Source organism: Palaemon carinicauda, chromosome 27, assembly GCF_036898095.1.
Source record: "Palaemon carinicauda isolate YSFRI2023 chromosome 27, ASM3689809v2, whole genome shotgun sequence".
Classification (NCBI taxonomy): domain Eukaryota; kingdom Metazoa; phylum Arthropoda; class Malacostraca; order Decapoda; family Palaemonidae; genus Palaemon; species Palaemon carinicauda.
The window spans coordinates 80916086-80988174 of NC_090751.1; the positions used below are offsets into that span (position 1 = coordinate 80916086).

Here is a 72089-nt window from a genome sequence, read left to right on the forward strand (position 1 = left end):
TTGTAAAAACCCTCCGAAGAGGGGTCCTCTACTACTTCTATGGCTGCTTTTGACAGCATTAGGTTGACTTGCTCTTGAAGAGCTGCTGCCTTGCTCCTCGAGTATGTTGCTGTCAACTCTAAGGGTTCTGACGAAAGAGGAGGCCTTCTCAGGAAGGGGATCTTGTAACCCTACTTCAAGACATCGACTGTCCAGTTCTCCGCTTCCCTTTGGCTCCACTCTTGCCAATAGTGGAATAACCTGGCTCCCACTTGTGCCTGGAGGTTGCAGGGCTCACTTCCTTGTTTTAGGTTGTTGCTTTGAGAATTTACGAGGTTGTCCTCCAGCAGCAATTCTCTGATTCCCTCTCGAAAGGGCTCTCCCACGAAAGGGCTGGTGAGTGGGAGGAGCTTCCTTTTACTTCCTGGCTAAAAGGCTAGCCGGGAGGACCTTCTTGGCAGTCCTGGTGATAAGGTCTTGCGTCGCTTATTGCGCAAGAGCTGCCGACAAGTCCTTCACTATATCAGAAGGGAAGAGATGATTACCCAAAGGAGCATACAATAGCTCTGATTTCTGAGCGAGGGTCAATCCTGATGACAGGAAGGAACACAGCATAGACCCCTTCTTAATAACTCCTGCTGTGAAAAGGGCGGAGAGTTCAACGGACCCATCCCTCACGGCCTCATCAAGACAGGCAATCAGATGCATCTGTACCTCGTTCTTTGGATTTGTGACCTCTGCGAGGGCTCCGAGAGTCCAGTCCATCAGGCTGAAGACTTCTATAGTTCTGAAGATGCCCTTCAGCAAGTGATCCATCTCCGACATGGTCCACATCATCTTCGACTTGGTCATGGCTGACCTACGTGAGGCGTCAACGTGTCTGGAGAAGTCCCCCTGGGAGGAGGCAGGAACTCCCAAAACGAGAACCTTCCCAGTCCCATACCATACACTGGGTCTGGAGGCCAGTCTTGTAGGGGGAAAGGAAAAGATGGTCTTCCCTAGATCCTTTCTCTTGAGAATCTACTCATTCAGAGTCGAGAAAGCTCTCTTGACTGATCTGGCTAGAACCATTTTCTTAAACGAGGAAGGTTTCTGAGGTCTGCCCTTCAAAAACTGCGAGGGCGGGCTTTGAGGCGAAGCCTGCATAAAGTCCTCCAGATATAACTCCGCTAGAACCGCCAGCAATCTCTTAAGATCAGCTGCATGAAGCGTTACCTGTGTTTCCCTTTCTGAGATTTCATCTAAGGGGATAGCAATCTCCCAAGTAGAATGAGTTGGAGAAACACGCCTCGTCTTGTCGATTCTGGTCGTCCAGTATGTTTCCAGCATGCTGTGAAGGAACGTCGTGCATGAGTCCAGAAAGTTGCGAGGAAGCGTCACGCTTGCATGCGTCCTGCAAACATCCCACATGTTTCGAGGGAGAGTTATGCTTGCGTGCTTCTAGCATGCGTCCTGCATGCTGCGAGGAAGCATCAATAATGCGTCCAGTGTTCTGCGAGGGAACGTCCTGCTCGCATGCATCCAGCATGCGTCCAGCATGGTGCGAGGGAGCGTCAACCACGCATCCAGCATGCCGCGGGAAACGTCTTGATCGCATGCGTCAAGCATGCGTCCAGCCTGCTTCATGCGTCCAGCATGCCGCGAGGAAGCATCAAGAACCTTGCCGCTTCCCGTAATGCATCTCGATTGCTTTGAGGGAGCATCGATGAGCGATGAAGTATCTCGCTGGCTGATTGCACCTTGGTTTGATCTAGTTCCTTTCTTTGGCCTGTTGATATCCTTCGGTTATTTCTTGCGAGCCTCCTCTGTGACTTATAGGCATCAAACAGGGACGTAATCGACCTCTTTAGCTCTGAAAGGTCTGTCACTTGCGGTGCGTCCTGCATGCGTCCAGTCTGCTGCGAGGGAGCAGCGCGATTCCTATCGCTTCCTGAACTGGGCTCTGATCGCTGCAAGGGAGCGTCTAAAGTTTCTGAAAACTTTGTTGGGGTTTTCTGGCCAAGAGGAGGAGAAAGCCCTTGCGACATCTCCCAATCCGGGGAAGGGGGGGGGAAACGTGAACAGAAGTAAAGCATGCGTCTTCTTCCTCCGACGAACTATGTGCCCAACGCGACTGCTTAGGCGCTGACACGTCGTCTTCCTCCGATAGAAAGATTTCCGGCGACCTCCAATTACTGCAGGATGGTTGCTGGAACTTAGCAGGAGACCTACATCTCTTGAGAGGCCTTGAAAGAAGAGGTTGACGCCAACCGCGTCTAGGTCTTGTGTCCTCCGATGAGGACAAACACTTCCTCATCTCGCCTTTTCTGTGGCGAGGGGGAGCGTCCTGGGATGTGTCAACAGGATCGCTCGAGGGGACGTCCGTTCGTTGTTTAACGTCTCTCATCTCCCTTAGCCTTTCGACTTTCCTTCTCCCAGGGGTTGGTGAGCATGGAAGAGGTCCCGGGCTAGGAGTATGACAGACACGAACAAACGCACCCTCCACTGCACTATCACTATCCCCAAACTTGCGTTGTAACCCATGCACTGCCCCCCACATCACTTCCTTTACCGAAGTAAGGGATTGTACTTGTACACATAAGGCCGAAATTGCAGCCAAAACATCCTTCAAAGAAGGCTCACTTACCTCCGACACCGTAGCGGGGTCTGGTACTACCGCTTCAGGATTAGGAATAGGAATATTAGTATCAAGCAAATTAGAAGGAACATGACTATCGGAAGATCTATTAGAAAGAACACTACCCGATCTAGCTCTCCTAAGCCTGTCCTTCTCTAATCGCTTAACATAGCGATCAAACTCCTTCCACTCTCTATCAGATAAAGACTCACATTCATTGCATCTGTCAATAATAGTACATTCATGCCCTCTGCAACTCTTACATATTGAGTGGGAATCAAGCGAGGCCTTAGGCCGCCGAGTCTTGCATCCCTTAACACACCTTCTAATTACAGAATCAGCCCTTTTGTAAACTAGAAAATAGTTAACTAACAGTCCAGGATAAAAACCAACAAAGTCTACCTTAACCGAGTGAAAAGTCAAAAGGGAAAATTCAAAAAAGCAGCGAAAGCCATCAACAATAATCAAACAAAGGGTACTTCACCAAATTTGTAGATAAAGCAAACCACAACGAAGTGAATTTCCGACGTGTTGTCTCGAACAACGGCAGGGAATTTCTGAGGAATGTTGGGAATAGTTCCAGTTACCTGCTCAACTGGCAGTGATTGCCACGAAATTTGAATTTCTGCCGTACGTGCGATGAATCGGCGGGATTAAGCTATATATATGTAACTACCAGGGAAGTTACATATTTAAAAAGTGATATTCTTGTTCGCTATAGCCTCAGGGGCTAGAGTTAGTGAAATAGTAGCCCTATCAAGAGTCGAGGGCCATATTCAGTTCACAGAAGTAGGAGAAATTAATCTCTTTCCTGATCCTACATTTCTCGTCAAAAACGAGCTACCCACCAAAAGGTGGGGTCCCGGGAGAATCTGACCTCTGAAGGAAGATGTCTCTCTATGTCCAGTAGTGTCTCTAAAGGTCTATCTTCGAAGAACTTCAGACTTCAGGAGAGGACAGCTCTTCAAAGGTGAAACCTCAGGATCAAACTTATCCCTAAAACAACTGAGGGCGAAGCTCACCTACTTCATTCGCAGAGCGGATCCTGATAGTACACCCGCAGGTCATGATCCGAGAAAGATTGCTTCCTCACTGAACTTTTTTCAGTATATGGACTTTGAGAGACTTCACTCATACACTGGTTGGAAATCCTCCAGAGTCTTTTATAAAAATTATGCGAAGCAATTGCACGCCTTAAAACATTTTGTGGTGGCGGCAGGTAGTGTTGTGAAACCTGTCGTCTAGTGCTGCAATGAACAGTGAACTGTTTGAGACTGTTTCAGTTGGGTGAAAGGTGTTGACACCTAGCAGTGCAATACCCTTTTTATTAAGTGTCACCCTGGTGACACTAGGATTGTTCTTTTTTAGGTGCAGAATTATACCAATGACACCAGTGCCATGTGTACACTTGTACTCAGTGTAGATCATTTACAGTGAAATTATCTTAATTTTTTTCAACTGATTTAGAGTGGCTAATGACTTTTCTTCCCTTTCAGGTAGAAAATATATCTATCTCTTATATGTTGGATGTATAATTCTATTGCTAATTTTTAATACACCATTGTTACATTAAAGTTGTCTATTCAATAAATGTCAAATGTGTATTTGCATCTTATTCACCCCAAAAGTAGTTAAATAGAATTAGCCAGCGTTTTTTACTTATTTTCCTAGGTAAAGTTTATGTTTGATGGTACTTATATATATGAACAAAATAACTGAATGATATTTACATTTGTTCAATTATTGATACAAACCTTGTTGCTTCTACTGTCAAGGACGACCATATAGAAGCTGACCCAAGGTTGAGGCACTTATACAAACCCACAGATACAGTACTTTCAAGTAATTCTCTGGTAAACTTCCATCAGGACGACATGGCTTGAGCCCAAAAAACGCATTTTGAAGCAAAGCGAAAAGTTTATTTTTGGGTGAGATGGCCATGTCGTCCTGATGGACCCACCCTCCTTTTCTAAGAAAAGGATTATATAACAATCCCCACCCGAAACTACTCTATCTGTAGCGCCATGCTTAATTGCTACAAGGAATGGGTAGCCATATTGGACCCTGTATTAGTACGGGAAGGGGATCCACTGGGTAACCTTGATAATGGCTCCCCTTCAATTTCGCCATTCTTCCCCCTCAGAGCGAAAACTCTATTCGGGGTGTTAGATTGCCATGTGTCGCATCAAGAAATACATCCCCTGATATTATGCGATATCCTTAAGAAAAATTTTAAGGATACTCGCGCCAGGAGTTAGAATTCTGGAGACCTATGGTAAATTCTCTGGGAGTATCAATGTAGCCAAATATCCCTTAGAAAGATGTCAATAGGATGCTTCCATCAGGACGACATGGCCATCTCACCCAAAAATAGATTTTTCGATTTGTTTCAAAATCCGTTTTCTAATGCCTCCTGACGTAATTCTAGAAAAATGCTTCCTCTCATACATGTGTCCTGCTTAGTTATAAAAGGCTTTAAGTTCTCCGATAAAATGTATAAAGCGTTTGGGCCCATTAGTATATAGTTTTTAAAGTATGATTCATAAACAATTTGAGGTTCCTTCACAATGGAGGAAGGGCTTCTCTTTTCACTTTGTCCTTACACTAGTGTTTCCATGCACCATTCCATTGTTCTCTAAAGGTTATTTTTGGGCTCTGCCATGTCGTCCTGATGTAAGGTTCCTTTAGGTAGCCTTTCTAAGGGATATTTGCTACAGTGATACTCCCAGAGAAATAAACCGAAGGTTTCCAGAATTCTAACTCCTGGCACGATTCATCCTTAATATAACTTTAAGGATGTCGCATAATATCAGGGGAAGTATTTTTTAGATAGACACAGCAATCTTCACCCCAAATAGATTTAACTCTTTGAGGGGGAAGAGTGGTGAACAAAAGGGGAGCCGTTATTTAGGTAGCCGGTGGACCTCCTCTCCATACTGCCAAGGGCCGCCATTCCTTTATCTGTAGCATTTAAGCTAAGTGCGCTCCCACGCTTTTCCCGGTGTTTGTTACGAATTTTTGGAATATAATCATGCAATCTCCAGCATCTTCATCTTTTGGAAAGTTAAGTATTTAATCTATCTTTCCTGTGCATAATTTTAAGGGTCCCTTCTCACTGTTAAATTTGTTTAATTTAAATGTTTGGTTGAGTGTAGCCGACAACGGAGGCGGCCATTTTAAGACCACTGTCGCATATTAAAAATGCATCCTATTTAGTCAGTAGAGCGACATTCCCGGTATTCAGCTATAAATTTTAGCTAGTTAGGCAAATTATACTAGTGAAGATATTGCACACGAATTTATTTTATTCCTCTTCCTATATGTGACTTTACTTTTCGTATATGCCGGGGACCCCGGTGGTACCAACCTTGGCCGCGGTCCCCACCGGAGTTAGGGTAGCCTAACTCATTATGTATACGTTAGAAAAGTAATTCCCCATGTTTAACCTCACCATATCGTTCCTTATTAATTTGGATGGGGACATATATCCCCTAGAATTTATGGATAAGGTTCGATATATTCTCTTTTAGAGAAAAGAGGCTAAACCCTTCCTCCCTTCCTGAGCCGCCGCCATTACAGGCGGCAACCTCTATCTTTCATCATCGCCGTTAAGTAGTAAACTACAGCTTGACTTAGATAGTTTTACACCGTCTTTGAAGTAAGATGGTAGCTCAAGGTGTACTGTCTTGCAGCCGACAATGTCACCGACAGGGGAATCTTTGTTCCTCTGCCGCCCACAACGTCATCAGCACAGGAAGCCATGCTTCCTTAGTTCACGGCCGAAAGTAGGCGGCATACCTGCCACTGCCTTTCTCCCCTGTGAACTAGAAGACCCTTTCCCCTCACCCATTTGTCCTTGAGTGTCGGCCTAGCCGTCACAACATTTTTTCACCGGTATTCTGAGAGCCATCCCGGCTTGCCGGGTTGACTGCGTTGCCGGCCGGGACCCTACCAGCGGTGGTTAGGTTGCCGCCTCGGCCACTTCCTCCTTACGTCCTTCCTTCACCGGAGGTGAATGTCCCGGGGGGAAAGACTGATCCAGCCCTAACGGCTGCCGGTGGGAAACCCAACATACTGTTAAGAATTCTTCAGTCCTCTCTTTGCCTGCCATCCACAAACCTTGCAACTGGCAGTACAGCCAGTGGCAAAAATTGGGGATGGATGGAAGCTAGAATCAGATGGATTCCTCACCTTCCATTAGAACTCTCATTCTGGCAAGGAGACAGTAGGTGGCAGAATAGCCTTACTATGTTTCCAGTTATTGTGTTAAACCATAATAATAGGAAACCCTCCTTTCCATTCTCTCTCTCTCTCTCTCTATCAGTTAGTGCCGCCAGGCACTAGCCTAACCCCGGTAGTATACCGGTAAAACTACAGTATACAACAATATAGTAGTACAAGCATTTCTAACATACTCTGTGTATCCTATCACAGTCTATTGTTGGGACTGCATAACATGTTGAGGTTGAGTAATCCCTCAACACCCAGATAGATCCTTTGATTATCGTGACACATATAAAACACCGTTCATTATTAATATGCTACAGGTGGAGAAGTTAGCATAAATATTTACTAACTCAGGCTCTACGTACGGGAGTCGTTCCGCCGGGTATTCTCCCTTATAGAGAATTTAAATATTAATATTGACAGACGTCTCAAATATTGCCTGGGAGAGGAAACACAGGTGTGTGTCTTTCCTATTTCCTTTCTAGCTTATTATCCTAAGCTATTAAAAAATAGTAAGTATTACTATTAAAAGTATGCATTTATATCAATGATATAAACAACTGTGTACTCATTGAAACCTTTTCCTTTACAGGAGGAGCCAATGGTGACATGTGCAGTTGTGTTCTGCAACCACAAGAGTAAGGACTTTTATGGGCATACGATGTGCTGGTCTCATACCCCCTGCTGCATCGTATCTGGATCCCTGAGGTACTGGGATCCGAAGGGTTGCTCCAACTGCTCGACCTTGCTGACCAACGGCTTTGGAGAAGACATCCCTGCCTCCACAGAGGCTAGGGATACAGCAAGGCAAACCCTTCGTAGGTGGGTAAGAGGGTTTCAAAAGACCTCTCCGGGACCTTACCTACCCAACGAATCTCTTAGGTGCCTCCTGTTCCCAAGGCTCAATCCAGTGTGGTAGTGCCCCAGGAACAGGTCCAGCCTCCCTTCATTCTACTGAAGATCGACGCGGACGCTAACAAGGCACTTGAAGGCATGGACATCCACCAAGAATGGTGTCTACCGACACCGAACAGGACCTACTACAAGAAGGCCCTGAAGAAGACGTGGTTCAACTACCAACGGAGGAAGAAGGATCCGTTTCGACGGTGACTAAGGACCCCCAGTTCACTGTGACGGCATATCAACCTATGCCGTCAACCTCTTCAGCCCCAACTCCCCGACCGACTACACAAGTCGACAGGAGCGAGGGGCTCCTAACGTCGATCTGGCAGATGTTGGCAGTGTTCCAGAAGGAACAAGAAGAGATGAAGCAAGACATTAAGCAGACGACGAGAGAGGTACAAGAAGGGAAGCGCCCTGGTGCTTCCAGGGGCTCTATTAAACTCCTTAAAGTATCTGACCTCCCTCAGTGCTCCAAAACCAACCTCTGGAGGTATACAGAGCACATGCCCATGATGAATGGGAAGCTATATATCTCCGAGAAGTTGGGGGCCAAACCCCTTGAAGATCTTCAATTCTGGCCCAGATTTTCAGCGTACCCAGATTGTTACGTGAGACTGCGAGATGAACCAGCATCCCCCGAGGAGACGGTACCGAAGGAAGTCATTGTCTTCAAACATGACAAGGCACAAGCAATCCTTACCAAGACCCTGAAAGGAGCCGGATATACCAACTCCAAAGTCTCAGCATTGAGCAAGAGGCATCCAACCTTCATTGCTCCTTCCTCCAGAGCTTTCCCCTTTCCGGAGAAAGCCCTCGACTGCGTCATTAAAGCAGTCGAAGAGGGCAAACCCTGCCCAATCCTAGAAGAATGTAAACCATTATCTCTAGCTATGCCTACCGGCGAGGAGAAGTGGAAAGTGGTACATCTAACCTTCTCCGTCTCGAAGTTGGATCCGGAGATAGCAGGCCAACAGTTTAATGAGAACTTTCCAAAGTTGCCAGATCATCTCTTGAGAAGGGAACAGGAGACGAAAGAAAGACTTGCCGCCTACCTGTCTCATCAGAACTGCTTGGAAATGTGTGCAGGCCTAAATAACGCCCCAGACATGTATATGATCCTAGCCAATGCTCACATGGGTACCCTTGTGAAGGACTTGTATGCTTTTGTCAGGTCAAGGAGGACCTGTAGAGAGTATGTGTTCGCCACAGCAACGGTGAAACACGAACCCAGAAAACTGATTTCATCATGTATCTGGGGCAAAGACCTTTTCCCACAGGAAGTGGTCCAAGAAGTCATTGCCAAAGCCACCACGGAGAATAGGAACCTTCTCCAAAAGTGGGGCATGTCTTCAAAGAGGAAATCTTCCTCAGACGGAGGTCCCCAGCCTAAGAACAAGAAGGCAAAGAAACCACGTAGACCTGCACAACTTCTGGCCGTGACCATGGCCTCGGTGCCTCAAATGGTAGCCCAGCCGCAAACCACCTTCCAGATGGTCCCTCAATAGCTGGTAGCCCAGTCACCTGTTTTTAACCCAGGCTTTGAGAGGCACTCGACCACCTTTCGGCCCTACAAAGGTAGAGGCCCAAAAAGAGGTTCTCTGGAAACCCCCCAAGGGGCAGAGGAGGACGTGGTCACGGAAATAAGTCCTCAGGAACCCCTAAGCAGGTAGGAGGCAGACTGTTTTATTCCAGAGAAGGCTGTTTTGTGTTCCCAAGAAAGACTCGGACAAACTCAGAATCATTCTAGACTTGTCTCCACTCAACAAGTTCATCGAGAACAACAAGTTCCGAGTGCTTACCTTGCAACACATAAGGACCCTTCTACCCAAAGGGGTGTACACAGTCTCAATAGACCTGGCAGATGCTTACTGGCACCTTCCAGTCAGTCGCCCCCTCTCCTCCTACCTAGGATTCAAGCTACAGGAGACAAAATTTTTCTTCAGAGCGATGCCCTTTGGGCTAAACATAGCCCCAAGGGTATTCACGAAGCTAGCAGATGCAATCGTCCAGCAGCTACACTCCGAGGGAATTCAAGTAGTAGCATATCTAGACGATTGGCTGGCGTGGGCAGCATCCAAGACGACTTGTCTGCAAGTGGCCAGAAAGGTGATCCAGTTCCTGGAGCACCATGGCTTCAAGATCAATCGCAAGAAGTCTCGCCTTTCTCCAGCTCTAAAGTTCCAATGGTTAGGAATCCAATGGAACTTAGAGTCACACCATCTCTCCATTCCATTCAAGAAGAGGAGAGAGATAGCGGAAGCTGTCAAGAGACTAATCCGATACAAGAGGATTTCAAGACGCCAACAGGAAAGAGTATTGGGCTCTCTCCAGTTTGCAGCAGTGACAGACCCAGTGCTAAAAGCACAACTGAAGGATGCGTCAGGAGTCTGGAGAAGATACACATCAAACGCTCGAAGAGATCAACTAACGTTGACCCCGACCCGATTGCGCACGCTACTAAGGCCATAGTCGACATCCAAGAGCCTAGCATGGACAATACCCCTACAACCACCACAACCATCAGTGGTGATACACACGGACACCTCCCTGGAAGGATGGGGAGGCCATTCTCACGAGAGAAAAGTGCAAGGGAATTGGTCGCACCAGTTCAAAACCTTTCCCATCAACATTTTGGAGGGCATGGCAGTCTTTCTAACGTTGAAGAAACTATCCCCTCGCAGAGCAATTCACATAAGATTGGTCCTGGACAACGAAGTGATAGTAAAATGTCTAAATCGACAAGGCTCGAGATCACCTCACATCAATCATGTGATGCTAGCCATCTTCCACCTGGCAAAGAAGAGAAAATGGCACTTATCAGCAGTTCACCTTCAAGGGTTCCGCAATGTGACGGCGGACGCTGAAGCCAGGTGAAAGCCCATAGAGACAGAATGGTCCCTAGACGCAGACTCATTCTCCTTCATCTCAGAAAAAGTCCCAGAACTGCAGATCGACCTCTTCGCAACAAGCGACAACAAGAAACTACCTCATTACATAGCCCCTTACATGGACCCTCAAGCAGAAGCGATAGACGCCATGTTTCTCGACTGGAACAGATGGAATTGGATTTACCTGTTTCCACCAACCAATCTCCTGCTAAAAGTTCTCAACAAGCTGAGATCCTTCAGAGGGACAGCTGCAGTAGTGGCGCCCAAATGGCACAAAAGCAATTGGTTTCCTCTAGTTCTAGAATTGAAGCTGAAGCCGTTTCCTCTGCCGAACCCAGTTTTATCTCAACTGGTTCAGAAGTCGACTGTTTACGCTTCATCCTCAAGAACCAACAACCTACATCTCATGATTTTCTCGCCCTAGCAGCGAACAAAAAGTTTGGGATCTTGAAGGACAAGGTCGACTTCATTGAAGAGTACAAGTCAAGTTCAACCAGGAGACAATATGAATCATCTTGGAAGAAATGGGTATCCTTCGTGAAAACAAGGAGACCAACAGAAATTTCAATAGATTTCTGTCTCTCTTTCTTCATCTACCTACATGAACAAGGCCTGGCTTCCACTATGATAACTGCGTGTAAGTCGGCCCGGACTAGACCTCTTCTATACGCCTTTGAGAAGGACCTCACAAGCAAAATCTTCAATAAGGTATCAAAAGCATGCGCTAGACTCAAGCCGGCAACCCCTCCAAAGCCCATCACATAGTCGTTGGACAAAGTCTTGCACTATGCTTCGAACCTAAACAATGAGGATTGTGTTCTAAAAGATATAACATACAAAGTCATTTTTCTGTTCGCAATAGCCTCAGGGGCTAGAGTTAGTGAAATAGTGGCCTTATCAGAAATGTAGGCTATATTCATTCATCGACACAGGAGAACTGGACCCCTTTCCTGATCCTGCCTTTCTTGCCAAGAACGAGCTGCCCACCAAGAGGTGGGGTCCTTGGAGAATCTGCCCACTGAAGGAAGATGTCTCTCTATGCCCAGTAGAGTGTCTTAAGGTCTATCTTCGTAGAACTTCAGACTTCAAGGACGGATAGCTCTTCCGAGGCGAAACCTCAGGATCAAATCTATCCCTAAGACAACTGAGAGCGAAGCTCACCTACTTTATTCGCAGAGCAGATCCCAACAGCTCACCCACAGGTCACGATCCAAGAAAAGTTGCTTCTTTCTTTAATTTCTTTCAACACATGGACTTTGAGAGGCTCCGCTCACATACGGGGTGGAAATCAACCAGAGTATTCTATAAACATTATGTGAAGCAAGTTCATGAAATAAAACACTTTGTGGTGGCGCCGGGTAGTGTCATAAAACCCTTCGTCTAGTGCTGCGATGAACAGTGTACTGTTTTGAGACTCATCAGTGTATCGATTGAATAGGTTTCAATACCTTCTAGTGCAAATAATTGCGATGATTAATAGACTGTTCTATATAAGTGCAGAATCCGACCAATAACACCAGTGCCATGTGAACATTTGAACACAGGGTTGACGCATATCCGAAATCTGAGTGAATCTAGACAGATTTTGTCTTATATTCACATTGAGTGGCATTTAATTAATAATGAATTTATATATATTTTTCCCTTACAGGCCAGAGATATATATAAAACCATGATGTTTACCTATGCAAGGTCAGAGTTCTACTTTGTTATACCTACATTTCTTAACTTATTTCCACAAATCAAACATAGAAAATGTAGATGCGTCTTATGATAATAATAAAGCAACCGAGAGTTTTATTCTAGTCCTATAAATAGAAGCGTGAACATGTACAGATGTCCAAAGCATGAAAAGGTAACTTCTAAAAGTTTCCCTTTCGTTCTTACGGATATACAAACTTTGAATCCTTATAGTCGAAGTCGACACTTTCCCTGCAGGGGCCAGGAAGCCCTAAGCCAGTTCTAAGCTTAGTGGATATGACAGATAACGGTGATGTCATATAAAGGTCTAGCAGACCAGATAAGAAACCTATTCAAAGTGAAGGCACTTACACAAACCCACAGATATAGTACTTTCAAGCTATGCTTCCATCAGGACGACATGGCCGAGCCCCAAAAAACGGATTTTGAGCAAAGCGAAAAAGCTAATTTTGGGCGAGATAGCCATGTTGTCCTGATGGACCCACCCTTCTTTCTTGATGACCCCACCCGAGACTACTCTATCTGCGGCTATTACCGCTTAAATTCAACAAGGGAATGGCGGCCGGTGGTAGTACAGAGAGGAGGTCCACCGGGTACCTAGATAACGGCTCCCCTTTCGCTCGCCACTCTTCCCCCTCAAAGAGTTAAATCTATTCGGGGTGAAGATTGCTGTGTCTCGTATCTAAAAAATATGTCCCCTGATATTATGCGACATCCTTAAAGTTATATTAAGGATAAATCGCGCCAGGAGTTAGAATTCTGAAAACCTTTGGTTTATTTCTCTGGGAGTATCACTGTAGCAAATATTCCTTGGAAAGGCTACCTAAAGGAACCTTCCATCAGGACGACATGGCTATTTCACCCAAAAATAGATTTTTCGCTTTGCTCAAAATCCGTTGAATAATAAATCAATCATGCTGCATAATTCAATCTATTGGACGGTGCCTTTATTTTATGGTGTACCATGGTTATGATGCTCCGTACTTGAAGCTGAAAACTACTACTTGATTCTCGAGTACAGTTTATAACACTGACATGGATAACAGAGATGCCAGCGGACATCAGCTTCGGACATTTCTTCCAGACTTTGTCTGGTAAAAGGAGTAGAAATCCTGGTAGTCAACTTCATCTGGTACCACTGTTTGTTACCATATCAACTTTCCTAATTTCAACGCTTATGACGTCATTCTCTTTCAATTTAACAGAGACTGTTCGACCGTGTGGACGGACCTTTAGAGTTGAACACTATCACACTCTTTTGCTCTACGTAATGAGTAAATATAGGGAAAGTCGTAGAAGCTACAGTATTTGCCCATTTTGACAAATTTTCCACTTCCCATATATCAAATACCAAAGGAATTGACTGTACTTCTAGTGCTAGAATGTTTGTATATTCTAATGAAATTAAAAGTCCATCGGTAAAATTTTAGACAGAAAAATTAAGCGAATAAACTTTCTAAAGATTGTTCAAAACTATAGAATCTTTACTTTACGATTAAAATTGTAGTCATGAAACTGTTCTCACACACATACACACACACACACACACGGGGGTAAAACATATCCTCCTTCCAATTTCGTTGGCGGAGGTATTTATTTTGTGCAAGATGTCCACAAATAAGTAAATCAACATAAGATATAATTAATGATTTGCAAAGATACTAAAATTCTAAATGAAACTTCCTCTCTTCTTTAATACGTTTAATATTTACTGATAGACAGCCATAGTAGTGTCGCCATCCAGGAAGACGAAACTTTAGAGCTTTATTTACGGAAATAAAGTCAGTAACTATAAAAATGTCACGTTAAGATGTTATAACAGTTTCAAAGTAACGGTTGATAGATTGACAGATACTAAATGTAAAAATTGCATCCAGATGAATCCTATTCTGCAGATGATTCATAAAATATATGGAAAATGACGAAAATATGGTAAAAATAAGAGCGTGGAAAGAAAAGATATATGGGGACAATATCGGTGAAGAGACCATTTTGGTTACGGCCTTTTCGCCAATGACATCTCCATAAACGATTCAAATTTAGAATTCATGAACTGAATCCAGATCAATCATAAAATATATGGAAAATGAAGAAAATGTATGCTACAAGTTGGTACAAGTAAGCTTGGAGGAAGAAAATTAGATATGGAGAAAATTGTGCAATTGTCGGTGAAGAGACTATTTTTGTTACGGACGCCCTTGTTGCCGATGATAATTCCATTATCTTCAGATTTTTTAACTTTGTAAATAAAAATCCAGATGAATCATATTCTATGTTAGAATCTTAAAACATATGGGGAATTAAGAAAATATCGTACAAGTCAGTGTGGAGAAATACAAAGCGGGAAATTATTTGCGAAGAGACCATTTCTAAGTTTGACTCGGTTCCCTGACACACACACACACACACACACACAGAGAGAGAGAGAGAGAGAGAGAGAGAGAGAGAGAGAGAGAGAGAGAGAGAGAGAGAGAGAGACTTGACTATAGATAGATTAAATTCAACTAAATTACCGAGTTTGGATCCCCAGGATAATCATTACGAAATTATCAGTACCTAGACAGGCATTCAGTTGAGGCAGCTTATTTCTCGACCTTTTACTCGACCTTGACCATGACCTTAACATGCATCAATTGGCGTAGATTTTCAGACACTCAAATATGAACCAAGGTTGAAGTCTCTGTGACAACGATGTCCAAACTTATGGCTGATTACGTGAATTGGACATTTTGCTCGACCTTTGACCTTGACTTTCCAAAATTTAATTATTTCTAGCTATTTACATAACAGTTTAAAATCCCTGCAAGTTTCATTACTCTACGACTTAAATTGTGGCCAAGAAGCTGTTCACAAATATACATACACACACACACAAACAACCAACCCAAAACAGGTGGTAAAACATAACCTTCTTACAATTTCGTTGGCGGAGGTAATAAAAATCGCCAAGAACACGAGATTAAATTCGATAATTAGGTACACTAATATATATATATATATATATATATATATATATATATATATATATATATATATATATATATATATATATATATATATATGATCCTAAATGCCTAGCAAATGATTTTATTGATTATTTTGAAGAAAAATAAATCAAATCTGCTTCAGTTTTCGCAACATCGGCACAACAGAACGAAGGAATACATCAGCAACAGGTGCAAGTAAGCTAAGGGTATTCAAAGAGTTAAGTCAGAGTGATTATATGAGAATAATAACGAAAGTAAAAAAAAAAAAAAAAAAAAAAAACCTACTGCGGAAATTACCCACTTCCAATTGACGATGTCAAAGATGCAGAAAATTTCACCAGACTACAAGAGACCTACCGAAACATGATAAATATGAGTCTAACACAGGCAGTTTTCCCTGATTGTGAAAAAGTTGAATGTATCAAGCCTGTGTATAAAGGAAAAGGTGATATAGACAATTTAAGTTCATATAGGCCAATATAAAATCTGTCATATTTTTCGAAAATTATGGAAACTGCTGTACACGAACAAACCTGGAAACATCTGAAACAATCTAATGCCATACCCGATGATCGATCTGCATACAGAGAAAATTAATCCACAGAAACAAGTGTTAGCGATTAAGAATGACATAACAGAAATTATAACAAATGGCAAGTGTTGCATTCATGTGATGCTTGATCTAAGTGAAGTATTTGATACTGTAGAACATACATATCTGATGGAAGACCTTAAAGCTGTGGGCATCGTAGAACGAGCATTTGACTGGTTTGTGAGTTATCTTGAAAACCGCAAAGTTAAAGTAGTAATATCGAATGTTGAACCTGAGACAAGAAAACTAACCAAAGGAGTGTCTCAAGGCGGTGTACTAGGTCCTCTCCTGTTTGAAATTTACACGATTGAACTGGCAAATATACTTGAAACTCACAGAGTTAAGTTTAGAATATACGCTGATGATACACAATTCTATTTCCCAATAGTATCAGTTGATGAAGCTAAAAGAAAGATACATGAAATAATGAATGACATTAAGGCTTGGATGTTAACAAAAAAGTTCGAGCTCAATGAAGATAAAAGTTAATGTATTATTTTTGGAGATGAAAAAGATATAAAAAGAATCGAATGCTTCCAAAGAATTGAAATGGGTCAATCGATCATTGACCTAAAGAAATCAGTCAGAAATCTTGGAGTAATCATGGATGATAGGCTGATAATGAATGAACATATAAATAATATGGTAAGAAATTGTAACTATATTAGAAACATAGCATTTATTAGTAAATACTTAAATGAAAAATCTATGGCCATACTCATTAATCACCACATATTGTCAAGAATTGATTACTGCAACTCACTGTTCTATGGCTTACCAAATTATCAGCGGAAGAAAATTCAGAGAGTACAAAACAGAGCTGCTGGATTAATAGAAGGACTATACAATAGGGATAGAATTACTCTTGCACTAATTAAATTACACTGGCTGCCGGTAAAGGCGAGAGTCGAATACAAGCTACTCTTACTAACGTTAAAGATACTGAACCAAATTAACCAAAATATCTAAAGGAATGCATGAAAAAACTAGAACTAGAAACAAATGTTACCATAAGACATATGAGTGACAAACAGACTTTCTGAACCAAGAACAAATAGTAAATTTGGTGAAAGGGCTTTTAGCTACTGTGCGCCTTGACATTATAATAAACTGCCAACTGAAATGAAGGACCTAAAGGGAGCAATTGAATTTAAGAAGAAACTAAAGACATTACTTTTCACAAGATCATATGATTTGGAAGATGCTACAATCAAAGAATTGTATAAGTTATAATGAAAATGTTTCGTTAGATGATTGATATGGACCCGCCCGAGAAGTAGTTCACTCGACTTCAGTGGAGGGTTCGAGTTTCAAGTATATTTACCAGTTCAATCGTGTAAATTTCAAACAGGAGAGGACCTAGTACACCGCCTTGAGGCACCCCCTTTGGTTAGTTTTCTTATCTCAGGTTCAACATTTGATATTACTACTTTAACTTTGCGGTTTTCAAGATAACTAACAAACCAGTCAAATGCTCGTTCTACGATGCCCACAGCTTTAAGGCCTTCCATCAGATATGTATGTTCTACAGTATCAAATGCTGCACTTAGATCAAGCATCACATGAATGCAACACTTGCCATTTGTTACTGCAAACAACCTTGCCTTGTAAGTACTTATATAAACGAATTTAGTCAAAACCCATAACAACAATGGGGTCTGTGAGTAATAAAAATCTTGCAACCATTCTAAGGCAGTTTGGTGCAAAAAGGTACAACTCCTTTTGTGGCACGTTTCACTTCCTACTTGAAAGTATTTCGAGATAAGAAAAAAATGAGGAAATATCCGGTTGAAAGAAAGCCTCCTCGTAAGGGTCAAGGGCCTTGACTGTCTCGCATATGGTGCACTGTAAGCAGTACTGTTTACTGTTAGTATTGACATTTAATTTGATCCAGTAACGAACATAACTGTTCAGCTTCCTAGAGTCCCAATCCTTATTTAAGTTGTAAAAATCAAATTATAATAAAATGTAATATTCAGTGACAAAGAATAATGTTACCATTTGAAATTCTTTATGAGGATCAGAAATGGATTCTACGTTACCACAACCACCACAACTATTGGAATTGAAAGAATTAGATGGTGATGATGATGACAATAATACTTCAAGAAGCTTATGTAGTTTATACAGAACAATTTCAGAGAGAGAGAGAGAGAGAGAGAGAGAGAGAGAGAGAGAGAGAGAGAGAGAGAGAGAGAGAGAGAGAGAGAGAGAGAGAGAGAGACCTAAAAGCATGATGAAATCGCGATCAATCTTTTGAATGAATACGCAATTCAAAACATATCACAGAGAAATTATCGACCTCTCGATTGATTCTAGATTGTGTATATATCCAAAACTGTCTCTCTTTTTCCATTGGTTGAAGTAGGATTTATTGATGACCTGATTAAGGAATCCAGGATTAAGGGAGCCACACTTACTTGAGGAGAATTTTATGTCCTAGAAAAAGTGGTCGTTTTGGTCATTTTAGTTTGACTGTAAAAACTTACACTTCGAGATTTGAACGTAACAGGTTGCAAGATAGGAGCGTTACCAACCACGTAGAGAGAGAGAGAGAGAGAGAGAGAGAGAGAGAGAGAGAGAGAGAGAGAGAGAGAGAGAGAGAGAGAGAGAGAGAGTCTCTAAAACAAACAATTATTCTTTTCTATCAGTATTTCCAAAAACTGTAAGTCATGTCACCTTTATTGACACTTCAAAAAAGTTACTTGCCGTCAAATATAGAAAAAATTCTAATCTAGACTAGAGAAAATGAAGAATGAACCACTAAAATGTGAAAGACTGATAACAAATATACTTGTTAGTACGAAATAGATTAAATTTGCACAAGAGCTTGAGGATTATACACAAAATATTTCTGCAAAACCATATTATTATTATTATTATTATTATTATTATTATTATTATTATTATTATTTATATTATTATTATTAACCAGGAATTCTGGGGGATTTATAACAAAACCCTGGTGATTAACCACAAAATCCTTAGGATTTATCACCGAATCCGAGGAGATTTACCACAAACTCCAGGGGAATTTATCCCATATACTGCGGATTTAACCGCAAATTCTGGGAGGAGTTAAGTACAAGTCCCAGTGGGAGATTTAACCTCGAATCCAAGGAAATTTAAATCCGAATCATTAGAATTTATTACCGAATTCTTGGGGGATTTAACCACGAATTCTAGGAGGATTTAACTACACATTCTGGAGGGAATTAATCATGAATCCTGGAGAATTTACGTCCGAATCATTAGAATTTCAACCCAAATCTGGGGAGATTTAACCACGAATTCTGGTGATTTAACCACGAAGTCTGGTGATTTAACAACAAATTCTGGAGGGAGTTGACCACGAATTCTGAGGGGGATTTAACCACTAATTCTGAAGAAGATTTAAAATCGAATTCCGGAGTGATTTAACAACAAATTCTGGAGGGATTTGACCACGAATCATGAGGGATTTGACCATGAATTCTGAGGAGCTTTAGTTACTGATTCTGGGAGATTTAACCACGAATTCTGGCGGGATTTAACTAAGAATTCTGATGGGGATTTAACCACCAATTCTGAGGGAGTAAAAATTCTGGTGGATTTAACCACGAATTCTGGAGGGATTTAACCATGAATTCTTGTGGATTTAACCACGAATACGAATTCTGAGGGGGATTGTAACCACGAATTCTAAGGGGGGATTTAACCACGAATTCTAAGGGGGATTTAACCAAGAATTCTGAGGGGGATTTAACCACGAATTCTGAGGGGGATTTAACCACAAATTCTGAGGCGAATTTAACCACCAATTCTGAAGAGGATTTAACAACAAATTCTGAAGAGGATTTAACCACAAATACTGGAGAGATGTAACTAAGAATTCTGAGGGGGATTTAACCACCAATTCTGGGGGATTAAAAATTCTGACAGATTAAAAATTCTGGTGGATTTAACCAAGAATTTTGGGGGGATTTAACCAAGAATTTTGGGGGATTTAACCAAGAATTCTGGGGTGATTTAACCATTAATTCCTAGTGGATTAACCACGAATACAAATTCTGAGAGGAATTTAACCACGAATTCTGAGGGATATTTAACCATGAATTCTTAGGGGAATTTAACCACGAATTCTGAGGGGGATTTAACCACAAATTCTGCGGCGGATTTAACCACAAATTCTGGGGCAGATTTAACCACCAATTCTGGGGCAGATTTAACCACCAATTCTGAAGAGGATTTAACAATGAATTTTGGAGGGATTTAACCACGAATCCTGGAGGAATTTAACTAAGATTGTTTAGGGTGATTTGACTACCAACACTAGCGAATTAAAAATTCTGGTATATTTAACCATGATATTCTGGAGCAGTTTAACCAAGAATTCTAGAGGGATTTAACCACGAATTCTGGGGATTTAACCACGAATTCTGGAGGGATTTAACTAAGAATTTTCAGGGTAATTTGACAACCAACCCTAGGGAATTAAAAATTCTGGTGTATTTAACCATGATATTCTGGAGGGATGTAACCAAGAATTCTAGAGGGATTTAACCACGAATTCTGCAGGTATTTACCCATGAATTCTGAGGGGATTTAACCACGAATTCTGAGGGAGATTTAACCATGAATTCTGAGGGGGGTTTAACCACGAATTTTGAGGGGGATTTAACCACGAAATCTGAGGGGAATTTAACCACGAAATTTGATGGTGATTTAACCAACAATTATGGTGGCTTTAACCCCGAATTCTGGAGATTAAATAAGAATTCTGGAGGGATTTAACCTCGAATTCTGAGGGGGATTTAACTACGATTCTTGAGGGGGATTTAACCCCACAATATGGAGGGATTTAACCCCAAAATCTGGAGGAATTTAACCCCGAAATCTGGAGGGATTTAATCCCGAAATCTGGAGGGATTTAACCCCAAATTCTTGACGGATTTAACCCCGAATTCAGGAGGGATTTAACCCAGAATTTTGGAGGGATTTAACCACGAATTCTGGAGGGATTTAACCATGAATTCTAGAGGGATTTAAGAATTCTGGAGGGATTTAACAACGAATTCTGTAGGGGTTAAACCCTGAATTTTTGGAGGGATTTAACCCCAAATTCTGGAGGAATTTGACCACGAATTCGAGGGGATTAAAACACTCTTTCTCGAGGGATTTAACCACAAATTCTGTGGGATTTTAACCACGAATTCTGTGGGTGATTTAACCAAGAATTTAGGAGGGATTTAATTACAAATTCTTTGGGATTTAACCATAAATTCTAAAGGGGATTTAAGGTGACGCTGGCCCCTTCTAATGAAAGGCCAGGTCGAAACCAACCATGCCACGAGAGGCCATAAAAGAAGTTGGAACCTAACTGCTACCCAGCAGTTCAAGGATTTACCTGGCGAGACATCAGTCTCTTACCAGCGAGTTTTCCCCGACTTCCCGGCCCATCACGTGACACAATTGGTAGTAATTCATTAAAATTACCGCTAATGAGTCAATAGGGATAAATATCAACACAACATCGTGTTCAAATAGTAATAAATTTCTACCTTATACTTGGGATCGAACGCTAGCCCCTTCGAATGAAAGGCCAGGTCGAAACCAACCATGCCACGAGAGGCCATAAAAGAAGTTGGAACCTAACTGCTACCCAGCAGTTCAAGGATTTACCTGGCGAGACATCAGTCTCTTACCAGCGAGTTTTCCCCGACTTCCCGGCCCACCACGTGACACAATTGGTCGTAATTCATTAAAATTACCCCTAATGAGTCAATATGGATAAATATCAACACAACATCGTGTTTAAATAGAAATAAATTTCTACCTCATACTTGGGATCGAATAAAAACATTCTATATAAATTACATCCCTGAAAAGAACTTACATAACAAAAATAAGTCACAGGAAAAGATTAATACTGAACAAACATAGAATAAAACAAAAAATGTTACTATCTGAAATTTATAATAACTTGACTTGAACTATTATATCTGAATAAGCCTTAGTCTAAGGAAAGAAATAATGCAATGAGAATTATACAAAACCTCGAAATACATCTGAATAATACAATGTTCACGTGTGACTCTAAATGAACATTAGTTAACCTGATCGCTCTACAAACCCATCCTGCATACATGGCTGTTTACAAAAACGTTATACAATGCCAACACTCACCCTAATACAATGAATTCACAATCACCTTTTAGTCTTGCGTGACGCACAATTTGCTTTGGGGCACAGTGTCACTTAGGACCTCTCCTAAGTGATGAACACTTTCGATATGACACTGGGTTATTTGCGGGAGAGAGACGGAGAAGGGAAGGCTGCAGTTCTAACTCGATCTTTATGTCTGTCTGTCTCTCTCTAACCCAAATTTTGGTCACCTATTTATGAAATTTTGGCTAATTCCAGAAGGTTCCAACTTGTTTGCGAAGCGTGGGGGTTGAGCTAAGTGTCAAAGTTGCCAAATATTACTCTCCCAAACGCTGTACGTATGCTACGCCAGACGGCTCTCACAGTCAGCTAGCTCCACCCACCCATTGTCCCCGAAAAAAAAAAAAATAACCTCCTCTCACCAGCTATTCTCGAAATTTCGAAAGATTATGTCAATGAACATTCTCTCTCTAACATGATGTAATACTTCATAAAATATAAAAGAACATTACCCTTGTTCCTATCTCGCATGAATCCTGCAACACTTTCAATTAGACAACGTAAGACTTTGTAGCAAACATACGTAAAATAAAAAGTTAATTCTTTAAAAAGAATATATAAATTACATATTTTGACTTGAATAAAGAATATAATGAAATTTACGACAAAAATCTAACGTAATTTACATAAAATACTTATATGTACATGAGAGGGGCTCATTTTACGGGCTGGGTATCATTTCTTCCATGCACAAATGAAAACAATGTATGAAATATATATAGAACTACTAATAAACTTAAATATTTACTCTACACTAGACCAGCTTCATAAGATAGCTCCCCCTAAAAAGATTATTTATTTTGGGTCTGAATCCATCAATCCAACCCGAGGAAAATAATCTGCATCCATGGTATCTTTACATGTTCGTTATCTTTACCTGGTATATTCTTTACATAAATAAAGTACAGTTGCAAACATAATAACCACCTAGTTAACCTTTGATTACTATTTTTCATCTTATTCACAAAAGTTAAAGTATTGTGATTGGAATATACTATAATCCCTTCATTTTGTGGTTGCCTTACATAACTTAAAAACCTGTTTGTTGCTGTGATCAGCGCCAGCAGTTCCGTTTCAACTGTCGAGTTGACTCATTACTTCTTCTTCAGCTTCGATGACATAAGGCATACAGGGTGAAGAATTCCTTCCTCATCCTTTTACAATAAGGCAGCTCCAATCCCGTTATTGGACGCATCCACTTGGATAAGGAATTTCTCGGTGAAATCCGGTGCTTGAAGTATCGGTTTTAAAGTTGATATGGTCTTCCTCAGATTTCTCCTTTTTCCTGATATCTCGATGGCGTAGGTCTGTCCACTGCTTTCCTCCAAAATCCGGAATGGTTCTTGTAACTCGTTGGTGTGAGGGAATCTTCTTTCCAATGCGTAGACCAATACCTACCATCCTACCGTAACCTGTCTGTTCGTACTTTTCATGCCAAACCTTTTCTACACTCGTCCTTGCCTCATTTTCCCGTCTTCTACGGAAAATTTCCTTAACTCGCCGTTTCCTTTCCTCAAATCCTTGACATTTCCTTCGTCTGTTTCCTCTCGATCCTTCCTTTTTCCTGCCAACATTTTCTCTGGTGGTCCTTTGCTGAATGGTCCTGCAACCTGTCTGTTTGTATTCTTCCTACTAAACTTTTCCTTCATAAGTCCTTGACTCGTTGTCTTCATGCCTTCTAGGGAAAATTTCCTTATCTCGCCGATATTTTTCCCTAAATTCTTGACATATTCTCCTTTTTCTATCAATCCTTCCATTTTCCTGCTATCATTTTCTTCGGTCCTTTCCTGAAGGGTTCTCCTCGCACTTACATCGGGCGTAAGGGAGTTTCCTTGATGCACTCATTGGGCTTTTCAGTCATTTGACATACGTGACATGCGTGGCAAAACTGGCTCACGTTCTTTTGCATGCCAAGCCAGAAAAAAATGTTTCATTATCTTCTCCATCGTCGTCCTTATCCCTGTATGTTACGTCTTGTGCACTACCACGATCACCTGTCTTCTCAACGGTGTAGGAATTAATATTTGCCGATATATTCCCCCTTCGACATTCCCAGGGATATTGGCGGGTCTATGCTTCCTCATAAGCAACAGGTCGGAGAATGCTGTGCCTCCGCCTCGTCCACCACATGGTACAATAACTCAATTAACGTTGCATCCTTCCATTGCAATCTTATCAGCCTTTTCCTTCTCACTTGTCCTACTTCTAACGTTGAATTTTCGATTTCTTCAAAGTCCATTTCTTCTCTGTATACTTGTCTGCTCGTCCATCGCTCTTTTTCCCTCGGGCTTACTCTTGAGCTCTCTTCTTGCTTACCATCAAGGGAATCCTCTTCTTTAGAAAACAAATCCTGTGAATTCATTGCTCCTTCGATTTCTTTTTCTTCTTCGTTCCTCTTCACTCAGGCTTAATCTTAAGTTCTCTTCTTGCATATCATCAAGGGAATCCTCTTCTTCGGAAAACAAATCCTCCAAATTCATTTCTTCCAGGTCCATTTTTTCTTCATCCTCTTGTCCACTCGTCTGTCGTTCCTCTTCGCTCGGGATTACTCTTGAGTTCTCTTTTTGCGTATCATCAAGGAAATCATCTTCATCGAAAAACAAATCCTGCAAGTTCATTTCTCCTTCGATTTCTTTTTCTTCTTTGTCCACTTGTCTGCTCGTCTGTCGTTCCTCTTCACTCGAGCTTAATCTTGAGTTCTCTTCTTGTGTATCATCAAGGGAATCCTTTTCTTCAGAAAACAAATCTTCCAAATTCATTTCTTTCAGGTCCATTGTTTCTTTGTCCTCTTGTCCACTCGTCTGTCGTTCCTCTTTGCTCGGGCTTACTCGGGACTTCTCCTCTTGCGTACTTTCAAGGGAATCCTCTTCTCCGGAAAACAAACCTTCTAAGTTCATTTCTCCTTCGATTTCTTCTTCTTCTTCGGCAGCCACTTTCTTCTTCATACTCCTAGTCGTAACACCACTAGGAACCAGAGACGGGTAGTCCTCGCGTTCAGTCGTAGCACTATACCTCAAAGGTTTCTCTGTTACAATGGGACAAGGTACGAACGGCGCTCCACCAACCTCATTACCCAGCAGGATGTCTACTCCTTCGACAGCCATTGAATCCTTTACCGCATAGTCAAAATTACCTGTCACCAACTCGCATGACAGTTTTAAACGGCGAATAGGGGTGACCTCCTCCCCTCCTATTCCCTTCAAAATAATTGAGTCCCCTGTGAGAGACTGTTCCACCATCGTATGTATCGCGTAATATCCTGACCGGGGTTCGCTCACTCCCATCTATTACTGCTAACATACCTTCATAAATATATGGTTTAAAGGCATTCATGCTGTTTGGGTTCGTCCTGTTCATCATGTAAACGGTGGCTGGTTTATTTTCTTCTCTGTCCTTTCCCGATTGCTTCCTAGTCTTCGCATTTTGTGAAGTCGAATTATCTTTAATCACTTGGGCGACTGCTTTTGGTGGGTTTAACCAACATTCCCTACTGATACGGCCTCTCTTGCCACACTTAAAACAGACAATATCAACTTACTGCACATCTTTCATGTTACTTGAAGGAGGATGATTCGACGTTTGTTGCTGTGGTACTATAGCATTCTGCTTAGGGACAGTAACAGTGTTACTTCCGTTGTAATTGTTGAACTTGTTCCCGTAGCTATTTCTGAACTGGTTTCCTTGATTCAGCGAATACTTGACACTTGGTCGGAACGACGGTTGAAATTTAGTGCCCGAGGAGGGTTTACAACTGATAATATTGTAATCTTCACTCCGCGAAGCGGCTTTATCGAGTTGCTTCACCTCTCTCTCTCAAGTACGTTCGAATGTGTTCAGGAATTCCTTGTCGATACTGCTCTAGTATTATCAGTTCTTCTAAATCAGCCTTGTCCTTTACATTAGCATCCTCTGCCCATCTCTTAAAACATTGTCGTACCTTATAAGCGTAATCCAGGAAAATTATATTTTCGTCCTTTTTCAAACTTCAGAACCTTTCATTGTAATATTCAGGGGTCATCTGATACACTTGCAGCACGCTCCTCTTCCCTTTTTGATACTCCATCCTCCGGTCCTGAGATAAGAATAAGTAAGCACTGCAGCCCTTCCCAAAGAGTACACTCTGCAATAACACAGACCCTTTATCTTCTGGCCATTTCATCGTCACTGCGACCATTTCAAAATGATTGAAAAACTCATCTGGGGACTCTTCTGTGAACCTTGGAATTAACCTCTGGGCTTCCAACATATTAAACAGGAGACATCTCTGTTTCCGTCTGCACTTTCAGTTGGGAGTGGGCATGCGAAAGTTCCAACTCCCGCATATACCTCACTTCTATCTATTTTTCTTCCTGCCTTCTCTCTTTTTATTCCTGTTGTCCGATTTCCTTCGCTTCCATTAACCTTGCATGTCTTGCGATCTCTCTCGCTTCTTCCCCTCGCTTTGCTTCCATTTCCTTCGCACGTCGTCTTTCTCCTCTCTCATCTTCTTCTCGTCTTCTCTCTCTTTTTTCACGTTCTGCCATCATCTTCAACCTAATCAAATTCTCTTCCGCTGCAATACGTCGAATCTCAGCTTCTGCATACTTATCTGCTTTCATACATTCCGTTTGAGGGTCAACCGGTCCTTGCTTCACTAAAAATTCTTCCTCAACTACCTCCAACAGTTCACAAGCTGCCAGAATATTCTCTTCCGACAACTTTCCTGAGTTTATCAATGCTTCTAAGGCTAGACAATTAATTTGGGACTTATTCACCTCACTCGTAGCATGACTACCACATGCTGTACCAACCGTGTGTCACACAATCGTACATAGTAACGGCATTCTTTTTGTATATAGTCTCCTTTGTATCTTTGCTCTCCCCTCAGACTGATAACAACCTGAATCAACTTGTCTGTCTTTCTCACCGTTAAATGTTAACAGAAACTGTTGTTGGTTGAACAGGAAACAGCCTGTTATATGTTATGGACGTCTTACCTGCAATTGATATATATATAAACTGATGTTCTGTAATAAAGTTACTCAGTTGCTTCCATCTCGCCTTTTTGGGCTCAGGCCATGTCGTGCTGATGGAAGGGTTCCTATAGGTAGCCTTCTAAGGGATATTTGCTACAGTGATACTCCCAGAGAATTAAACTCCAGGATTCCAACTCCTGGCACGAGTATCCCATAAAGAATATCGCATAATATCAGGGGACGTATTCGAGATACGACACATGGCAATCTTCACCCCGAATAGATATAACGCTTTGATGTAAGGCGGAATAGTGGCAAAAGAAAGGGGTGCCAATCTAGGTACCCAGTGGATCTCCTTCCCTACTACTACCGCGACGCCATTCCTATTCTTGTAGCCTTGCTAAGAGTGTGTGTGCTCTCCCTTAGCCTGGTGTTTTTCTCAAGTTTTGCCTTTCTCTCATCGTCCAATTATCAACACCTTCGTCATCTGGAAAGTTGAGTGTTAATTCTTTCCTTGGTGTAAATTTGGTCTCACCTCTCACGGTTAAATTTATTAATTTAAGTGTGTTTTGGTAAGCATTGCCGTTACCGGAGGCAGCCATTTTACGACTGCTGTCGCCCTTTATATTCTTGTATATTATTTAAATAGTAGGGCGACCCTTTCACGGCTTTACACTAATATGTTAGCTATTTAACGGATTTTGAAGCGAAGCGAAAAATCTATTTTTGGGTGAGATGGCCATATCATCCTGATGGAAGTTTCCTATAGGTAGATTTCTGAGGGATATTTGGCTACAGTGTTATTCCCAGAGAATTCGACCTTTAGGTCTCCAGAATTCTAACTCCTGGCGCGAATATCCTTAAATTTTTCTTAAGGATATCGCATAAAATCGGGGATGTATATCTTGATACGACACATGGCAATCTTCACTCCGAATAGCGTTTTCGCTTCGAGGGGGAAAAGTGGCGAAACTGAAGGGGAGCCGTTATCAAGGTTACCCTTCCTCCCATACTATTACATGGCTCCAAGATGGCGCTCATTCCTTGTAGCATTGAGCCTGGTGCTACAGATATAGTAGTTTCGGGAGGGATCTTGCCTGAGCCTTTTCTTGGAAAAGGAGGACGGGTCCATCAGGACGACATGGCCATATCACCCAAAAATAGATTTTTCGCTTCGCTTCAAAATCCGTTATTTGGGCTCAAGCCATGTTGTCCTGATGGAAGTTTACCAGAGAATTACTTGAAAGTACTGTACCTGTGGATTTGCATAGGTGCCTTAACCTTGGGACAATTTTTTCTAAGGTCATCATGACCATTGAGAAATATGACGTTACCATTATATGTCACAACCACTAATCATGGAACAATGTTAGGGCTTCCTGCCCGCTGCATGGAAGTGTCATACTAGACAGTAGAAAAGGGTCTCAAGGTTTGCATATATTGTCGAAACAAACATAAGTATCAACTACATATACAAAGGTCTCAAGGTTTTTATATATTGTCGGAACAAATATAAGTATCAACTATATCCATTGTTTGTATTCATCAATAATATGAGGTTTACTTAGGTAAATAAGTAAGAGAACTCTGGCTACATATATTGTGCTATTTGCAAGGCGAAATAAGACGCAATTACACTCTCTTAATCATTTATTCAGGCTAAATGAGTAAATGGGATAACAAGTGTAACATGTTAAAGAGAATTATACATACAACATAAACAGATAAAGTTTTCTACCTGAAAGGGAAGAAATTATTAATGCCACCATGAAATTTGAAAATTTTGATAAAATTTTTCAATATAATTTTCTGTAAATGTTGGATACTATCAACACAGTGTACAATGTACACACGGCACAATTGTTATCTGTATAATTCTACACCTGAAATTTTTTAACAGTCTTAGTGTCACCATGGTGACATCCACGTAAAAGGTATCGCACTGGAAGGTGTCAACACCTTTTCACCCTAATTGATAGTCCCAATCAATCCACTGTTCATCGCAGCACTAGACGACAGGTTTTAATACTCTACCTGCCGCCACCACGTAATGCTTAAGTTCGTGCACTTGCTTCGCATAATGTTTGTCCACATAATGCTTAAGTTCGTGCACTTGCTTCGCATAAGGTTTGTAAAACACTTTGGATGACTTCCATTCAGTACATGAGCGAAGACGCTCGAAGTCCATATACTGAAAAAAGTTCAGTGATGAAGCAATTTTTCTTAGATCATGACCTGCGGGTGTACTATCAGGATCCGCTCTGTGAATGAAGTAGGTGAGCTTCACCCTCAGTTGTTTTAGGGATAAGTTTGATCCTGATGTTTCTCTTTTGAAGAGCTGTCCTCCCCTGAAGTCTGAAGTTCTTCGAAGATAGACCTTTAGACATTCTATTGGACACAGAGAGACATCTTCCTTCAAAGGGCAGATTCTCCAGGGACCCCATCTCTTATAGGGTAGCTAGAAAGATAGGATCAGGAAAGAGATGAAGGTTTTGGGTTCTCTGTGATGAAGCAAAGACAGTCGACTTCTGAACCCGTTGAGATAGTGCTGGGTTCGGTAGAGGGACCAGCCTCAGCTTCAGTTCCATCACCAGAGGGAACAAGTTGCTCTTGGGCCACTTGGGGGCCACTAGAGCTGCCGTTCCCTTGAGGGATCTCAGCTTGTTGAGGACCTTCAGTAGGAGATTGGTTGGAGGGAACAGGTAAATCCAGGTCCATTCGTTCCAATCGAGGGACATGGCATCTGTCGTCTCTGCCAGAGGGTCCTCGTATGGGGCTACATATCAAGGTAGTTTCTTGTTATCGCTCGTCGCGAAGAGGTCGATCTGCAGTTCCGGGACTTGTTCCAAGATGAAGGAGAATGAGTCTGCGTCTAGGGACCATTCTGACTCTATCGGCTTTAGCCTGGATAGAGCGTACGCTGACATATTGCGGAACCCTTGTAGGTGAACTGCTGATAAGTGCCATCTCTTCTTTTTCGCTAGACGAAAGATGGCTAATATCACATGGTAGACGTGGGGCGATCTCGAGCCTTGTTGGTTCAGACATCTCAGTATCACTTCGGTGTCCAAGATCAGCCTGATGTAGACTGATCTGCGAGGGGAGAGTATTTTCAGTGTCAAGAGGACTGCCATGGCTTCCAAAATATTGATGTGAAAGGTCTTGAACAGAGATGACCAAGTCCCTTGGACTTTCCTTTGATGGGAGTGACCTCCCCATCCTTCCGTCGAGGCATCCGTGTGGATGGTCACCGATGGTGGAGGTGGTTGCAAGGGCACGGTCCTCATTAGGCTCTTGGCCTTCGACCATGGCTTGAGAAGTGATCGTAGTAAGGTCGATATCTGTCTTTGTAGATCTCTTTGAGCATTTGATGCCTATCTTCTCCAAACTCCTGACGCATCTTTCAGCTGTGCTCTTAGCACTGCGTCTGTTACTGCTGTGAACTGGAGAGAGCCCAGTACTTTTTCTTGTTGGCGCCTTGAGATCCTGTCGGATTTCAGTAGTCTCTTGACAGACCCTGCGATCTCCCTCCTCTTCCCTGAGGGAATGGAGACAGTGGTGTGACATCAGGTTCCAATGGATTCCCAGCCATTGAAATTCTTTGAGCTGGAGAGAGTCGAGACTTCTTGAAGTTGATCTTGAATCCCAGATGTTCCAGGAGCTGGATCATTTTCTTGGATGATTGCAGAAAAGCCGTCTTGGATGCTGCCCACACCAGCCAGTCGTCCAGGTACACTGCTACCTGAACACCTTCTAGGCGTAGTTGTTGAACGACTGCGTCTGCAAGTTTAGTGAAGATCCTTGGGGCTATGTTTAGTCCGAAGGGCATGGCTGTGAAGACATACTTTTTCTTCTGTAACTTGAATCCTAGGTATGAGGAGAGGGGGCGGCTGATTGGGAGGTGCCAGTAAGCATCTGCTAGGTCTATCAAGACTGTGTACTCCCCTTTGGGTAACAGGGTCCTTATGTGTTGAAGCGTTAACATCCTGAACTTGCTGTTCTCTATGAATTTGTTGAGTGGCGACAAGTCCAGAATGACTCTGAGTTTGTCCGAGTCCTTCTTGGGAACACAAAACAGCCTTCCCTGGAATTTGATGGACTATGCTTTCCTTATAACCTGTTTGCTCAAGAGTTCTAAGGTATATTCTTCTAATGAGGGGGTGGAGTGTAGGAAGAATTGAGAAAATGATATTGGAGACTTGTTCCATTTCCATCTTAATCTATTCTTGATTAGGCTGTGGGCCCAGGGATCGAAGGTCCAACGATCCTGGAAGTGTTGGAGCCTCCTTACTACCTGAAGCATCTCATTGCTTCGGTTGTCCGGAGGGTTTACCTCCTCGACCGCGTCCCCCCCTACCTCGTGAGGGATGTCTAGAGGAACCCCGAAAGGTAGTGGTTTGCTTCTCAAACCCAGGGTTGAATGCTGGTGACTGGGCAACCAGCTGTTGAGGCACCACTTGGAAAGTGGTCTGTGGTTGAGCAACCACTTGGGCCACCGTGGTCATGGTGACTGTAGGATGTTGCTGGGCAGGCCAAGAGGGAAGTCTAGGCTTCTTCGTCTTCCTTTTAGGAAGACTTCCTCTTTGACGAGATGCCCCACTTCTGGAGAAGGTTCCTATTCTCCGTGGCGGCTTTTTCTACTACCTCTTTGACTGCTTCATTCAGGAAGAGGTCTTCACCCCAGATGTTGGAAGATATCAGCTTCCTGGGTTCGTGTTTCACTGTTGCTGCAGTTCCTAGCCTTCGTGAATGCGTACAGGTCCTTCACTAGGGTGGCCATATGCATTTTGGCCAGGACCATGAGCATGTCTGGGGTGCTTTTTTGGCCTGCACACATCTCTATGCAGTTCTGTAGGGATAAGGATGCAGCAAGTCTCTCCTTAGTCTCTCGGTCCCTGCACAAGAGAAAGTCAGATAGTTTAGGGAGATTTTCGCTGAACTGTCGTTCCGCGATATCTGCATCCAGCTTTCCTACTGTGAAGGTTAGGTGGACTTCCTTCCATTCCTTCTCTTCCATGGGCAAGGCTAACGACAGAGGCCTACACTCCTCTAGTGTAGGGCATGGTTTGCCTGCCTCAACTGCCTTGGCAACAGCTTTAAAAGCCTTCGATGTAAAGGGGAAGACTATTGAAGCAGGAGCAAGAAAGGTAGGGTGTTTCTTGCTCAAGGCGGACACTTTCGAATTTGAATACCCCGCCTTCTTCAGGCTGCTCGACAAGAGAGCCTGTACCTTATCGTGGTCAAAAACCATGACCTCCTTAGGTTCCGTCTCCTCTTTTGGTGCTGGCTCATGCTTCAGTCGAATGAAGCAATCAGAGTAAGCATTGTAGCTTGGACTGTATGTCGTCTAAGGGGACGGCTCCCATCTTCTCAGAGATGTAGAGTTTGCCGTTGGTAATCGGCATATACTCCGCATGTCTTCAGGGATTCGTCTCGGAGCAGGGTGGAAGGTCTTGGACTCTAAGTCGCTTGTATGACCCTCGGGAGGCGGTGATCCGTGCTTCACGGAGCTCTCTTTCAAGCTTCGCTTTCCTTTCTTCACCTTGCTTGCGAATGTTCTCCATCAGTGCCGTGATATGAGCCAAAACTGCCTGGCTCATGTTGTTCAATGGAAGGGTCGGAGCAGAAGACGTAGAAAGTGTCGGCTCCAGTGCCGGCACAGGCAGAAGGGATTCCGACTCAGCATCATCTTTTTCTTCGGGAGGCAGAGTAGACTCCTCCTCGGGATCCTCCCTAAGGAGATCATTTTCAGTGTCCGAAGACACTTCAGACATCCTTTCCTCCTGGTGGATGTCCATGCCTTGTAACGCCTCACTGACATCCGTCTCGATGGCAATCTGGATGCAGGGAGGTCCAGGTCGTGTTGGGGGTACGACAGCTTCACTACCTGCTTTAGGGAACAGTGAGTTACGCATCCTGGCATTAGGTGGGTACGGTCCCGGAGAGTTCTTTTGGAACCCTCGTACCCTCTTGTGCAGCTTTTCTCGTGCTGCATCCCTCGACTCCGTTGACTTGGGGTCGTCGAAACCTTCGGCCATCATGGCCAAGCAGACTTTGCAGTTCTGGGGGTCACAGTACCGCAAGGGTTTCGGTGGTAATTGTGCAGGCGGCATGAGACCTACACATCTTGTGATCACAGAAGTTCCTACTCCTGTGGTTACAGAAGATCACCTCACACTTCATTTTGGGTTCCCCCTGTAAAGAAAGGAAAAATAAATGAGTATGCGGTTGTTTATCACATTTGATAAACAGGTTATGCAAAATATTGATATTTGAACCATTATAGATTAGGATAGTTAGCTAGAAAGGAAATAGGAAAGGCACATACTTGTGTCTCCCATCCAGCCAATTGCTGTGACCTCCCCCAATATTAATGTTAGAATTTTCCTATTAAGGAAATTCAAAAGGAAGGGGTTCTAACCTCTGGGGATAGAACAAGTGTATACTAACACTAACCTTTCTCTAAGGGTTGTAATATTGTGGGGTAAGTTATAAGACTGATTACTATCAGTGTATTGAAGGAATACTTCCTTTCAATATAAAATTGGTCTCAACAATAGATTGTGAAAGGATACACAGGGTATGTTAGAAAAGTAAACTATTATATACTTTATACTATAGTTTTCTGCCTGCTGTATGTACTATACTGCAAATATACTGGCTACTGTATAATCATATACTGTAGTTCAGCCGACATGTTGCTGGCTAGGCTAGCACCTGGCGGCACCGATCTAACCGGCCTGTTGTCGGTTGCGTTAGTACCTGGCAGCACCGATCCAGCCGGCGATACCTGGCGGCACCAGTCCAACCGGCATACTACTGGTTGGGCTAGTACCTGGAGGCACCGGTCTACCCGGCGGTAGTACAAAAAGAGAGAAAGCATGGAATGGAGGGGTTCCTTATTAATGTATGTACAGTAAATAAGGGTGTAGGTATATAACCTTACTGCCTTCCTCCCGAATGAGGGTTCAAATGGAAGGGAATAATGAATCATTCAAGCTTCCACCCAGCCACAAACTCTGTTGCCGGCACTGCCGGATTCAGGGATGTGGAAGGCAGTCCAAGGGAGGACTGAAGAACACTCAAAGACAAAGGGGTCTCCCACCGGCAGCCGTCACAGCCGGCACAACCTTTCCCGGAGCCTTGTGTCAGTAGGGGAAAGTCGGAGCGTCTATCAAGCTGCCTAAGTAGGAACCCGGTCGGTACTACAATCTAGTCGACAAGCGGGGAGAATATAGGACGACGGCCACAGAATTTCGATAGCTAGGCTATCGTAAAAGGACAGAGAGGGGCAGGGAAAGGGTCTTGTATGTAGTGTTAGGAGATGGCGGCAGGATTGCCGCCATTTCTAAACAGGGGTGAAACTTCGTTTCAATATCGGCGGCATCCTAGGCAGCAGAAGAATACCTATTCTTCAGCGTAGGGTCTGCCGAAAGTGTTAGGAGATGGCAGCAGGATTGCCTCCATTTCCAAACAAGAGTGAAGCTTCATTTCAATATCGGCGCCATCCTAGGCGGCAGAAGAATATTTTTTCTTCAGGCTAGGGTCTGCTGAAACAAGACTTGTCTTCTAGTCCGCAGGGGAGAAGGTGGCGGCAGTATACTACAACTTCAGGTGCGGCTTAGTGAGACTAAACCTCCTACGCCAGCAACTTTAAGCCAGCAGGGGGATGACTACTCACCCTGCAGTTCAGCCGGCGGCATAAAATCTGAATACTCTGAGGTTCTGTCGAAAACCCAAGCCAGGATACTTGCCGGCAAGGGTGGGAGACAGGAAAGTTATCGTGTTCGAACACGATAAAGCGCAGGCCATCCTTCTCCCTGAAGGGAGCCGAATATTACAATTCTGAAGTGTCAGCTCTGAGCAAGAAACATGCTACCTTTCTTGCCCCTTCCTCGATCTCATTTCCCTTTACAGAGAAAGCGTTCGACTCTGTCGTCAAAACTGCCGTCGAGGGAAAACCCTGCCCGACTTTGGAAGAATGCAAGCCATTCTCGCTTGCACTGCCTACCAATGAAGGATAGTGGAAGGATGTCCACCTAACCTTCTCCGTCTCCAAACTAGACCCGGAGATTGCAGGACAGCAGTTCAATGAGAACCTTCCTAAATCGCCAGACCATCTTCTGAAGAAGGAACAGGAGTCGAAGGAAAACCATGCGGCGTCCCTCTCTAATCAGAACTGCTTGGAACTAAGTGCGAGCTAGCATAATGTCCTGAAAATCTTCCTTTTCCTAGCCAAGTCTCACATGGGTACCCTTGTGAAGGACTTTTACGCTCTCCTCAGGGCGAGGAGAGCTTGCAGAGAGTTCGTCCTGGCGGTAGCAACCATCCGGCACGAACCAAGGAAGTTGATTACCTCGAATATCCTGGGTAAAGACCTCTTTCCACAGGATCTGGTCTAAGAGGTCATTCTGAAGGCAGCATCGGAGAACAGGAACCTTCTCCAAAAATGGGGCATGTCCTCGAAGAGGAAATCTTCTACGGAAGGAAGCCCCAACCCAGGAACAAGAGGGCAAGGAGACTGCAGAGACCTGCACAAGTCCCAGCCCTGACCATGACCACAATGCATCAGACCACTTTCAGATAGTCACTCAGTCACGGTTTGTAACCCTACCTCTGAGAGGCAGTCAACTTCCTTTCGGTTCAGCCAGAAAGGAAGAGGTTCTAGGAGAACTTCTTTAAAAGGTAACTTCTCTCGAGGACGTGGTTGCGGAGAAAAATCTGCAGAACCCCCAAGCAACGAGGGGTATCAGGAGGGGCAGACTCCCTCGTTTTCGGGATCGCTGGACCTTTGATCCCTGGGCCCACAGCCTAATTACGAATGTACTTGGGTGGAAATGGAGCAAACCTCCACCCTGTTTTCCAGAATTCTTCCAACACTCCACCCCCTTGTTAGAAGAGTATATCGCAGAACTCTTGACCAAGAAGGATATAGGGAAAACGAAGTTCATTAAGCTCCAGGGAAGGCTGTTTTGTGTTCCGAAGAAAGACTCAGATAAACTCAGAGTCATTCTAGACTTGTCTCCACTCAACAAGTTCATCGAGAACAATAAGTTCCGGATGCTTACTTTGCAACACATAAGGACCATTTTGCCAAAAAAGGGCTGTCATGGTCTCAATAGACCTGGCAGATGCTTACTGGCATCGCCCGATGAGTTGCCTCTTCTCCTCCTACCTAGGATTCAGACTACAAAAGAAGTAGTTTGTTCTCAGAGCAATGCCCTTTGGACTGAACACAGCCCCAACGATATTCACCAAGCTAGCAGACACAGTCGTTCAACAGATACGCACCGAAGGTGTTCAAGTGGTAGCTTACTTAGACGATTGGTTGGTATGGGCAGCATCCAAGACTACTTGTCTGCAGGCAGCTCAGAAAGTGATCCAGTTTCGGAAACACTTAGGCTTCAAAATCAACCACAAGAAGTCTCGTCTCACTCCAGCTCAACAGTTCCAGGGGTTGGGAATGCAACGGAACTTAAAGTCATACCACCTCTATATTCCATCAAAGAAGAGGAGAGAGATTAGCGGGATCTGTCAGGAGACTAATCCGTTACAAAAAGAACTTCAAAATGCCAACAGGAAAGAGTCTTGGGCTCTACAGTTCACAGAAGTGACAGACCCAGTGCTAAAGGTACGATTAAAAGATGCATCAGGAGGCTGGAGGAAATACACATCAAATGCTTGAAGAGATCAGACAATTAGAGCCGTGGTCCACAGCCAAGAGTCTAGCGCGGATAGTTTCCCTGCATCCACCACAACCTTCGGTAGTGATCCATACGGATGCCTCCTTGGAAGAATGGAGAGGTCACTCTCACGACAGGAAGGTGCAAGGGATTGGGTCACGCCAGTTCTAAACCTTTCATATCAACATTTTGGAAGCTATGGCAGTGTCCCTGACATTGAAGAGACTATCTCCTCACAGATCAACCCATACCAGGTTGGTCCTGGACAACGAGGTGATAATAAAGTGTCTAAATCGACAAGGCTCGAGATCACCTCACATCAACCATGTGATGTTAGCCATCCTCTACCTGGCAAGGAAGAAGAGATGGCACCTATCAGCAGTTCATCTATAAGGGTTCCGCAATGTGACGGCGGACGCTGAAGCCAGGCGAAAGCCCATAGAGACAGAATGGTCCCTATACGCAGACTCATTCTCCTTCATCTTAGGAAAAGCCCCAGAACTGCAGACCGACCTCTTCGTAACGAGCGACATCCAGAAACTATCTCGTTATGTAGCCCCTTACCTGGACCCTCAAGCAGAAGCGATGGATACCATGTCTCTAGACTGGAACAGATAGAATTATATTTACCTGTTTCCACCAACCAATCTCCTGCTAAAAGTCCTCGACAAGCTAAGATCCTTCAGAGGGACGGCAGCAGTGGTGGCCCCCAAGCGGCCCAAGAGCAATTGGTTTCCTCTAGTCCTAGAGTGGAACCTGAAGCTGTTTCCACTGCTGAATCGAGGGCTGTCCCAACCGGTCCAGAAGTTGACTGTCTACGCTTCATCCTCAAAAACCAACAGCCTACATCTCATGATTTTCTTGCTGCAAAGGTTCGGAATCTCAAGAGATAAAGTTGACTTCATCGAAGAGTACACGTCTTGGAATGGGTGACCTTTGTGAAAGCAAGGAAACCGACAGAAATATCAGTATTTTTCTATCTTGCATTCTTCATACACCTCCACGAATAAGGCCTGGCCTCTACTACAATTACTTCTCGTAAGTAGGCCCTGGCTAGACCACTTCTGTATGCTTTCGAGGTGGACCACTCAGGTGAAAATCTTTAATAAGATTCCGAAAGCATGTGCTAAACTCAAACCTGCAGCCCCACTAAAGCCCATCACGCAGTCTTTGGACAAAGTCTTGCACTATGCTTCTAACCTGGATAATGAAAACTGTACTCTAAAGGATTTGACACAGAAAGTTATCTTTCTGGTCGCAATAGCCTCAGGGGCTATAGTTAGCGAAATAGTAGCCTTTCCTAGAAACCAAGGCCATATTCAGTTCCTGGACTCAGGAGAACTGAATTTATTTCCCGATCCTGCCTTTCTCACTAAGAACCAGCTACCCACCAAGAAGTGGGGTCCTTGGAGATTCTGCCCATTGAAGGAAGATACCTCTCTGTGTCCAGTAGAGTATCTTAAGGTCTATCTTCAAAGAACTTTAAACTTTAAGGGAGGACTGCTCTTCAGAGGCGAAACCTCAGGATCGAACCTATCTTTAAAACAACTGAGAGCGAAGCTCACCTACTTTATTCGCAGGACGGATCCTGACAGTACACCTGCAGGTCGCGATCCAAGGAAACTTGCTCGTTGCTGAACTTCTTTCAGCATATGGACTCGGAGAGACTCCGCTCGTACACTGGGTGGAAGTCATCCAGGATTTTCTACAAATATTACGCAAAGCAAGTACAAGAGATAAAACACTTTGTGGTGGTGACCGGTAGTGTAATTAAACCTGCCGTCTAGTGCTGCGATGAACAGTGGACTGTTCTGGGATTTTAAAGTGCTTCGGCTGCATGGGTAAATGTACCCACTTGTTCATATCACAACTATGGTCGGCGCACTGTTCTGAGTAGGTGCATATCTGATCAATACACCACTGCCAAGTGAACGTTTGCGTTACGGTGTCTTATGCATTTCCGAACATCTGACAACGTCAGATAGATTTGGTTTTTACATCTTCCATTGAGTGGCATTATTTTGATAATGTATTTTGTATATTTTTTCTACACGAGAAAATATGAGTTCGATGTATTGTATGCTGGATCAGATACATACTTTGTTGTAACTACATTTGGATAATCTAGTTGCATAACAAAATACTTAACCGTATTTGCATCTTATCACTGTTTCCTCAGTTATAAGCTATTGGCAGCTTTCTAAGGGATATTTGGCTACAGTGATACTCCCAGGGAATTGACCGTAGATCTCCAGAATTCTAACTCCTGTCGCGAGTATCCTTGAAATTTTTCTTAAGGATATCGCATAATATAAGGGGACGTATATCTTGATACGACACATGGCAATCTTCACCCCGAATAGCGTTTTCGCTTTGAGGGGGAAGAGTGGCGAAATTGAAGGGGAGCCGTTATTAAGGTTACCCTTCCTCCCCTACTATTACAGAGCTCCAAGATGGCGCTCATTCCTTGTAGCATTGAGCATGGTGCTACAGATATAGTAGTTTCGGGAGGGATTATTACCTAAGCCTTTTCTTGGAAAAGGAGGGTGGGTCCATCAGGACGACATGGCAATCTCACCCAAAAATAGATTTTTTGCTTTGCTTCAAAATCCGTATTTTGGGCTCAACCCATGTCGTCCTGATGGAAGTTTACCAGAGAATTACTTGAAAGTACTGTATCTGTGGATTTGTATAAGTGCCTCAGCCTTGGATTAGCTTTTATATGGTCATCCAGACCATTGAGAGATATGACGATACCGTTATACGTCACTACCACTAATCATGAAACAATGTTAGGGCTTCCTGCCCCCTGCAGGGAAGTGTCTTTGCTAGACAGTAAAAAGCTTTAAGGTTTGTATACGTGTAGTTACAAATATAAGTATCAATCAGATCTATTTGTTTCTATGTATCAGTACAATACGTAGGAATTTTACTTAGGAAAATAAGTAAAAGAACTCCGGCTACTTTTTATTTTGCAACTTATGGGGCGTAATAAGATGCACATACACATTTTTATTCATTTATTTGAGTTAAGTGAGTAAATGGAGTAACATGTGTAATAAATATAAAAGAGAATTATACATTAAACATATACAGATAATGTTTTTCTACCTGAAAGGGAAGAAAAGGGTTAATGCCACTCATAATAATTGATAAAATTATCAAGATAATTTTTACTGTAAATGTTGGATACTATCAACACTGTGTACAATGTACACATGGCACAAGTGTCATTTGTATAATTCTTCACCTGAAAATTGAACAGTCTTAGTGTCACCAGGGTGACACTCACATAAAAGGATATTGCACTAGAAAGAGTCAACATCTTTTCACCCGAATTGAGAGTCCCAATCAATTCACTATTCATCGCAGCACTAGACGGCAGGTTTCACTGCACTACTTGCTGCCATCACATAACGTTTGAGTTCATGCACTTGCTTCGCATAATGTTTGTAAAACACTCTAGAGAACTTCCAACCAGCGTATGAGTGCAGACGCTCAAAGTCCATATACTGGAAAAAGTTCAATGAGGAAGCAATTTTTCTCGGATCATAGCCTGCGGGTGTACTGTCAGGATCTGCTCTGCGAATGAAGTAGGCGAGCTTTGCCCTCAGATGTTTGAGGGATAGGTTTGATACTGAGGTTTCGCCTTTGAAAAGCAGTCCTCCCCTGAAGTCTGAAGTTCTTCAAAGATAGACCTTTAGACATTCTACTGGACATAGGGAGACATCTTCCTTCAGAGGGCAGATTCTCCAGGGACCCCACCTTTTGGTGAATAGCTCGTTCTTGGCAAGAAAGGTAGGACCAGGAGAGAGATTCCGTTCTCCCGCTTCTGTGAACTGAATATGGCCCTCGTGTCTTGATAGGGCTACTATTTCACTAACTCTACCCCCTAAGGCTACAGCGAACAGGAATATCCCTTTTTGGGTTAGATCCTTTAGAGAACAATCTTCATTGTTCAAGGCTGAAGCATAGTGCAAGACTTTGTCCAGAGACCATAAAATGGGCTTCAGAGGGGCTGCAGGTCTAAGTCTAGCGCATGCTTTCGAGATCTTGTTCAAGAATTCGCTCACCAGGTCCACCTGGAAGGCGTATAAAAGAGGTCTAGTTAAGGCTGACTTGCACGTAGTTATCATGTTGGCAGCCAAGCCTTGTTCATGAAGGAAGGTGAAGAAAGACAAGCAGGAGTCTATTTCTCTTGGCCTTTTTGCTTTAACGAGAGCAACCCACTTTTTCCAAGACGATTCGTATTGTCTTCTGGTTGACCTTGACTTGTATTCTTCTTAGAAGTCTATACTGCCTTTTGAGATCCCAAATCTTTCTTTACCACCAAGGTGAGAAAATCCTGAGATGAGGGTTTTGGGTTCTCTGTGATAAAGCAAAGACAGTCGACTTCTGAACCCGTTGAGATAGAGCTGGGTTCGGTAGAGGGACCAGTCTCAGCTTCAGTTCCATCACTAGGGGGAACCAATTGCTCTTGGGCCACTTGGGGCCCACTAGTGCTGTAGTTCCCTTGAAGGATCTCAGATTGTTGAGGACCTTCAGCTGGGGATTGGTTGGAGGGAACAGGTAAATCCGGTTCCAAGCGTACCAATCGAGGAACATGGCGTCCGTCGCTTCTGCCAGAGGATCCTAGTACAGGGCTACGTATCGAGGTAGTGTCTTGTTGTCGCTCGTCGCGAAGAGGTCGATCTGCAGTTCCGGGACTTGTTCCAAGATGAAGAAGAAAGAGTCTGCGTCTAGGGACCATTCTGACTCTATCCGCTTTAGCCTGGATAGAGCGTCCGCTGTCACATTGTGGAACCCTTGTAGGTGAACTGCTGATAAGTGCCATCTCTTCCTTTTTGCTATACGAAAGATGGCTAACATCACATGGTTGATGTGGGGCTATCTCGAGCCTTGTCGGTTCAGACATCTCACTATCACTTCGCTGTCAAAGACCAGCCTGATGTGGGCTGATCTGTGAGGTGATAGTTTCTTCAGCGTCAAGAGGACTGCCATGGCCTCCAGAATATTGATGTGAAATGTCTTGAACAGGGATGACCAAGTCCCTTGAGCTTTCCTTTGATGAGAGTGACCTCCCCATTCTTCCGTTGAGGCGTCCGTGTGGATGGTCACCGACGGGGGAGGTGGTTGTAAGGGAACGGTCCTTGTTAGGCTCTTGACCTTCAACCACAGCTTGAGAAGTGATCGTAGTAAGGTCGGTACCGGTCTTTGCAAATATCTTTGAGCATTTGATGCGTATCTTCTCCAGACTCCTGACGCATCTTTCAGCTGTGCTCTTAGCACTGGGTCTGTTACTGCTGCAAACTGGAGAGCGCTCAATACTCTTTCCTGTTGGCGTCTTGAGATCCTTTCGGAATTCAGTAGTCTCTTGACAGACCCTGCGATCTCTCTCCTCTTCCTTGGTGGAATGAAGAGGCGGTGTGACTTCAAGTTCCAATGGATTCCCAGCCATTGAAACTCCAGAGCTGGAGAGAGTCGAGACTTCTTGAAGTTGATCTTGAATCCTAGATGTTCCAGGAACTGGATCACTTTCTTGGATGCTTGCAGACAAGCAGTCTTGGATGCTTCCCACACCAGCCAGTCATCCAGGTACGCTGCTACCTGATCACCTTCTAGGCGTAGTTGTTGTACGACTGTGTCTGCAAGTTTTGTGAAGATCCTTGGGGCTATGTTTAGTCCGAAGGGCATGGCTGTGAAGACATACTTTTTCTTCTGTAACTTGAATCCTAGGTAGGTGGAGAGGGGCGGCTGACTGGAAGGTGCCAATAAGCATCTGCCAGGTCTATTAAGACTGTGTACGCCCCTTTTGGTATCAGGGTCCTTATGTGTTGAAGGGTTAACATCCTGAACTTGTTGTTCTCGATGAATTTGTTGAGTGGCGACAAGTCCAGAATGACTCTGAGTTTGTCTGAGTCCTTCTTGGGAACACAAAACAGCCTTCCCTGGAATTTGATGGAATTTGCTTTCCTTATAACCTTTTTTCTCAAGAGTTCTAAGGTATATTCTTCTAATAAGGGGGTGGAGTGTTGGAAGAATTGAGGAAATGACGGTGGAGACTTGTTCCATTTCCATCTTAGTCCATTCTTGATTAGGCTGTGGGCCCAGGGATCGAAGGTCCAACGATCCTGAAAGTGTTGGAGCCTCCCTCCTACCTGAAGCATCTCATTGCTTAGGTTGTCCGGAGGGTTTGCCACCCTGAGCGCATCCTCTCCTGTCTCGGGAGGGGTGTATTGAGGAGCCCTGACGGAACCTTTTCCTTTCGGACGAAAGGTAGTGGTTTGCCTCTCAAACCATGGGTTGAACGCTGGTGACTGGGCAACCAGCTGTTGAGGTACCACTTGGAATGTGGTCTGTGGTTGAGCAACCACTTGGGGCACCACAGTCATGGTGACTGTAGGAGGATGCTGGGCAGGCCAAGAGGGTAGTCATGGCTTCTTCGACTTCTTCGGCTTCCGGGAAAGACTTCCTCTTTGAAGAGATGCCCCACTTCTGGAGAAGGTTCCTATTCTCCGTGGCGGCTTTCTCAACTGCCTCTTTGACCGTTTCACTCGGGAAGAGGTCTTTACCCCAGATGTTGGAAGAAATCAGCTTCCTGGGTTCGTGTTTTACTGTTGCAGCAGCAAACAAAAACTCTCTACAGACTCTCCTAGCCTTCATGAAGGCGTACAGGTCCTTCACTAAGGTGGCCATATGCATTTTGGCCACTCCTCTAGTGCAGGGCATGGTTTGCCTGCCTCAACTGCTTTGGCAACAGCCTGGAATCCCTTCGGCGTAAAGGGGAAGTCTCTGGAAGCAGGAGCAAGAAAGGTAGGGTGTTTCTTACTCAATGCACACACTTTCAAGTTAGTATAACCCGCCGTCTTCAGGCTGCTCGACAAGAGAGCCTGTGCCTTGTCGTGGTCGAAAACCATGACCTCCTTTGGTTACGTCTCCTACAATGACGCTGGCTCATGCTTCAGTCGAATGAAGCAGTCAGGGTAGGTGTTGAATCTTGGCCAGAACTGAATATCGTCTAGGGGGACAGCTCCCATCTCCTCTGAGATGTAGAGTTTGCCGTTGGTAATCGGCATATACTCCGCATACCTCCAGGGATTAATCTCGGAGCAGGATGGCAGGTCTTGAACTCTGGGTCGCTTGTAAGACCCTCGTGAGGCGGTGATCCGTGCTTCACGGAGCTCTCTTTCGAGCTTCGCTTCCCTTTCTTCGCCTTGTTTGCGAAGATTCTACATTAATGAAGTGATATGTGCCAAAACTGCCTGGTTCATAGCATCTAATGGAGGGGTAGGAGCTGAAGATGTAGATGGTGTCGGCTCTAGAGCCGGCACAGGTGGAAGGGACTCCCCCACCTCCGACGACTCAACTTCTTCTTCTCCTTCAGGAGGCAGAGTAGACTCTTCCTCGGGATCGTCCCTAAGGAGATCCTTCTCTGTGTCCGTGGACACTTCAGACATCCTTTCCTCCTGGTGGATGTCCATGCCTTGCATCGCCTCACTGACGTCCGTCTCGATTGCAATCTGGACGCAGGGAGGTCCAGGTCGTGTTTGGGGCACGACAGCTTCATTACCCGCTTTGGGGAACAGCAAGCTGCGCATCCTTTCATTGGGTAGGTACGGTCCCGGAGAGTTCTTCTGGAATCCTCGTACCAATTTGCGCAGCTTTTCTCGTGCTGCATTCCTCGACTACGCTGACTTGGGGTCGTTGAAACCTTCGACCACCATGGCCGAGCAGACATTGCAGTCCTGGGGGTCCCAGTACCGCAAGGTTTCGGTGGTAATGGCGCAGGCGGCATGAGTCCTGCACATAGTGTGACCACAAAAGTTCCTACTCTTGTGGTTGCAGTATATCACCTCTCACTTCATTTTGGGCTCCTCCTGTAAAGAAAGGAAGTATAAATGAGTATGTGGCTATTTATCACACTTGATAAATAGGTAATATGCAATAAATATATTGATATCTTAACCATTATAGCTTAGGATAGTAAGCTAGAAAGGAAATAGGAAAGACACATACCTGTGTCTCCTATCCAGCCAATTGCTGTGACCTCCCCCAATATTAATGTAAGAATTTCCTTATTAAGGAAAACCCAAGAGAGAAGGGTTCTAACCTCTAGGGATAGGATTAGTGTATAGTAACACTAGCGCTTTCATAAAAGTATTAATATTGTGGGGTAAGTTATAAACTGATGACTTTATCAGTGTAATGAAGGAATACTTCACTTCAATATAAAACTAGACTCAACAATAGACAGTGAAAGGACACATGGAGTATGTTGGAAATATAAACTACTGTATAATATATACTATAGTTTTCTGTCTGCAGTATATACTGTACTGCAAATATACTGGCTACTGTATAATCATATACTGTAGTTCAGGCGGTGCGTTGTCAGCTAGGCTAGCACCTGGCGGCATCAGTCTAGCTGGCAGTATTACCCGACGGCACTAGCCGACAGAAAGAGAGAAAGCATGGAGTGAAGGGCTGCCTTATTAATGTAGCTTTGTACAATAAATAAGGGTGTAGGTATTTTAATGCTACTGCCTTCCTCCAGAATGAGGGTTCAAATGGAAGGGGAGAATGAATCATTCAAGCTTCCATCCAGCCACAAGATCGGTTGCCGGTCGCTGCCGGTTTCAGGGATGTGGATGGCAGTCCAAGAGAGGACTGAAGAACACTCAAAGGCAAAAAGGGTCTCCCACCGGCCACCGTCACAGCCGGCACAACCTTTCCCGGAGCCTTGCGTCCGTAGGGGAAAGTCGGAGCGGCTATCAAGCCTCCTATGTAGGAACCGGGCCAGCGCTACGATCTACCCGGCAAGTGGGGAGAATGTAGGACGATGGCCACAGAAATGGGATGGCTAGGCTATCACTAAAGGACAGAGAGGGGCAGGGAGAGGGTCTTGTATATTGTGTTAGGAGAAGGCGGCAGGATTGCCTCCATTTCCAAACAAGAGAGAAACTTCATTTCAATATCGTTGCCATCCTAGGCGGCAGAAGAATATCTATTCTTCAGCCTAAGATCTGCCAAAACAAGACTTGTCTTCTTGACCGCAGGGGAGAAGGTGGCGGCATAATACTACCACTTCAGGTGCGGCCTAGGGAAGCTAAGCATCCTATGCCAACAACTGTAAGCCGGCAGGGGAGTGACTACTCACCTGGCAGCTAAGCCATCGGCATGAAGACTGAATACTCTGAGTTACTGTCGAAAACCTAAACCGGGATACTCACCGGCAAGGGTAGGAGACAGAAAACACTAGCCTAGTCAAGCCTGAGTGTACTACTCATGGCAAGACCAAGATAGGGTTGTTGCCTATGGCGGCACTCAGAGGGAAGGAAGGATTACCCTTAAATCTCCGCAGGAGACGAGTATCGAGTTATATAAATAATTCTAGGAGATATACTATCTCCTGTTGAATTGATAAAACGATACACGAGGGTAAACGGAGATAATGTATGAAAGTATACTAAACTGCATAGGCTAGGTTAGCTTAGCACAGGGCGAGATCTCGGCTACCTATATCACCGAGACACTAACGTATACGATCAACACATGTAAGAAGAGAAAAATTGTATGCATAATCATATCTTCACTAGTATAATTTTGCCTAAATAGCTATAATTCATTAAAGCTAATACAGGGAATGTCGTTCTGCTGACTACATAACGGATTTTGAGCGAAGCGAAAAATATATTTTTGGGTGAGATGGCCATGTCGTCCTGATGGACATATATCCCTTAGGAAGCTACTTATAGGAACTTCCATCAGGACGACATGGCTTGAGCCCAAAAAAAGCATGCATAACGAACGACAGCGCCCAAAATTGTGCCTCCGGTGACCGGCCATGCTCCATAAAACACATTAAATTATACTAATTTCATAGTGAGACAGGAGATAAAAATTATACACCGTAAAGATTAAATACTCAACTTTCCAGAGGCTGAAGATGCTGGAGAATGCATAATTAATCCTCAAAAGCAACGATCTAGACCGCTAGATGAACAGGGAAAACACTGTGCGAATTCACTACAAAAATAGGAATGAGCGCCATCTTGGAGCCCTGTAAAAGTAGGGGAGGAAGGGTAACCTTGATAACGGCTCTCCTTCAATTTCCCCACTCTTCCCCCTCAAAGCGAAAACGTTATTCGGGGTGAAGATTGCCATGTGTCGTACCAAGATATACGTCCCCTGATATTATGCGATATACTTGAGAAAATATTTAAGGATACTCGCGCCAGGAGTTAGAATCCTGGAGACCTACGGTCAATTCTCTGGGAGTATCACTGTAGCCAAATATCCCTTAGAAAGCTGCCAATAGGAACCTTCCATCAGGACAACATGGCTTGAGCCCAAAAAAGTATGCTAGAGTTCTACCAAACCCCTTTATGGTGTTTAGGTTATTGAAGTCACAATATTATTTTCTAAAGGAATAATCCCGACCTTAAGTACTTAAGGTAAGTGACATTTCAAACTCTACCCCTTTATTCCAATGAGAAATACATACCTTGAATCCTTATTGTCGACATCGAAATTTCTTTCCTGGGGGGCAGGATGCACTAAACCAGCTCCAGGTTTGGTGGGAATGACAACTCTGGAATTCCACATATAGGTCTGGCAGACCAGATAAGGAATCTATTCAAGGTAGAAGGCACATACACAAACCCTCAGCTAATAGTAATTTCCAGACATTCTCTAGTATGCTTCCATCAGCACGACATGGCTGAGCCCAAAAAACGGATTTTGATCAAAGTGAAAAATCTATTTTTGGGTTAGAGGGCCATGTTGTCCAGATGAAACCCACCCTTTTGCTGATCCCTCACAAAATTACTTTATCCGTGGCCATTTCCACTTAACGGCAAGAATAGGAATGGCGTAGCGGTAGAAGTAGGGAAGGAGATCCCCCGGGTACCTAGATCGGCCCCCATTTCTTTTGCCACTCTTTCCTCTTACATCGAAGCGTTAAATTAATTCTGGGTGAAGATTGCCATGTGTCGTATCTAGAATATGTCCACTGATATTATGAGATATCCTTTATGGGATACTCGCGCCAGGAGTTGGAATCCTGGTGACCTTTGGTTTAATTCCCTGGGAGTATCACTGTAGCAAATATCCCTTAGAAGGCTACCTATAGGAACCCTTTCATCAGGACGACATGGCCCTCTCACCCATAAATAGATTTTTCACTTTGATCAAAATCCGTTTTGGAGTTACAACCTACTCTTGGCTCGTCACAATGGTGACCCCGGAGTGACTCGCTCCTCCCGCCTCCCCCCCTCACTGTTACTATGATGCCCTCAAAACATACCTTCTGCAGCAGTACTCGCCGTCGCCAGCCGCCCATATAGCAAACCTTTTTCACCTCTCTCAACAACCGTTGGGGGACCAAAGGGCTTTGCTCGCCCTCAGGGAAATGACCAGTATCGCTCGCCTGCAACCTGCCACAGACGGCTCTCCTCCTGAGGTGAACCTACCGTTTACACAAACCTGTACACGCTTCCATACCCGATGTCGATAGTTTACCCATAAAGGACTTGATGACCAAAGCCGATGCCCTTATGGACAGCCACTTCACGACCTTCAAGACCTCCATCAACGCCTCCACTCCTGACGAAGAGGACACCTACTCAACGTCAAACGAAGCTGACATGAATGCTGTAGGACACACACGCCTACCCCGTGATGAGCCGGAGCGGCGACAAAGTCACCCATCACCCACCACTCGCTCGCGCCCCAACCAACGACTTCTACAGCCACATACTGCCACCCATCAGCCGCAGTTTTGCTACTACCACTCCAGGTTCGGGGTTGCCATGAAGGAATATATAGTATGTCATTTGTAGGGGGGGGGAGCCATGTACCAACCGTGTGTCACACTATCGTACATAGTAACGACATTTTTTTTTGTATATATAGTCTCCTTTGTACATTCGCTCTCCCCTGGCATTGATAACGACCTGAATCAACTTGTCTGTTTTTCTCACCGTTATATGTTAACAGAAACCGTTGTTGGTTGAACAGGAAATACCCTGTTATATGTTATGGTCTTCTTGCCCACAATTGATGTATATATAAACTGATGTTCTGTAATAAAGTTACTCAGTTGCTTCCATCTCGCCTTTTGAGTCACAACCTACTCTTGGCTCGTCACAATGTCATTAAGATCTAGAGCCACTGAGCTTTAGTTACATTAGCTTTTGACAATTCCTGAACACTTGAGTTACTTGAAAACTCTTAGATATTAAACTGTGCCATCTTGTAATTTAACACTAATTAATGCTTCTCCAAAAAATAATATACTGATAGTACTCAAATCCCATATCAACACTGTACTATTCAAAAACCTTTAATCAAAACACAGCCCTGTTATCACCAATATTCAAAACAGACTCGCTCGATTCCAACGGTCTGGCACCAAAATATATTATACTGTATGGATCCCGGGTCTGAACACCCAAAATATGTTATACGATTATGACTCCCAAAATCTGGGCATTAAAAAATATACTATACTATGGCTCGTTACTGGGAACCAAACATATAATATATATACTATTACTAGTAAGTTAATTAACCTCTCAAATTTCAAATTACCTTGTTTGCTTTTACATCAAAACTTTACACTTTAAAACATTAATACAGGAATTCTGAGACCGTTAAATAACTCCAAGACAGCAATATATAAAACACTGATTATCCAAAGGGCTCTCAAGTACACTCAAAACTAACCTGGGTAATTACACTTAAGTATTATTAACACTTATCTAACTCTCACGGTGGTTCTTAACAGGAATCGAGTGGAAATCTGGTCCTAAATAATGATGATTGAAATAATACACTCTCTACAAAAATAAATATATTCTATATAAATTACAACACTGAAAAGAACTTGCATAACAAAAATAAGTCACTGGAAAAATTAATTCTAAACAAACATAGAATAAGACAAAAAATGTTACTATCTGAAATTTATAATAACTTGACTTGAACTATTATATCTGAATAAGCCTTAGTCTAAGGAAAGAAATAATGCAATTAGAATTATACAAACACTCGAAATAAATCTGAATAATACAATGTTCACGTGTAACTCTAAATGAATATTAGTTAACCAGATCACTTTACAAACCTATCCTGCATAGACGGCCGTTTACAAAAAGTTATACAATGCCAACACTCACCCTAATACAATGAATTCACAATCACCTTATAGTCTTGCGTGACACACGATTTGCTTTGGGGCACAGAATCACTTAGGACCTCTCCTAAGTGATGAACACTTTCGATATGACACTGGGTTATTTGCGGGAGAGAGAGGGTCACCTATATATGAAATTTTGGCTTATTCCAGAAGGTTCCAACTTGTTTGGGAAGCGTGGGGGGGGGGGTTGTGCTAAGCGTCAGAGTTGTCAAATATTACTCTCCCAAACGCTGTACTTACACTTCGCCAGACGGCTCTCTCAGTCAGCTAGCTCCGCCTACCCATCCCCCACCCCCTCCAAAAAAAAAGATATCCTCCTCTCACCGACTATTCTCGAAATTTCGTAAGCACATCTCACTGAACATTCTCTCTCTAACATGACGCAATACCTAAGCCCTTGTTCCTATCTCGCATGTATCCTATAACACTTTCAAATAGACAACATGACTTCGTAGCAAACATACGTGAAAAAAAGTTAATTCTTTAAAAAAAATATGTGAATTACATATTTTGACTTGAATAAAGAATATAATGAAATTCATGACGAAAGTCTTACGTTATTTACATAAAATACCTATATCTACAAGAGAGGGGCTCATTTTACGGGTTAGGTATCATCTCTTCAATGCACAAATGAAAACAATGTATGAAATATAAATGAAATTATTAATAAACTACAATATTTACTCTACATTAGACCAGCTTCATAAGAATATATACAGTATGTATATATATATATATATATATATATATATATATATATATATATATATATATATATATATATATATATAACGGATTTTGAGCAAAGCGAAAAATCAATTTTTGGGTGAGATAGCCATGTCGTCCGGATGGAAGGTTCCTATAGGTAGCTTTCTAATGGATATTTGGCTACAGTGATATTCCCAGAGAATTAACCTTTAGGTCTCCAGAATTCTAACTCCAGCCGCGAATATCCTTAAAATTTCTCTTAAGGATATCGCATAATATCAGGGGACGTATATCTTGATACGACACATAGCAATCTTCACCCCGAATAGCGTTCCCGTTTCGAGGGGGAAGAGTGGCAAAAATAGAAGGGGAGCCGTTATCAAGGTTACCCTTCCTCCCGTACTACTATGAGTATCTAGATGGTACTGTATCCAAGATGGCGTTCATTCCTTGTAGCATTGAGCATGGTGCTACAGATATAGTAATTTCGGGAGGGATCTTACCACGGCCTTTTCTAGAGAAAAGGAGGGCGGGTCCATCAGGACGACATGGCTATCTCACCCAAAAATAGATTTTTCGCTTTGCTCAAAATCCGTTTTTTGGACTTAAGCCATGTCGTCCTGATGGAAGTTTACCAGAGAATTACTAGGAAGTAGTGTAGTTGTGGATTTTCATAGGTGCCTTAACCTTGGGACAATTTTTCTATGGTCATCCGGACCATTGAGACAAATGACGTTACCGTTATAAGCCATTACCACTAATCATGGTCAATGTTAGTGCTTCCTGCCCCCTGCAGGGAAGAGTCATACTAGACAGTAGAAAAGGGGCTCAAGGCTTGCATATATTGTATGGACAAACATAAGTATCAACTACATATACAAAAGTCTCACGGTTTGTATCAACTATATCCATTGTTTATAAGCATACAATCATATGAGGTTTACTTAGTTAAATAAGTAAGAGAACTCTGGCATATTCATTGTGATAATTGCAGGGCGAAATAAGACGCAATTACACTCTAATGGACATTTATTTCGAATAAATTACCAAATGAAATAACGAGTGTAACGTGTTAAGGGATTTATACATACAACGTATACACAAAATATTTTTCACCCAGAAAGGGAAGAAATTATGAGTGCCACTCTAAATTTGAAAATTTTTGATAATATTTTCTAATGTAATTTTCTGTAATTGATGTATACTATCAACACTGTGTACTATGTAAACACGGCACAAGTGTTATCTGTATAATTCCACATCTGAGATTTTGAACAGTCTTAGTCACCCACTTAAAAGGTATCGCACTAGAAGTGTCAACACCTTTTCACCCTAATTGAGTCCCAATCAATTAACTGTCCATCGCAGCACTACACGACAGGTTTTAATACACTACCTGCTGCCACCACATAATGCTTCAGTTCGTGGTCTTACTTTGCGTAGTGTTTGTAGAACACTCTGGATGACTTCCTTCCAGTATATGAGTGAAGACGCTCAAATTCCATATACTGAAAAAAGTTCAGTGATGAAGCAATTTTTCTCGGATCATGACCTGTGGTGTACTGTCAGGATCTGCTCTGCGAATGAAATAGGTGAGCTTCGCCCTTAGTTGTTTAAGGGATAAGTTTAATCCTGAAGTTTCTCCTTTGAAGAGCTGTCCTCCCCTGAAGTCTGAAGTTCTACAAAGATAGACCTTTAGACACTCTACTGGACACATAGAGACATCTTCCTTCAGAGGGCAGATTCTCCAGGGACTCCATCTCTTAGTGGGTAGCTCGTTCTTGGCGAGAAAGGTTGGATCAGGAAAGAGATTCAGTTCTCCCACTTCTGTGAACTGAATGTGGCCCACATTTCTTGATAGGGCTACTATTTCACTAACTCTAGCCCCTGAGGCTATAGCGAACAGGAAAATAACCTTCTGGGTTAGATCCTTGAGAAAACAATCTTCATTGTTCACTGATGAAGCATAATGTAGGACCTTGTCCAAGGACCATGAAATGGGCTTCGGAGGAGCTGCAGGCCTAAGTCTAGCGCATGCATGCCTTCGGGATCTTGTTAAAGATTTCGTTTGTCAGGTTCACTTGAAAGGCGTATAGAAGAGGTCTAGTCAGGGCTGACTTGCATGTAGTTAACGTGTTGGCAGCCAGACCTTGTTCATGAAGGTGGATAAAGAAGGACAGACAGAAGTCTATTGAAATTTCTTTCGGTCCTTTTGCTTTAACAAAAGCAACACACTTTTTCCAAGACGATTCATATTGCCTTCTAGTTGACTTAGCCTTGCATTCTTCTAAAAAGTCTTTACTGCCTTTTGAGATCCCAAATCTTTTCTTAACTGCTAAGGCGAGAAAATCATGCGATGAAGGTTTTGGGTTCTCTGTGATGAAGCAAAGACAGTCGACTTCTGAGCCCGTTGAGACAGTGCTGGGCTCGGTAAAAGGGCCGGCCTCAGTCTCAGTTCCATCAATAGAGGGAACCAGCTGCTCTTGGGACACCTGGGGACCACTAGAGCAGCCGTTCCCTGGAAGGATCTCAGCTTGTTGAGGACCTTCAGCAAGCAGGAGATTGGATGGAAGGAACAGGAAAATCCGGGTCCATTTGTTCCAACCTAGGGACATGGCGTCCGTTGTCTCCTCTAGAGGGTCCTCATATGGGGCTACATATGGAGGAAGTTTCTTGATGTCGCTCGTCGCGAAGAGGTCGATCTGCAGTTCCGGGACTTGCTCCAAGATGGAGGAGAATGAGTCTGCGTCTGGGGACCATTCTGACCCTATCGGCTTGAGCCTGGATAGAACGTCCGCTGTCACATTGCGGAACCTTTGTAAGTGAACTGCTGATAGGTGCCATCTCTCTAGACAAAGGATGGCTAATATCACATGGTTGTTATGGGACAATCTCGAGCCTTGTCGGTTCAGACATCACACTATCACTTCGCTGTCCAAGATCAGCCTGATGTGGTCTGATCTGCGAGGGGAGAGTTTTCCCAACGTCAAGAGGACTGCCATAGCTTCCAAAATGTTGATGAGAAAGGCCTTGAACAGAGATGACCAAGTCCCTTGGACTTTCCTTTGATGGGAGTGAACTCCCCTTCTTCCGTCGAGGCATCCATGTGGATGGTCATCGACGGCAGAGGCGGTTGCAAGGGCATGGTCATCATTAGGCTCTTGGCCTTCGACCACGGGGTGAGAAATTATCGTAGTAAGGCCGGTATCGGTCATTTTAGATCTCTTCGAGCGTTTGATGCGTATCTTCTTCAGACTCCTGACGCATCTTACAGTTGTGCTCTTAGCACTGGGTCTGTTACTGCTGCGAACTGGAGAGAGCCCAGTACTCTTTCCTGTTGACATCTTGAAATCCTGTCGGATTTCAGTAGTGTCTTTACAGACCCTGCAATTTCCCTCCTCTTCCCTGAGGGAATGGAGGGACGGTGTGACCTCAGGTTCCAATGGATTTCCAGCCATTGAAACCCTTGAGCTGGAGAGAGAGACTTCTTGAAGTTGATCTTGCATCCCGGATGTTCCGGGAACTGGATCACTTCTTTGGATGCTTGCAGACAAGCCATTTCGGATGGTGCCCACACCAGCCAGTCGTCCAGGTACACCTTCTAGGCATAGTTGTTGCACGACTGCGTCTGCAAGTTTCAGGAAGATGCTTGGGGCTATGTTTAGTCCAAAGGGTATGGTTCTGAGAACACACTTTACCTTCTGTAACTTGAAACCTAGGTAGGAGGAGAGGGGGCGACTGACTAGAAGGTGCCAATAGGCATCTGTCAGGTCTATCAAGACTGTGAATGACCCTTTTTGTAACAGGGTCCTTATGTGTTGAAGGATTAACATCCTGAACTTGCTATTTTCTATGAACTTGTTGAATGGCGACAAGTCCAGAATGACTCTGAGTTTGTCTGAGCCCTTCTTGGGAACACAAAACAGCCTTCCCTGAAATTTGATGGACTTTGCTTTCCTTATCACCTGTATGCTCAAGAGCTCTAGGGTATATTCTTCTAATGCGGGGGTGGAGTGTTGGAAGAATTGAGGAAATGATGGTGGAGACTTCCGTTTTCATCCTAGTCCAGTCTTGATTAGGCCGTGGGCCCAAGGATTGTAGTTCCAACGATCCTGAAAATGTTGGAGCCTCCCTCCTACCGGAAGCATCCTCTTGCTTCGATTGACCGGAGGGTTTACCTCCTCGATCGCGTCCCCCCCTACCTCTTGAGGGATGTCTAGAGGAGCCCCGTCTGGATCCTTTACCTTTCAACCGAAAGGTAGTGATCTGCCTCTCAAACCCAGGGTTGAATGCTGGTGACTGGGCAACCAGCTATTGAGGCATCACTTGGAAGGTGGTCTGTGTTTGGGCCACCACTTGGGACACCGCGGACATAGTAACTGTGGGATGTTGTTGAGCAAGCCGAGGGGGAAGTCTAGACTTCTTCGTCTTCCTTTTAGGTTGGGGATCCGCATCCGGGGAAGACTTCCTCTTTGAAGAGATGCCCCACTACTGGAGAAGGTTACTATTCTCTGTGATGGCTTTCTCTACTACCTCTTTGACTACTTCGTTCGGGAAGAGGTCTTTACCCCAGATGTTAGAAGATATCAGCTTCCTGGGTTCATGTTTCACTGTTGCAGCAGTGAACACAAACTCTCTACAGGCTCTCCTAGCCTTCATGAAAGCATACAGGTCCTTTACTAGGGTGGCCATATGCATTTTGGCCAGGACCATAAGCATGTCTGGGGTACTTCATTGGCCTGCACACATCTCTATGCAGTTCTGTAGGGATAAGGATGCAGCAAGTCACTCCTTTGTCTCTTGTTCCTTGCACAAGAGAAAGTCAGAAAGTTTATGGAGATTCTCGCTAAACTGTCGGCCAGCGATGTCTGCGTCCAGTTTCCCTACTGAGAAGGTTAGGTGGACTTCCTTCCATTCCTTCTCCTGCATGGGCAAGGCTAACGACAGAGGCCTGCACTCCTCTAGTACAGGGCATGGTTTGCCTGCCTCCACTGCCTTGGCAACAGATTTAAATGCCTTCAACGTAAAGGGGAAGGCTATTGAAGGAGGAGCAAGAAAGGTAGGGTGTTTCTTGCTCAAGGCGGACACTTTCGAAACCGGATAGCCCACCTTTCTCAGGCTACTTGACAAGAGAGCCTGTGCCTTATCGTGGTCGAAAACCATGACCTCCTTCGGTTCCATCTCCTCTTTTGGCATTGTTGTCCAATGGAGGGGTAGAAGCTGAAGATGTCGAGGGTAACGGCTCCGGTGCCGGCACAGACGGAAGGAACTCCGACTCAGCATCATCATCTTCTTCCTGAAGTTGAGTAGACTCCTCCTCGGGATCATCCTTTAATAGATCCCTTTCAGTGTCCATAGACACTTCCGACATCCTTACCTCCTGGTGGATGTCCATACTTTGCAACGCCTCCCTGACATCCGTCTCGATGGCAATCTGGACGCAGGGAGGTCCGAGTCGTGCTAGGGGCACAACAATTTCACTACCTGCTTTCGGGAACAGTAGGCTACGCATCCTATCGTTAGGTAGGTATGGTCCCGGAGAGTTCTTCTGGAACCCTCTTACCCACTTGCGCAGCTTTTCATGTGCCGTATCCCTCGACTCCGTTAACTTTCGGTCACCAAGGTCCGGCAGATATTGCAGACTTGGGGGTCCCAATATTGCAAGGATTCGGTAATGATGGTACAGAGGACATGAGACGTGCACACTTTGTGACCGTAGAAGTTCCTACTCCTATGGTTGCAGAAGATCGCATCTCCTATCATCTGGGGTTCCTCCTGTAAAGAAAGGAAAATTAAATGAGTATGCGATTGTTTATCACACATGATAAACAGACATGCAAATATTAATTTTTTAACCATTATAGCTCAGGAGAGTAAGCTAGAAAGAAATTGGGAAAGACACATACTTGTGTATCCCTTTCAGCCAATTCCTGTGACCTCCCCCCAATATTAAGGATATAGAGTTTCTTTTATCAGGGTAACTCGAAAGAGAAGGGTTCTAACCTCTAGGGATAGAAAAAGTGTACACTGCCACTGACCCTTCTTGATTATTTAATATTGTGGGGTAAGTATTAACTGATTTCCAATCAGAGTGTTGAAGGAAATCTATTCTTTCAATATAGGATTGGTCTCAGCAAAAGACTGTACAAGGATACACAAGGTATGTTGGAAAATAACTACTGTATAATAAATACTATAGTTTTCTGTCTGCAGTATATACTATACTGCAAATATACTGGCTATTGTATAATTATATACTGTAGTTCAGCCGGCATATCGTCAGCATGGTACAGCACCTGGTGGCACAGTCCGGCTGGCATGTCGCCGGCTGGACTAGAAATTAAGAAAGACACATACTTGTGTATCCCTCCAAGCCAATTGCAGTGAATTCCCCCTGCAATATTAAGACTATAGAGTTTCCTGATCAGGGAAAACACAAAAGAGAGGAGTTCTAACCTCTAGGGATAGAAAATTGTACTACCACTGACCCCTCTCAACTATTTAATATTGTAGGGTAAGTTCTTAACTGATTTCTAATCAGAGTATTGAAGGAATTCTATTCTTTCAATATAGGATTGGTCTCAGCAAAAGACTGTGCAAGGATACACAAAATATGTTGGAAAATTACTACTGTATAATATATACAATAGTTTTCTATCTGCAGTATATACTATACTGCAAATATACTAGCTACTGTATAATTACATACTGTAGTGCAGCCGGCATGTTTCCAGCAGGGCTAGCACTTGGCGGAACAGTCCAGCCGGCATGTCGCCGGCTGGGTAGTATCCGGCGGTACTGGTCCAGTCGGCATGCCATCAACCAAATAAGTACCTGACGTCACCAGCCCAGCCGACATGCTGCCGGCTGGGTTAGTACCTGGCGGCACTAGCTGACAGAGAGAGAGAAAAAGCATGGAGTGAAGGGCTACTTTATTAAAATGTATATTTACAATAAATAAGAGTGTAAGTATATAACCTTACTGCCTTCCTCCAGATTGAGGGTTCAAATGGAAGGAGAGAATGCATCATTCAGGCTTCCATCCAGCCGCAAGATCCATTGCCGGCAATGCCAGTTTCAGGAATGTGGATAGCAGTCCAAGGGGGGACTGAAGAACCTTCAGCAGCAGAAGGGTCTCCCAATGGCAGCCGTCATAGCCGGCACAACCTTCCCGGAGCCTTGTGTCATTAGGGAAAGACTGAGTGACTAAACAGCTGCTTATGTAGGAGCCCGGCCAGCACCGCAACCTACCCGGCAAGCGGTGATATTGCAGGACAATGGCCACAGGATTGCGATGGCAAAGTCATCGCTAAAGGGCCGAGAGGGGAAGGGAAAAGGGAAAAGTGTAGAAGGCGGCGGCAGGATTGCCGCCACTTCCACACAAGAGTGAAACAATGTTTCAGTATCGGCGCCATCCTAGGCGGCAGAAGAGTATCTATTCTTCAGCCTAGGGTCTGCCGAACCTATCAAGTGTACAAGGAGGCGGCAGGATTGCTGCCACCTCCACACAAGGAGAAACAATGTTTCAGTCAGTATCGGCGACATCCTAGGCGGCAGAAGAATACTATTCTTCAATCTAGGGTCTGCCGACATAGGACTAGTCTTCTTGACCGCAGGGGAGAAGGTGGCGGCAACATACTACCACTTCAGGTGTGGCCCAGGGAGGCTTTGCCTCCTATGCCGGCAGTTATAACCGGCAGGGGAGTGACTACTCACCCTGCTGCTCTGCCGCCGGCAGAAAGACTGAATACTCTGAGGTTCTGTCGAAAACCAAAGCCGGAATCTCACCGGCAAAGGTGGGAGACAGAAAACCCTAGCCTAGTCAAGCCGGAATGAACTAATCTATGGCAAGACCAGATAGGGTTGTCACCTACGGCGGCACTCAGAGGGAAGGAGGGATTACCCTTAAATCTCCACAAGAGACAGGTATCGAGTTATATAATTCTAGGACATGTACTATCTCCCATTGAATTGATAAAACGATACACGAGGGTAAACAGGGATAATGTCTGAAAGTATATTACAGCACATAGGCTAGGTAACCTAGTGCGAGACGAGATCTCCGTTACCTAAATCGCCGGAACTCTAACGTATACGATCGACAAAAGGAAGGGGAAATTATGCATATAATATATATCTTAACTAGTATAATTGTGCCTAAATAGCTTTCATAATTTATTAATGTTATTACAACTGGGAAAGTCGTTTTGCCAACTGAATAACACATGCATACCGAACGACAGCGCCCATGGTGCCTCAGGTGATAGGCCTAGCTCCTTAACACAATAAATTACTCTGATTTCATTGTGAAGCAGGAGCTAAAAATTATACACTGTAAAGAATGAATACTCAACTTTCCAGAGGCAAAAGAAGCTAGAGATTGCATAATAAATCCTCACAAAAGCGATCAAAACGTTAGGTCAACAGGGAACACCACCGTGCGAAATTGCTACAAAAATAGGAATGCGCGCCATCTTGGATAAAGCGCCATCTAGATACTCGTAGTGGTATGGGAGGATGGGTAACCTTGATAACGGCTCCCCTTATATCTTTTCCACTCTTCCCCCTCGAAACGAAAACGCTATTCGGGGTGAAGATTGCTATGTGTCGTATCAAGATATACGTCCCCTGATATTATGCGATATCCTTAAGAGAAATTTTAAGGATATTCGCGCCAGGAGTTAGAATTCTGGAGACCTAAAGGTTAATTCTCTGGGAATATCACTGTAGCCAAATATCCCAAAATAGCCCAAATATATATATATATATATATATGACCCGATTTAGGTCGTATTAAGGGGGGTTCAACTTCACGTCTTGGGGAAACAAAGATAGAGACAGTCCCTTTGATGGCTAACACTATTATGAGAGAGGGTAGGATCAAATGAGATTCAGTTGAATTGTTAAATTTCCACAGCTGCTATATTCTATTTAAGCTACAAGGGCGGCCCTTAATTATCATTACGTTACTTTACTAAGAAAAAGTCCTCCGAGAAATGGTACTTGTTGGCACTCATACTGGCACCCGTGACCTGGACGCATAGGTCTATACACTCAAGCCTCCCAACTCTAACTGACAAAAAACTATGGGGCAGTTCAAGCGCCCACCTTGGCCTTTCTATGCCCTGATCGATGATTGGCTGTTTTGACCCGAAAGTCTTATGAGAACCAATAGAGAGAGATTTTGGGGACGCTAACTTTTAATGAACATTTTTGAGTGCCAAGCCAAGCCAAGCCACATTTTAACCGTCTTTCCTTTAACAAAGAAGACAGATCTGTTGACATTCACTTATTCCACACAGTAACAACCTGACTGTGCTTAGCTCATCACTCCCTTCCCAAATTTTTACGTCCCGTAAAATTCACACTTATCAGATTTTTTTCTCAAAACAAAATTTTTTTTTTCTCTCTCTTTTTTTTTTTTCCACTGAACACAAGCTTTCTTTTTCCACTAGATGTTGCCTTTGAGTACCATCCTTTTCGGGAGCATGCAAACATTAAAATTAAATACCTAAACCAAATCAAAGGGCCTTTTGGCGTGTTACATTTGCAAGTTACACAAAGATGAATATCACGCCCACAATAGATCATACAGAAACACAAATTCAGGTTTAAATTCATCATCACCGAAATTTGGAGCACAAAATCAGAAAAATAATAATGTTTTAAATGCAATAAAATTTCATAAGGACCAACAAATCATCACATACACAAATTAAAGAAAATGATAAAAATCAAGAGAAATCAAAATGAATAACTTCCAATCCCAGCACTCTTTGATACATTTACCATTATAAGGAAACCATTTCTAACCATCCGTGACACTGCAATAAGGAGCAAACTCAAACAGTGAATAATAATAAAAAGAAAACCATACTTATTAATAACCGAGCAACATTATTTCTCCTGAAAAACAAAAACATAAGTAATGATGTTCAATTTTCAACCCATGATTAACAATTACCTGTAATAGTACTGAAAACCTCCACAGAGAAATGATATTCTTTAAGTACAGTATAACACAAAAAATGGAAAGACATACCTAAAAGCATTGGGAATAGCAAAATAAGTATCAACATAGGGTAACGAAATTTGAATTAATTTCAACATAAACATAAATGCAACAAAAAATGTCTCAGTTATCTGTCACCACACCGAAATATATATATTTTTTTTCTTTTTAACCAGCACAAAAAAATAGTAAACATACATAAAACCATTGGTAATAGCAAAATTGGTACCAACACAAAATAATGAAATTTGAATTATTTCCAACATAACATAAATGCAACAGAAATTTCTCAGTATGATAAATGATATACTCGTGATATGCTTAGAACAAAACCAAAAAAAAAACGAAAAAAAATTTAATTCATCTTTTCACAAAACACTCGGAATGAACATACGTAAAAGACCTGATTTTTATGACTTCTATCACCTCGTGGTAGACATTATCTCAAGACCCACGTTTTCTCGTACTCTCTCGTGCTTGGAGGACGGCACGGACAGACGCTTGTGCCTCCTCTTCACCTTCCTCTCCCAGGTAGCCAGGTAGCCCGGGGTAAGGTGGCACCGGCTTATCCAGATACCACACCAAGTTGTCCTCCCGGACCGGGCGCATGTGAGAAAGGTGATACTCGCCTTTGGTCCCGGTCCGGATGTGTTGGATGACCGCCGTATCGGCTTTAATTTCTTTTACATGATACGGTCCAACATATGCGGCTTCCAGTTTATGCTTCCTCGGTTGCAACCTTCTTAGATAGATTCTGTCCCCTATCTGTATATCAGACGTGCGCGTTCGGAAACGCTGATCGTATTTCGTCTGATACTTCTCATTGGCCCTCAGCAAGTACTTTTGGGTTATCTGAAACACTCTCCGAGCCAAATTACACATCATCACCCGATATTGTTCTGTGTTGTATAATGGCAGGGTGTGGGGGTCCATGATAACGGTATACGGCAACACAGGGTCCTGCGCATATAGTATAAAAAACGGTGTATCCCTAATAGAGCTATTATATGCCGTATTTAGGGCGAACTCCGCCCACGGCAACATTTCCACCCACTGGTTTGGATTGTCCCCCACAAGATACCTTAAAATATTTGTCACCTCTCGGTTATGGGACTCGACGAGCCCATTTGCTGATGGCCGATAAGAGGCGATCGCGAAATGATTTATGTTCATGATCTGGGTTACCCCCTTACACACTTCATTCACAAACTCTCGACCATTGTCACTTATCAATGTACGTGGACATCCGTACCTCACTATGAAGGAGCACAACGCCTTCGCAACCGACACTGCGGTTTTGTCCACCATTGCATACGTGTGTGTGAAGCGTGTGAATGCATCTACAAACACACACACGTACTTAAACTGCCCGTCACCGGGGGGAAATGGACCCAAAACGTCCATATGCACTCTATTAAACTTAACAGGCACTATTGACCATGTTCTGGCCTTCGGGATCACATGGTTGTGGTTCCACATAGTGTTACACACATGGCACTTATTAATAAACCTAACAATGTCTTTTTTCATCCCTATCCAAAAAAATGACTCTCTGGCCCTTCTCAAGGCTCTCTCTATACCTACATGTCCTGCGTAAGGACTTACATGAATTACATGGATGGCTTTCTCTATCAAAGAGGAAGGGAGAACAACGCGAGATCGGATATCTCCCGGTCTCTTTTCATACTTATAAAATAGGATATCGTCTTCGATGAAGAACTCATCTCGTCGCATGCGCAAGAAATCCGGGAGTTTGCTACTCGCATCTCTCACGCACCTCTTGACCTGTTCGATCCAAGGTTCAGATTTTTGTCCAGCAACGAGCTCACCCACACTCCAGCCACACATATCGATCACACACTCATTCACGGGGAATTCTCTCTGAGTTCCCCCCGTGGAACTCCCAACATCCACCTTCTCCGGACAGCTCTCGTCCTCTCTCTCTCTCACACTAGAGTTGCCAAGTTCTTCCCGTTTTCTATGCGCTCCTCCCACAGGTGTATTTGACCCCGAACTCTCCTGTTGTTTTCCCTTCCGCCTTGCCGACCTAGTTGTTACAGCCGCTATGGCGGTCCTGGAGAGAGCGTCTGCTACTTTATTTAACTTCCCCGAAATATGCTCGAAATTTGCAATATCAAACTCTAACAACCGCTCAATCCACCGAGCTTGCCGAGTATTTAATTCCCCTTTTTTAAACAAGTCTCGCAACGGCCGATGATCTGTATTTATTTTAATTTTATGCCCAAGCAAGAAGTAGCGGTGTCTCTCCAGCATCCATAGAATTGCCAATGCCTCTCTATCGAAGGTACTGTACCTAACCTCTGGTCCCTTTAAAGCCCGTGAAGCGAAACAAATAGGCCTCTCATTCCCTTCATCATCAACCTGAGAAATGACTCCGCCGATCGCGATCTGACTCGCGTCGGTCGTTACTAAAAATGGCCGATCGAACCTTGGATAAGCCAGAAGTTCGTCGCTCGTGAGTGCATTCTTTAATGTCTGAAAAGCAGTTTTTTCTCTTTCTCCCCACTGAAATTCAGGCCGCTTCCTCAATGAATCTAGCGGTCGTGCTATGTGACCGAAGTTCTGTATAAACTTACGGTAATAGCCAGCGAGCCCGAGAAAACTGGCTACTTCCTTAGCGTTTCTTGGCTCTGGGAATTCCCTGATTGCAGCTACTTTATCGGCACAAGGCCTTAGGCCTTCGGGCGTTACTATGTGCCCCAAAAATTCTACCTCTTGTTGAAAAAATTTACATTTGTCTAAATTAATCTTCATCCCCTGACGTCTCAAAGCTTCTAACACTTGTATAAGATTTTTTTCATGCTCGTCTGCCGTAGCCCCAATTACAATTATATCATCCAAATAGACAAAAACACTATGTCCTAGCAATGAAGCTAATACAGACATCATCACACGAGAAAAATGGGCAGGAGCATTCTTTAATCCGAAAGGGAGATAATTATACTCAAGCAACTGATCCTTTGCTATAAAGGCCGTTTTTTCTTTACTCTCTTCAGCTAAGGGAATTTGGTGATATCCGGACTTTAAATCTAAAGTAGAAAAAAACCTGCTTTCCCTGACTTTAAGTAACAGTTCCTCGATAGAGGGCAAAGGGTATGCATTATCCTTGGTAACAGCATTTATCCTCCTATAATCTACGCATAATCGAAAAGAACCATCCTTCTTACGAACCATTACAATTGGAGAAGCCCAGGGTGACTCGCTTTCTCGAATCGTACCTTGCTCTTTTAATTTATTTATTTCTCTTTCAATTGCCTCTACATGACAGACGGGAGTCCTATAAGGTTTAGAACGAATTGGGGGGTGGCTGCCAGTCTCGATGTTAAATGGAAACTTAGTAATTCTCCCTGGGGTTTCATCTTCAACTGCAATTACGTCCTCAAAATTCTCTACAATATCTCCTACTCTCTTATAATAATTAATTGGTGTCGCTCCAATAGCTGTTTGACGGAGCTTTCTCAGCCTTTCCCCACCGGGACCTTGACCATGGAAAGACAAGGTCGCCAGTGTCCGTTCGGCTGTCACAAATGAACATAACTCAAGGTCGCAGACCGACTCAGTGCCTAAGTGGAACCACTGGGTACTTACATTCATAAAGGGAATTTCAACCTTTCCTTCGGTAACGGTGGAGACCCCTGGATACATGAAATCCTGCCACTTTTGATGTGGTTTCACGTATACGAGATCACCTTCGCGCATTTCCGGTGCGGGTGCCACTGATAGGGAGTAGAGGGAGGAGGGGGGGATTGATTCACCTGCCTCCGGCCCGGCAGGAACCGCCCCTGCTGTCCCCTTAGCAGTGAGGGCGACCCTGACTCGCGGCCGAGTTTCCCCCATAACGGGTATCTCTGTCTCTTCTCCTGGTCCCACTTTCCACCTCACTTCCAGCCCCTCCCCATCGGGGCCCCGTATTGTCATTTGTTTCTCCTTGATGAAATCGATTCCCAGGATAATGGGAATATCCCCCATATTTAATGTCGGAATGACATAGAAGGCATGGGTCACTTCTCGACCTTGAAGGATGAATCTCTGTCTAACGATACGTCGGGTCATCAGTTTGTGACCCCCAGCTGTGTACAACACCAGGTACTCCTTCGATGTTTGTATGGCATCCGTCGCCAAATGTTCTTCCATAAGGGAGACACTGGCCCCGGAATCAAGCAGAGCGCGTTGGATACCCGATCCCAGCTCTACTCTAAGAACGGGGACCGCATTCCTGCTTGCATGTGTGGGAGCGGCGGTGGAAGGCGGCTGCTCTACCTCCCGAACCCGCTCTGGCACTCCCGGGGAAGTCGCGCTCGCTGACCCGGGGGTATCCCTTACTGCTGGCTGGGGTACTGACTGTCCTCCCCCGACGTCACACTGGGGGGTGACGTTTGACTCCTTGGCTCTTCTGTCTTCGGTACTGGCGGTTCGGACAGACGGCCCGCGGGACCGTTGGTGCCCCTCCCGCGTTGTCTTCCCCTTCCTCTGGTTGGTGCAGGGGGAACGTGATCCCTTGAGCCGACGCCGTTTTTTGAACAGCTGTTCAGTAGGTGGTCTGTGGCATGGCATCCAAAACACCGCCGCTGCTCGACGGAGGGGCATACAGCTCGGAGGTGCCCCCTTCCCCCACAGTTCCAACAACTGCCATTCACTGCATCCCCACTTCTCGGACCCCTGCCTCTTCGAGGTCCACTGCTACGGGTACCCCGCCCCTGGGAGGCTGTCAAAGCCGGCTGGGTGTCGGGCTGCCTCAACGTCTGGGTTGCAGCTATCGTGGATGTCGGCCACTGGTTCGCCCCTTCCCCCGCTCGTCGTTCCCTGTATACGCGCAGCGCTGCCTGTACGGTAGGAAGGACATCGTACAAGGACTGCCCGGGAACTTGTAGGGCGGCCGTGACTGACAAGGGGAGCGCTTCCATCAGTTTCTGTTTGCAGTATCTTTCTCGCCATCCTGGGTCCTTACAGCTTTCCGGAGCGAAACTATTTAAATCTCTAGACATCCGTGCGACGAAACACGAAAGGGATTCTCCTGCCCGCAAGGTTGGCTGGAACTTCTGCCATAGGGTCGTCTTCTCAGTTTCAGCGAGGCCAAACCGTTTCAGGAGTTCGTTTTTGAAGGACTCCCAGTCCGTTGGCCGACCCCTCCATCCTAGTATCTTGTCGGCTGCTGCCCCGGTTATCTTCTGGGTGGCCAGTATAATCCGATGTCTATCGGACCATCCTGCAGTAGCCTCCTCTACCACCCCCAAGAAGGCTTCAATCGAAAAGTATCCCTCAGCGGGTTGGGAATCATTGAACTCGACAATCGGAATCGTTGGTACCAGAAGATCACGCGCTCGCACTGGTTCTATTGAAGGTCCCGCGTCAATTTCCGACCGAGTTGAGGTTGTAATGTCACTTCTATTGTTCTGATCTTTCTGCATGTATCTACGTATTTCCGCCATTTCGCGCATGAGTGTTTGTATGTATATTGGTGCGCCTGTTCCCAAATTCTCTTCCCCGAGTACCGATTCTACAATAGCTGCGGCCTTCCTTCCGCCTCCCTCTCTGTCTTCGTCACCTCCACTCGACGTCGAACTTCTCGTGTTAACCATTGTCACTAGTCTCTTTTGTTTCCACTTTTTCAAAAATCTCACGTCGGCTAAAATCACTTAGCACAGACGTTAATCTGTTAATTACCCCACACCTGACACCATTTAATATGACCCGATTTAGGTCGTATTAAGGGGGGTTCAACTTCACGTCTTGGGGAAACAAAGATAGAGACAGTCCCTTTGATGGCTAACACTATTATGAGAGAGGGTAGGATCAAATGAGATTCAGTTGAATTGTTAAATTTCCACAGCTGCTATATTCTATTTAAGCTACAAGGGCGGCCCTTAATTATCATTACGTTACTTTACTAAGAAAAAGTCCTCCGAGAAATGGTACTTGTTGGCACTCATACTGGCACCCGTGACCTGGACGCATAGGTCTATACACTCAAGCCTCCCAACTCTAACTGACAAAAAACTATGGGGCAGTTCAAGCGCCCACCTTGGCCTTTCTATGCCCTGATCGATGATTGGCTGTTTTGACCCGAAAGTCTTATGAGAACCAATAGAGAGAGATTTTGGGGATGCTAACTTTTAACGAACATTTTTGAGTGCCAAGCCAAGCCAGGCCACATTTTAACCGTCTTTCCTTTAACAAAGAAGACAGATCTGTTGACATTCACTTATTCCACACAGTAACAACCTGACTGTGCTTAGCTCATATATATATATATATATATATATATATATATATATATATATATATATATATATATATATATATATATATCTATTTTTGCATGAGATAGCCATGTCGTCCTGATGGAAGTTTCCTATAGTAGCTTCCATCAGGACAACTTGGCTTGAGCCCAAACATATATATATATATATATATATATATATATATATATATATATATATATATATATATATATATATACATATATATATATATATATATATATATATATATATATATATATATATATCTCCATCTATGCCTATTGAAGCAAAGGGCCTCGGTTAGATTTGGCCAGTCATATCTATCTTGAGCTTTTAATTCAGTACTTCTTCTGTCGGGAATTTTCCTTCGATTTATTTAAAACTGTAATGATTCTAGGCCCGATGGAGTGGGCCGATGATAAGACCTTGAAGAGGTTCGCTTTCTAAAACTATTCAGGAGGGTTTTCATAAAATATGGTCACAAAAGTTAATTCATTCCAAACATAAACATTTAAAAACACATCAAATCATGCTAATACAATCTGAAGGACATCACGGGCGGTTAAGCCAGTGTGTACTTAGAAACATCACGCAAAATGAAAGTTAGGTCTTCAACCTTACTGCAAACGCAGTTACTCGACATTGACAAGAAAGTGACTTAATCAAATACAGGCTCTCATGGACTTAGAACACGATACCCTTAGGATGTTTGCAACACTTGCTCGTAACTCTAAGTCCACGGTTGAACTAAACAAGGCAAAATTACAACATTACTGTAATGACTCTATGGTAAATGACATACCGGTACCTGCAAACATCATCTGAGGCATAAATCAAATCCCTAATCCCAGGGATGACAAATTTACAGACAGATAAAAAATGTACATAACTCACACTGACAAAGGAACCGACCTGGCATGGCGGTAGATAGGACCCAGAGGCAGAGACACACTACAACTTCATAGACAGTACTTACGCTGTTCGGGGCTTAGGCAGAAATGCCGGGCCTTGCTCAGCATCGCTCAAAGGAAAACTACTGTCTCTCGCGCTAATTAAAGGGTCCTTGTAAAATGCGCGGGAACTCTCACCTAATTTAATCAACAAGGGGATTAATTGAGTTTCTTTATAGAATACAAGATAGAAAAACAGTTGAAATCTTACGTTAGGATAAACTCAATACTTCAGCTGAAGGCCATAATTTGCCAGAATCTAACAAACTAGCGAGTCCTTGGCTCTAAACATATACATCGATAATTTTGCCTGTATGAATGAATACAATATAATTTTCGTAAATTGTAAATAACACGTATTGGACAGCGCTCATTCATAGAAACGCCCGCGGGATCTTCCAGCCTTGCCCCAATTTAATGCAACGTTTGTGAAGTTAAATGGCGGGGATTTCGAATGATCAGTTCAAAATTCCCGACATACTCCACACCCGAAATAAATGGGCGTTGAAACGTCGGACAATTATGCAAGACTAAACTCGGGGGGGGAGTAACCACTCCTTCAAGACTCGGTTAGGCTCATTGCGTAGCGCTCCACAACGACTCTAACAGAGTACACACACAATATACATCAAGAGAAATAATATTACCCCGGGGCAATCAATTCTTACAGGCATATACACATAATGGCAATAATATATATAAATGTACTCAGACACATATGGCATACATGAATCAATCAATAGAAAGGCAATAGGCAATAGGCCTGCAATAATATCTCAATAAGCAGTAAGCAATAAGCAATGTATACATGCGCAATCATAAATCGAATAAGCATATATATATATATATATATATATATATATATATATATATATATATATATATATATATATATATATATATATGCAATCATCAGGCAATCTACCCTTAATCATTCAATGGAATTAATTACCACTCCCAAACAGCCACACACCCTGGCAATCACTCTAGGGGGAGGGGGGGCGGGGCTGGTTCTGTACAATGCGAGACTTGTATATACAAGAGAGGCCCTCTCATTCCCGTACTCTTTACCCGATGCACTTCCAACCTCTGTGGATTCAAACTCCCCTACATTTACTTCTGTCCACCCTCCCTACCTACCAGAATGAGAGATGCTCCCGTTTTCTTTTACTGTTTGCAGCTATGACTTATATATCTTCATTCTCAACTAATCGTTTCATTAGCTCTCGCTGCTTCGCAGCAGTCTTTCTCAATGGGGATGCGGAACGTCCTTGTGCGCCCGACGTCTCTGATTCTACGGCACTGGCACTCAACATTTAAGGGTTACGCCTTTCACTACTCTCACTTACTTTATTGGTATCACTACTTTCGTTACCAGCATTACCTCTACTATCTTCGTTACTACCTAAGACCTTTGTGGCTTGTTGTCGAGATGTCATAGCGTGAACTATCTCCTGGTTGTCCCCAGACGTCACAACGTTCTCTGGCAGTCCTGCTGGCAAACTGTACGCACCCTCGTCTTTGACGTCGCCGTCGCCATCGTCTTCTCGTACCATCACCGCCGTCTCTTCTCCAACACCATCATCATCATCAGACAGGGCAATCTCCAGGGGAACCAGGTGGCTGACAGCTCGCAGGGACTCGACATCCTTGAACAACACCTTGGCCGAACGCACGACTCCGTCGTCATCAGGATATGTCTCCACGGCACGTCCAAGGGGCCACGTAGCCATTTTTTTATTGTCTTGCTTGACCTGCACGATGTCTCCGGGGTGCAGCTTGGAAGGTTCCCCAGATCGACAGTCGTGTCTGGCCCTCAGGGCACTTAAATACTCTTTCCTCCACTTCTCCCAGAAGGCTTTCAGAGTGTCTGTCAACTACAAATAATGATCACGGAGCCTCCGGGAGGTGAAGGTTGCATTGAGGTCGTCGTCTGGCAAGATTGGTGCCGTTAGGTTTACAATGTGTCCCCGCACTAAATGGGAGGGGGTGAGGACCTCATCCTTGCACTTGTTGCCGCTGTACATTAGAGGCTTGTTATTAACTACTGCCTCCGCCTCTTTCACTAACGTTAGGACGTGGGCCTTCGGCAGGTACTTCTTCCTGAGGGCTATCTGGAGGGTACGTTTCATCACTCCGATTAGGCGTTCGAAAAAAAAACCACCTTTCCAAGGCACATGGGGGATCTGAAAACACCATTCGATTCCAGTCCTCCTCAGGAACTACTGGACTTCATCCTCTTCATAAAATCCGTGAAGGAAGTTGCTGGCAGTCTTAAACGTTTGATGATTATCGGATGTGATGAAAGATGGGGCGCCGTGAGTACCACAAAAACGACGCAAGGCCAAAACAAATTCCTCCGCTTCCAGGGAGGGGCAGAAATCAAGGTACACGGCCCTGCTGGCCATACATGTTACGATCAGTATGTAGCCTGGCCGCGTTTCGGTCTGTATGGCCGCTGTGTGGTTCACTCCGACTGCGGTAAATGGCTTCGTCAAGCTGATCCTTTCCTTCGGTGGGTGGGGGGGGTGGCTGTCTCAACAGGGGTTGGAATGCTAGCACGCATTCTGGACACTGCCGTACAATTTGTCTTGCAATGGAACGTAGGCCCGGCGACCAGCATTTCTGTCGGAAGATACCCATTAGTGTATTCACACTACAATGTAAATGAAAACAATGCAAATATCTTAGATAAGCCCTAACTAAGCTTCCCTTAGCTGGCAAAAGAATCAAATGTTTCATTTTCTCTACTTGGGACACACGTCCCCTAGTGCAAATCAACTTATTATCTAGCAGTAAATTTAATTGTCTGACAAAATTAATGACTTCACTAGGGGGTCTGACCTCACCCTCTAAGTAAGCATAGACTGTAGGCAAATAATATTTTTGCTCTAATTGGGCAACAATTCTAAACAGGTCCCGTTTTAATTTGGCAAATCTCAATATTAGCCTAGTAACTCTCAATAAGAATTGGAACTCTACTTCCCTCTGTAGAAGTTCCCATATCTCTCCTGGGGGAACAGACCTTATTTCTTCCCTTAATTCTTGTACCGCCGCTACTACGGTTCTCACACTGGTTGGATCATCCTCTTTGTAGGGAACAGGCTTTCCCGTGTTCCTTCTGCCAAAGAGGGTTCTGTAGCAGTTGTTGAATTGTTGCTCCTCTGGACAGGACATCGGCAGGATTTTGGTTACTCGGGACATAGTTGACTGAAATCGCAAACATGATGAAGAAAAATAATACCATCGTGACCTTACTGTCGGTCCACATGACTATCTATCGTGGCTCAATCAGCCCTTTAAGTGTCTTAGCTAATTTGCAGCCTAACAATAATGCTAATAGTTCTAGCTTGGGGATTGTCAACTTGTTCATCCCCTTGGGAGTGATTCTCATCTTACTAGTGAGTAGTCTTACATGATTGCAATTGTCCATAATATATGCTACTGCACCGTATGCCTTGCTGCTGGAATCGGTGAATACATGGAGCTCTAAATTTTTCTTGCCTACCGCTCTTGGAAATGTGATGTTACGTACCGCTTTCAATTCAGACAACAACTCACCCGCTTCTCTAGCTTTCTCTCAGCCTACGTTATCCTCCCATTGTTGCTGGAGGAAAAGCTTTCCTCGAACAAACAATGGGCTTATCAAGCCTAGAGGATCATAAATGGAGACTAACGGGGAAAGTACCCTACGCTTCGTAGGTACCCATCCCTCCCCCAATTCACTGACTTTCTTACTCTCTTTCACGCACAATCGATCGACGTCTCGGGCTCATCGCAGCCCAAGTACGTTCACATTCACTGGCTCACTCCACTGCTTCTCGCTATCGAAGGCTAAGTTATTGGACCCCCACCCTTCTAAAGGCATACCAGCCCTATCTAAGATCTTGTTGACAGATTCATGCTCCTGCCTCATGCTCTCTACATTCTCGAAAGTACTGAGATAATTATCTACGTAAAATGACTTGGCCAAATCTGGCCTACATTCCTTTTCAAAATGACAATTCAAAACTTGTTGCAACAAAAACGGACTCGCCGTGATGCCGAACACCACGACTCTAAAGGCGAAGGTGAGCGCTCGACCTACTACCTCTCGCCACAGAAATCGTGTGTATTTGGCATCACGGGGATCTAACAATACACGGTGGAAGGCCTTGCTGATATCAGCTAGCATGGCATATTCGTTCAATCTGAATTATATAAGCAAATGATATGCTAC

The 72089-nt window shown here is 43.8% G+C and overlaps 1 protein-coding gene across 1 annotated transcript; it reads right to left on the bottom strand.

The window, feature by feature from the left end:
- Window positions 1-26462: 26462 nt before the first annotated feature.
- Window positions 26463-33091, bottom strand: LOC137621003 (MAP7 domain-containing protein 1-like). Its single transcript, XM_068351443.1, has 2 exons — window positions 32596-33091; window positions 26463-26800 (listed from the first exon to the last, which is right to left on the bottom strand). The coding sequence occupies exons 1-2, from the start codon at window positions 33089-33091 to the stop codon at window positions 26463-26465; spliced, it is 834 nt and encodes a 277-aa protein (XP_068207544.1).
- Between the last annotated feature and the right edge of the window lie 38998 nt (window positions 33092-72089).

What these genes read in the sequence shown, in the direction of transcription:
- LOC137621003 (XM_068351443.1), bottom strand. Translation starts at nt 33,091, where the DNA reads ATGGCCGAAGGTTTCGACGACCCCAAGTCAACGGAGTCGAGGGATGCA. An exon ending in GGAGAACATTCGCAAGCAAG is followed by an intron (nt 26,801 to 32,595) that starts GTGAAGAAAGGA and finishes TGATAAACTCAG; the next exon opens with GAAAGTTGTCGGAAGAGAAT.